The sequence below is a fragment of the Halichoerus grypus genome, chromosome 11 (genome assembly GCF_964656455.1).
Source record: "Halichoerus grypus chromosome 11, mHalGry1.hap1.1, whole genome shotgun sequence".
NCBI lineage: Eukaryota > Metazoa > Chordata > Mammalia > Carnivora > Phocidae > Halichoerus > Halichoerus grypus.
The window spans coordinates 50,289,846-50,361,934 of record NC_135722.1 but is presented as its reverse complement, the minus strand read 5'-3'; the positions used below and the strand labels follow the sequence as shown (position 1 = coordinate 50,361,934).

The 72,089-nt window shown below is 37.3% G+C and overlaps 4 protein-coding genes and 1 pseudogene across 5 annotated transcripts; 1 reads left to right on the top strand and 4 right to left on the bottom strand.

The window, feature by feature from the left end:
- Positions 1-4,525: 4,525 nt before the first annotated feature.
- LOC118542647 (olfactory receptor OR51C1-like) lies at positions 4,526-5,478 on the bottom strand (annotated as a pseudogene).
- A 7,449-nt stretch (positions 5,479-12,927) lies between these two features.
- On the bottom strand, positions 12,928-13,871 carry LOC118542645 (olfactory receptor OR51C1-like). Its single transcript, XM_036103043.2, is given in 2 exon segments — positions 12,928-13,073; positions 13,076-13,871. Coding segments are annotated over 2 exon segments (942 nt in total).
- Positions 13,872-33,118: 19,247 nt separating this feature from the next.
- On the bottom strand, positions 33,119-34,036 carry OR51F1 (olfactory receptor family 51 subfamily F member 1). Its single transcript, XM_036114409.1, is given in 1 exon segment — positions 33,119-34,036. A coding segment is annotated over 1 exon segment (918 nt).
- An 18,225-nt stretch (positions 34,037-52,261) lies between these two features.
- On the bottom strand, positions 52,262-60,005 carry OR52R1 (olfactory receptor family 52 subfamily R member 1). 2 transcript variants are annotated; one of them, XM_078059177.1, is made up of 2 exons: positions 59,969-60,005; positions 52,262-53,208 (listed from the first exon to the last, which is right to left on the bottom strand). In XM_078059177.1, coding segments are annotated over exons 1-2 (948 nt in total). In that variant the 5' UTR covers positions 59,970-60,005. The 2 variants fall into 2 exon arrangements, with proteins under 2 accessions (XP_077915303.1, XP_035970314.1); XM_036114421.2 differs by lacking the exon at positions 59,969-60,005 and having other exon boundaries at positions 52,262-53,215.
- A 9,290-nt stretch (positions 60,006-69,295) lies between these two features.
- Positions 69,296-70,270, top strand: LOC118549822 (olfactory receptor 51F2). Its single transcript, XM_036114424.2, is given in 3 exon segments — positions 69,296-70,139; positions 70,142-70,230; positions 70,232-70,270. Coding segments are annotated over 3 exon segments (972 nt in total).
- Positions 70,271-72,089: the final 1,819 nt, after the last annotated feature.

Below are 72,089 nucleotides of genomic sequence, written 5' to 3'. Positions count from 1 at the left end.
CTAGTACTATGTTGAATAGCAGTGGTGAGAGTGGACATCCCTGCCCTATTCCTGACCTTCGGAGAAAAACTCTTAGTTTTTCCCTGTTGAAGATGATGTTTGCTGTGGATCTTCTGTATATGGCTTTTATGATGTTGAGGTATGCTCCCTCTATCCCTCAATGGTGGAGGGTTTTTATCCAGAAAGGATACTATATTTTGTCAGATGCTTTTCCTACATCTATTGAGAGGATCATACAGTTCTTGTGCTTTGTTTTATTAATGTGGTATATCACATTGTTTGATTTTGTGTATTTTGAATCACTCTTGTATCCCAGGAATAAATCCCACTTGGTCATGGTGAATAATCCTTTTAATGTAGTACTGTTGGATCCTATTAGCTAGTATCTTGGTGAGAATTTTTGCGTCAATATTCATCAGGCATTTTGGTCTTAATTCTCTTTTTTGGTGGGGTCTTTGTCTGGTTTGGGGATCAAGGTAATGCTGGCCTCACAGAACAGGGAGAGTTTGGAAGTTTTCTTTCCATTTCTATTTTTGAAACAGCTTCAGAATAGGTATTAACTCTTTTTAAATGTTTGGTAGATTTCCCCTGGGAAACTATCTGGCCCTGGTCTCTTGTTTTTTGGGAGATTTTTGATTACTGCTTCAATTTCCTTGCTGGTTATGTGTCTGTTCAGGTGTTCTATTTCTTCCTGGTTCAGTTTTGGTAGTTTATACATCTCTAGGAATGCATTCATTTCTTCCAGATTATCTAATTTGCTGCCATATAGTTGCTCATAATATCCCTTTAAAACTACTTTAATCTCAGTGTTTCCCATTGTACTAAAGCCCTTCCATTCATCTAGTTGGAAGGCTGGAAGTCTCCTACCTGAAACTCATCATATTCTCAAGACCCTGCATTCAATGAATCCATCAACAAATTCTACTTGCTGCATCTTCAAAGCATATCCCAAGTGTAATCACATTTCATTGACTCTCTTCTCCTGCTGGATTTAAGCTTTATTTGCTGTTCTTTTCCCAGCTTCTTTATGTGTAAGGTTAGGTTATGTATTTGAGGCTTTCCTTCTTTCTTGAGAAAGGCCTGTATTGCTATATACTTACCTCTTAGGACTGCCTTTGCTGCATCCCAAAGGTTCTGAACTGTTGTGTTTTCATATTCATTTGCTTCCATGTATTTTTTTTAACTCTTTAATTTCCTGGTTGACCCATTCATTATTTCATAGGATATTCTTTAATCTTCATGTATTCATGGTCTTTCCAAATTTTTTCTTTTTTTTTTAAAGATTTTATTTATTTATTTGAGACAGAGAGAATGAGAGAGAGAGAGCACATGAGAGGGGAGAGGGTCAGAGGGAGAAGCAGGCTCCTTGCTGAGCAGGGAGCCCGATGTGGGACTCGATCCAGGGACTCCAGGATCATGACCTGAGCCGAAGGCAGTCGCTTAACCAACTGAGCCACCCAGGCGCCCCTTTCCAAATTTTTTCTTGTGGTTGACTTCAAGTTTCATAGCATTGTGGTCTGAAAATATCCATGGTATGATCTCAATATTTTTGTTCCAGTTGAGACCTGATTTTTCACCCAGTATGTGATCTATTCTGTAGAATGTTCCATGTGCACTCAAGTAGAATGTGTATTCTATTGTTTTAGGATGAGATGCTTTGAATATATCTGTGAAGTCCATCTGGTCCAGTGTGTCATTCAAAGCCCTTGTTACCTTGTTGATCTTCTGCTTAGATGATCTGTCTATTGCTCTGAGTGGGGTGTTAAATTCCCCTACTATTATTTTATTATTATCAATTAGTTTCTTTAATTTTGTTATTAATTGGTTTATATATTTGGCTGCTCCCAAGTTAAGGCTATAAATATTTACAATTGCTAGATCTTATTGGATAGACTCCCTTTTTTATGATATAGTGTCCTTCTTCATCTCTTATTACAGTCTTTGGTTTAAAATCTAGTTGTCTTATGTAAGGATGGCTACTCCAGCTTTCTTTTGATGTCCGTAAGCATGATAAATAGTTCTCCACCCCCTCACTTTCAATCTGGATTCGTCTTTGGGTCTAAAATAAGCCTCTTGTAGACAGCATATCTATGGGTCTTTTTTTTTTTTTTTTTAATCCATTCTGATACCCTATGTCTTTTGATTGGAGCATTGAGTTCATTTACATTCAGAGTAATTATTGAAAGATGAATTTTGTGCCATTGTATTACCTGTAAAGTCACTGTTCCTTTCTGGTGTTTGTTACTTTTGGGCTCTCTCTCCACTCAAAGGATCCCCTTTAATATTTCTTGTAGGGCTGGTTTAGTGTTCATGAATTTCTTTCATTTTTGTTTGTCCTGGAAACTCTTTATTTCTTCTTCTATTCTAGTCTGAATGACAGCCTTGCTGGATAAAGTATTCTTGGCTGCATATTTTTCCCATTTAGCACATTAAATGTATCATGCCCTTCCTTTCTTGCCTGCCACATCTCTGTGGGCAGGTCTGCTGCCAGCCTTATGTGTCTACCTGTGTAGGTTAAGGACCTCTTGTCCTGAGCTGCTTTCAGAATTTTCTCTTTATCTTTGTAATTTTCAAGCTTCTCTATAGTATGTTGAGATGTTGACCTATTTTTGTTGATTTTGAAGTGGGTTCTCTCTGCCTCCTGGACTTTTTTTTAATGTATATTGTTTTTTAATACTCTAATTAATTTCCAGTAGTCTAATTATTATTATTTCTTCTTTTGTTGTTGATTTAAGACCAGTTTGCTCTTTTTTCCCCCAGTATTTTAAAGTGGATGTTTAGGTAATTGATTTGAGATATTTTCTTTTTCAATAGAGGCATTATGGCTATAAATTTTCCTCTAAGCACTCTTTAGCTTCACCTCACAGTTTTGGTATGTTGTGTCTTTATTTTCATTCATCTCAATGTATTTTCCAATTCCTTTTGTGATTTCTTTTTTGGCCCATGTATTAGGAGTGTACTGTTTAATTTTCTAATATTTGTGAATTTCCAAATTTTTGTTATTGATTTATAATTTAATTCCCTTGCAACCCACTTCTCTTGGAGTTAATCCCCTGATTTACATGCATAGAATGGCAGGATAGCATATGGCCTTTTCCGCTTGCCTCTCTTATCTTGAATCCTGTTCCTTATGATAGAGCTAAGGAAAGGCTGATTGAAGCCCCAGTATTCTCTGATTCCCATGGCTGGGATAGAGCTTCTGCCATATGAGTAGGGCTGGGTGCATGAAAACAGCCACTGACCTCTTGATTGTACTCACCTAGAATTTAGCTTCCACAACTGGAGCTGAGGTGGGAAGAATGAAGAATATGGTGGTCTGTCCTTTCTGGGAGATATCATAGCCTTAGGCTGAGAGCTGGTGGGGATGAGGGTGGGGAGGGGGCTAGGGAACAAAGCCCTATGTTCTTGACTACACCTATCTGGAATGGAGTTATCTATATACTGCACTGTGGGGAAAGGAAGGAGTGAATGCTGGCTCTGATTCAAGTGCCACAGACTCCCACTGTTCTTTTTTTAAAAATTAATTTATTTTTTAAAAAGTAGGCTCCACACCCAGCGTGAGTTCAGACCTGAGCTGAGATCAAGAGTTGGACACTTAACTGAGCCAGCCAGGTGCCCCCAGACTCCTACTGTTCTTACAGTAATTTAATAGATTTTCTTGAATAGTGGTTTTTCTTTTGCTCTATGCACTTAGGGTAATTTTCAGAGAATTTAAATGTTTATACCCATGTCTATATAAATATTTACTGTTTATGGTTGTTTCCCTAAGGGAAAGTGTCCACAGATATCCTCATGCTACCATTCTGAAAGTTGACCTCTCCAGTTTTTAACTTTACAGTTTAAACAACACATTGTGATGGTTTCCTGATCTTCCCAGGTTGGACTGAATGTTGTTCTTATAAATTCTATTAATCCTTTTGCTCATATCTATATGTTGTAACATATCACATAGTATATCAGATTTTGATTGGTTGCTTTCTTATCTACATATTTTACTAATTATGACAATATCTTCTTGTTTGTCTCTGCCACCCTATCATATTGTACAGTGTCTAGCAATAGTAGACAGCAAATGAAAGAATGAATCAATGGTGATTAAATTGTATGTAAGAATAATAGAGAGCTGCGTCTAATTGAAAATTAAACAAAATTTAATAACTATTATATATACTTTAAGAAAACAAAATGAGACAGAAAGATATGAGTTACTGTTTTAAGCATAATTTTGGAGGCTTTGTCTAATGGGCAAGGTGTTCATTTTAGCCATTGTCATTCATGCTTTCAAAACTTTATATTAAGATATATAATACTCATTATATTAGTATATTTTATTGCTTATTTCTAAAGAGTAGATTAGTAATAGTTCTATTGAAAAAAAATTTCTGTCAAACTGCATCTCCTACCCATCCTACCCAGATATCTAGGTTTTTGGTGTCAGGCCACTGATAGAAGAAAGCATATTGATTAAATGCTAGGTCTTGAAAGTGATTACTAAGGAGTAGATTTTACTATAGAGGTATTAGAGTCAGACCTCAGATCCTTTGGCAAAGAGGACTTTTTTAATGGCCCTAATGGATCTGCTTGGTCTTCACACTATAAATAATGGGATTCATCACTGGTGGAATAAGCAAATACACATTGGCCATAAGAGTATGTACGTAAGGAGGTGCCTTTTTCCCAAACCTATGAACAAAGCACAAGCTAATGAGAGGAATGTAGAAGATGGCAACAGCACTTATGTGGGAGATAACAAGTGCTGAAGGCTTTATGCCACTCCTCTGGGGAAGCAATGCTTAGGGTGGTCTTAATAATCAGAATATAGGAGAGAAGAATAAAGATCACGTCCACTCCTGCAGTAACTGCAAGGGCAATAAGTCCTAAAACACTGTTGATCTTATTGTCAGAACATGACAGCTGGATTATATCAGGATGGAAACAGTAACAATGATGAAGCACATAGTTTTGGCAGAAAGATAAATGTTTAAGAAGCAGGACCAGATGCATTAGGATCACTGTCCCCCTGACAAAGATGGCAAACCACACTTTGACAATTCTGGAATCAGTCAAGATGGCAGCATATCTCAATGGGTTACAAATGGCAATGAAGTGGTCAAAGGCCATTGCTAGGAGCACTGAAGACTCCATGACAGTAAAGAGTTGAATGAAGAATGTCTGGCCAACACAGGCATGGAAACTGATCTGTCTTGCACTGAACCAGAATATGCCCAGTGTAGTGACCAGCGTTGAAATACACAAGCCCAAGTCAGTGGTAGAGAGCATAAAGATGAAATAGTACACAGGTTCATGGAGACTTGACTCAGTGAGGATGACAAACAGGATTATACCATTCCCAGAGAAGGCAGTCACATACAGACAGCAGAAAGGGATGGAGATCCAGGTGTGGGCAGCTTCGAGTCCTGGAACTCCCATCAGGAAAAAGGTCAGAGAAGTGGAAGGGATGTTAGGAAAAGATGACATGATTCCTTTGGAGAAATAATTCTTTTTAAATAAAATATCCTAGAAGGAAAAATGAAAACACCATTCAGCAATTTCATTGGGATTTCTATTAACTGTAATTAGATCAATCAAATTAGAGATTATTCTTAGGACTTTATCCTTTCCTTTTTGCTTCTCAATTATGATTTTTCTTTTTTCTTTTTTTTGCTGTATTGAACTTTCCCTCTATGATTTGTATTTCCTAATTCACAAAAGAGAATAGGGATTTTTTTTTTTTTTCATCTCAGTAGTACTTTTTGTCATCTTCCACTTTAACCTAAAGTATTTTCTTTCCTCCCTCCTTGAACTTCCTACTTAGAGAATTGTAGCAAGATAATCTGAAAATGTCAAGAATTTAATGGATATCTCAAAGTAATATTAATTTTTAAAAGTAAGATTTATTATTTAATAAAGAATGTATGTGTGTTTGAGTGTGTTGATACTAGTGCATTATCATGAAACTTTATCATACATTTTAAAGACATATAATCTTTTCAGGAAATAATTTAAGGAAATAATTTGATACATCAGTTCAAAATAGCCTATTCATTATTTCTTGGTCAGTGGATCTTATCCTTGTCTTGCTAAGGTTGTTTCTAGTCTGGGGTTACATTTCTGATATTGATTTTTTATTTTCTTATCTGTTATCACTGTAGTGTTGATACATAATTGTTACAGAAGACTTTTCCTTAGCATTGTCTTCGGCAGTTAGTCCCTTTCAGAGACAACTATATTAAACTTCAAGGCTAAGAGTGAACTGTGTGTACAGAGGCCAGATATTAGATACTTCCCTCTGCAGTCTGGTGTTGTTGCAATCATTGCCACCTATTACTTATGTGTAGCCTCAGAAGAGTACACTTACAGAGGGTATCTTCATCAAAGTAAATACACATTTGAGCTTTCAGCTCCACCATTAGGTAGCATCTGAAATGAGACTTATTATTATGTAGATGAGGTCCTGGGTACGTTTTCTTCTCCTTCCTTTCTTCTTTCTCTGTACTGACTTAACTCTTTTATGATCTAGTCCCCTTAATGTACTGGAAAGTCTTGCTGAGATGTTCATTAAGCCAAATGGTAGTGCTCTGAATACCCTAAACTGTCTTCTCTTTGGCTTCTCAGACTGGTTACTTTTCTCATAGTCCTAGTCATTGGCTGGAATCCCATTGGTCCTTCATGGACATTTGAGCCACTGTGTCTCCAACGACTCGATTTGGAGAATGTATTCCTGCAGCTGTGTTATACCTACACAATTTTACCTCCTTAGTTATTGAAACATTCCAGCTCCAAGTTTGTGATACCTCTTGTGACTACCTGTTATATTGTTGACTACTTATTTTTAAATCTCTAGCTACTATTGCTGTCTAGTCTCAGCTTTATTCCTGCTCTCACAGGCTGCTGAGATTCCAACGTATCTTACATCTGAGGCTGCTCAGTTTGGCACATGTCCTTGGTCTTGTCATTTAATGTTGATATTAAGGATGACTGAATTAGATAATCTCCATTATTTTTTTTTCTTATTCTATGCAGCAGTTTAAAAAAAAATCACAGAAACAAGCTTGTGGGCATTACTTAATATCCTTAAATATTTGAGAGATTACGGAAAGGGCCCCATGCAGAAATTTCAATTGTGTACTATAGTCATTATGGAATAGTTACTATGGTGATTATGAGATGATTGATTCATGCTCCATAATTATTTGACTGAAAAGTGTATTAGGTGGAATGAAATCAATTTCTCAGTCTTATGGCATCATTCAAAAATCAATATGCAAAAATAAAAATAAAAATCCCTGTGTATCAGATAATTTTCAAAGAGCATTTTAAAGGCTATATGTATATATATAGAAGGTTAGGGAAATTATTAGAAAAATAATGCCCTATGGCTGGAATCATCAATACAAATTTAAGTAGATTTAATATAAATAAAGTAAATACTCAAGAAAATTAATATTTAAAACCAGTGTCCATTGGCAGGACAGTAGCAGCAGTAGGGTTCAAGAAAACATACTATTTTGGTTTTTGAAGTTCTTCTAAGGCAGCATAGGACATTGGCTTTAATTTATAACCCTTTTAGAGTAATGTAGAATTCTAGAATTTTTATTTATTTATTTATTTATTTATTTATTTATTTATTTATTTAAAAGATTTTATTTATTTATTTGACAGAGACACAGTGAGAGAAGGAACACAAGCAGGGGGAGTGGGAGAAGGAGAGGCTCGATCCAAGGACCCCAGAATCATGACTTGAGCCGAAGGCAGACGCTTAATGACTGAGCCACCCAGGTGCCCCAAATCCTAGAGCTTTTAAATTAGAATGTACCTGAGAGATATTTTAATTTCTTCCATAGAATGACATTAATTTTATCACATGGTCTTCTTGTGATAAAAGCAACTGCTTAATTTTATTAGTCTTATTCCTATCAAGTTTAATTGAAGGGATGGGTGTGTAAAGAAAAAAAGAATGGTTGGAAATGATAAAGTTTAGAATCAGCCAGTAGAAGAGAAAACTAAGAGCAAACACATGGTAGTGTTCAAATGGCTGAAATGTTATTATATTTGAGAAGAATTACATTTGATCTTGTGCCATACAGAAGGCAAACCTAGAGCCAGCAGGAGGGAACTTAAAAAGCACTAAGGATGGAATGATCCAGAAACAGTGGAGGACTGAGCTTCCAGTACTACATGTCAAAACAGTCACTTTAAGCACAAATATTGAAAATTCATTCAGTCATTCAGAAAATAGGTACTGCACATCTACTATGGATCAGAAACAGGAAATTAAATGTTAAGCACAATGATGTCTCCGACCCTGAAAATTCTTAGTTGACTAGGAGACACAGACAAGTAACATGGAATTACATCGTGTAAAGAATAAATCTAGAATGCTATGAGAGCACATAAGGAAGACAACAAGCTCACTGTGAGGGATAAGGAATGGTTTCCAGTAAATAATGGTGTCTAGATTGAGACCTGAATTCTAAGCAGAGTTGGCAAAAAATGGATTTAGGTATGTGTATGTGTGACAGTTAGTTTTATATGTCAACTTGACTGAGCCACAGAATGTCCATATATCTGATTAAATGTTATTTCTGGGTGTGTCTGTGAGGGGTTTAGCATTTGAGTCAGTAGATTGAGTGAAGCAGATTACCCTCCCCACTGTGGATGGGTCTCATTCAGTTAGTTGAGGGCCTGAATAGAACCAAAAAGCAGAGGAATGAAGAGTTCTCTCTCTTTCTGCCTGACTGCTGAGCTGGGATATGAGTCTTCTGCCCTTGGGCTGGGAGTTACACCATCAGTGCTCCTGGTTTTCAGGCCTTCATATTTGGACTGGTACCATAGCACTGGCTTTCCTGGATCTCCAGCTTATAGATGGCAGACTGTTGGACTTCTCAGCCTTCATGATTCTGTGAACCAATTCCTCATAATAAATCTCTATATCTATCTATCTATCATCTATCTATCTATCTATCTATCTATCTATCATCTATATCTATCTATCTATCTATCCATCATCTATCATCTATCTATCTATCATCTATCTTTCTCATTGGTAAATTGGAGATAATAATATAGTTGCTTGGAAAGGTAGCTATCATTTATGAAATCCCCCACAATCTGTCAAGCTTTACGTGAATTTTGTGCTTTATGTGGATTATCTTAATTAATTTGAAAACCATATTGTATATAAGCTTCCAATTTTTCATCCCAGGAAGGTAAAAATTAGATAAACAAATGCAATGTTTCATACAGTGGGAAAGCTAGGATTTGAATTCCATATATGTAATTTAAAATTGGTTAAAATTCCACTATGCTGCATATCAATACTTCTTGATGTGGTGAAATTTGTAGAATAAAATTAAAAAAATAAACTTTTGGGCGCCTGGGTGGCTCAGTCGGTTAACCATCTGTCTTTGGCTCAGGTCATGATCCCAGAGTCCTGGGATCAAGTCCTGTATTGGTCTCCCTGCTCAGTGGGGAGTCTGCTTCTCCCTCTCCTTCTGCCCCTCCCCTCTGCTCATGCTCTCTCTCTCTCTCTCAAATAAATAAATAAAATCTTTTAAAAAATAAACTTTTATGTTGCATATGCATGTGAATTACTAAAATGTCAAGTATTCATGTGATATTTTCCCCCCTTCAATAGTCTTGCACTACCATTGTTCCTTGGCTCTAAATACTCATATAAATGCATATGTATTATGGTTTCAAACACTTGATATTTGATAGATTTGTTTTTCACTTCCTGATTTTTGTTGCGTTATTTAAAACTTATTTCCTTATCAATTGAGGAGAGATGGAAAGCTATTATTTCCTTACATGCTAAATTATTAAGACCATTGGTAAAATTAATCATGTATGTTAGATAATGATGTCTCCTGGAGTCATGGATTTGAGCTATAGATACGTCCATTAGTGCTGCTCATTTTTATAGCCACTGCTGACATATTTAACCTAAGTTAATTGACTTCAAATGCATCTCCTCATTATCAGTCTGGCTTGAATGTCTTGGTCTCTTTAAGAATATTATAGTAACACTACATCAAAAACTTATGATGTACTATATGCTGGCTAACTGAACATAATAATAATAATAAAATAATATTATAGTTTGTAATTCTGAAAGGACCAGCATCATCCCCACTATAAGAAAAAGAACTAAAATCTCATGCCTTACTAATAATAAATCTCTATTATTTTTGGATGAATTATTTATCTCTTTGGAAATTCAACATTGGGATTTGGGCATATGACCCTAGATATCCCATATTTTATGTTTTTGCTTAAAGAAATTATATTGTTCTTACTTTTTATGACAGAATTCTACATTGATGACTCAAATTCAATTTTGGGGTTATTCAGACTCCCCATGTCTAGTACCATGGACAATACAGTTTGGATATTTTATCTTATCTAGGGAATCCTAGCCAGATTTTAAACTGACCACATGTTCTGGATTTTTTTATTTTCAGAATTTTACTGTTTATGAGTTTTTTTTCAGAATTGAGATTCAGTACATTGGAAAGAATCTCTATTTTTTATTTCTAAGCTTTGTTGACAACTCTACAATACTAGGACATTTCCAGAGTAAATGCTTAAATCAAAGGCAGTTCCACAGAATCTTATGTTTGCATCTTAGAAATACTTCCTCTAATAAAGCCAGATTTCTTGTTGCAAGATGAGCCCACATAAACCTAACATTAATGTATATCCACTGTCTTTCTGACTCCCCTATACTTACATCAAGTGAAGATGATGAGGAAGAGACAAGGATCTGAGGTATCATTCACATCTGAGGGGAGGGTATCTATGAGAAACCCATTCTCAGGAGAATCATTTGCCTCTTAGAAAAATCTATTCCTAAAGGATCTCTTTCTGGTCAGCTGTATTTTCTTGTTTTGCCTTTGTGCTTCAAAAATATTCTGCATTGCCTAAATCTGCTTGCTGTCCCATGTGGTTTAACATACTGCAATTGCTAAGGTGGTTTTCTTTTTAACTTGCTATGAATAATATTGAAATATATGCCAGGGAAATATAAATATTGAAGAAACATGGAAAGTGTATGAATATAGTTTTCACACCTACTTTGGGAAGGAGACCACTGAAATCACTTGATATACTCTGGTATTTTAGATCCAGTTTTTCCACAGAGAGAAAGATTTAAAGATTATTCTCTCCCCCCACAATTCCCTACAGAGATCAAAACAAATAAATATTATATTGAAGATAATAAACAAACAACAGAGAGATATACAGTTATGCCTTGTTATAGTTCAGTGGCTTCCCAAACCGGCTGAGTATTAGACATACCTGGCGATTTTGTTATAAATACAGATTCATAGGCCTCATCCTTGAACTAGTAAAATAAAATATTTTAGGAGTGGGGCTCAGGAATCTGCACTTTCATAGATTTGGGGTTTTTAAAAGCAGTTTTAGGTTCACAGCAACACAATTCAGTGGAAATTACAGAGTTCCTATATACCCCTCACCCCATTTTATGCATAGCCTTCTCTATCATCAACATCTCTGATCAAAGTGGTGCATTTGTCACAATCAGTGAACTTGTCTTTGGCACCTGGAAATTTTTTTTTAAATTATGTATAGTAGTTGGTTCTGTGAAACCATTCATGAAAAAAAAAATGGCTTAAATTACTCTTAGTCAAATTGGGCCATATCCAAACTGGGATAAATTCCAGAGACTGTGATCTCAAGTTCTAAAATAGCCCTTTGCCTATGTGGTTTGGAAAGTCAGAACTATGATCAGTTGCTGGATAATATAGGTAGAAAAATTGGGATCACTTGTAAGAAAATGTCTTACACATGCAAAATGAATTAAATGACACAAATTGTTCAGATGGACTATTCGATAGTCTGTTATGTTCAGTTCAATTCAACAACTATCATTGAGTATCTGCTATGTGAAAGGTATTCTGCTAAGAATTGTAGAAGCTTTAAGGCTTTTTTTTATTTAGGGAATTTATAAACTTGTGACAGCCTTCATATTCATATTCATATTCATATCCATATAGTCTAAAGTCCATAAATGCAAAAAGATATTGGAAAAGTGCTATAAAAGGCAAAATATGGGGCACCTGCGTGTCTCAGATGGTTAAATATCTGCCTTCAGCTCAGGTCGTGATCCTTGGGTCCTGGGATGGAGTCCCTCATCGGGCTCCCTGCTCAGTGGGGAGTCTGCTTCTCCCTCTGCCTCTGCTTCTCCACCCTGCTTGTTATCTCTCTCTCTCTCTCAAATGAATGGAGTCTTTTTTTTTTTAAAAAAAAGGCAAAATATGGGAAGGAGAGATCAAGTGTCATTGGGGAAATCATAAAAAATTTAATGAAGAAGATATTTAAAGATGAGCCTTGACATATAAATAGACTTTCAAGGTGGAAGATGGGTGTCAAGGTTGAAGTAGAGTTAACAGTGAAGCTCACCATTAAGAAAGTTGCATGTATATGAAGGAACAGTTAGCAGACTGGTATTCTATGACTGCGGAGTATGTGAAAAGAGAAAGAGGTAAATTTTAAAGGAAATTTGAATCCAAATTGTGGAGGACTTTGTTAGAGATAGGAATGGTGTATGAGAAATAAACATGGAAGAGATGCTTATTGGTTTCTTATTAAATTTTATTTGTGCTGGATATTTGAAAAATTAATTCAAAGTGAATGTTGTGTAGTTTTGATAGAAATAGCAGAGAGATAGGAAGTCAGTTAGTAATCTATAGGAATAGGGTAACTGAGAGGTACTGAGAATCTGACTTAGTATTTTGGTGGTAGGAAAGGTTAAATTGCCTTAGGTAGGACTAACAGCATTGTGGAGATGTTTGAATTAGATGACACCTAGTTCCACCCAACTCTAAAATTGCATGGGTTATAACTCCAATTTATGATCAAATTTCACTGACTTTGAAATAGGTCTTTATGGGCCAGTAATTGTTAAATATGAGTTCCCTTAGAACACACAAGTTTGAGCACAGCTTTTTGAATCTGTTTTGTTTTCACACTGTAGATGATGGGATTCATCACAGGGGGAACGAGCAAATAAATATTAGCAATCAGTGTGGGCACGTATGGTGGAGAATGTTTCCAAATCTGTGAACAAAAGACAGGCTGATTAAAGGGATGTAGAATATGGCCACAGCTGTGATATGAGAAATGCAGGTGCTGAAAGCCTTTTTCCTCTCCTCTGGGGATGCAATGTTGAGAACTGAGCGAATGATCAGGACATAGGAAAGCAGGATAAAGATAGAGTCCACTCCAGCGGTAGAGATGATTGCAGTTAGTCCAAATGCACTGTTGATCTTTGTGTCTGAACATGAGAGTTTCATTACATCAGGGTGGAAGCAGTAAGAATGATGGAGCATGTGACTTCGGCAGAACGATAGATGCTTGAGAAGCAAGACTAGTGGTGTCAGAATGACAGTCCCCCTCGTAATAACTGCCAAACCAATCTGTGTAATCCTTGCATGAGTTAGAATGGTAGCATATCTCAATGGGTTGGAAATGGCCACAAAATGATCAAAAGCCATAGCCAGGAGCACTGAAGATTCCATGAAAGTGAAGAGGTGAATGAAGAACATTTGTGATAAGCAAGCATTAAAGCTGATCTCTAGGTCACTGAGCCAGAATATACCTAGTACTGTCACCAGTGTAGAGATGCATAAGCCAATGTCAGTGGTGGACAACATGGAGAGGAAATAGTACATGGGCTCATGGAGGCTTGGCTCAGTGAGAACTATGAACAGGATCAGGGTATTCCCAGAAAGAGCAGTTAAATAGAGGCAACAGAAGGGGATCGAGATCCAGGCATGGGCCCATTCAAGTCCAGGGACCCCAGTCAAGAGGAAAGTAGGGAAAGTAGAATTATGGGAAATTTGCATTATGATCTGCAGGAGCTGAATTCTCTTGTTAAGATCTTGATTTTCTAAATTTAGAATTTAAAAATTACTTTTCAATTTTAATACACATTTAGTCAAGTGCTCAAAATTTTAGAGTACAGCTTAATGCACCTGTATGCACTCATATAACTACTTTCAAGATAACCGATAGAACATTACCAGCAACCCAGAAGGCTTCCTAATGCCTCATCCTCATCAATATCCTCTCCTATTGTAACCATTATTCTGACTTCTGTTACCATAATGACTTTTTCCTGTTCTTGATGTTGATATAAATAGAGTCATGCAGTATATACTACTTGCATCTGGCTCCTTTCACTTAGTATTATGTCTGTGGGATTCATCACTGAAATAAGATATTTAATTAAGTTCAATTTAATTTCATACTCAGCTAAATTTGTTGTTTCTCACTTACTAATTTGGACTCATCAATATTTTTTGTTAAATTTTTTATCCTTCAACTAGATTATAAGTTTATACTTATTAGTATGGTCTCATGAGAATAAGAGTTTATTTTTACTAAACTTTGCTTAGTATAATTCTTTGCTCATAGAAGATATTCAATATGTTTTTGCTAATTTCTATTTTATTTGCCCTTCCTGAAATACTCTAATGATGAGTAGGTCTAAGCCTAAGAAAATAATTGATTAATTTTGCCTTGCAATTTTAGAATTATTAAACCCATATTCTAAGTGAAAATTTATTTTAACTTAGCGGGGAAACATTTCTTTTCAGGGATAATCTAAGAATCCACCATAGATAATGCCAGTTCATCCTGTCTCATGACATAAGTTTACTAAAGGGAACTGAGGGAAGATGCTTCAGTTCCATGGATCTGAAGCTTGATACTCTTCTTAATTTATAAACTAAAATACCGCCTTGTTTACCATTATGGAACCTGCCCCTGTCATGGTAAAAATCAATGAGGAAAATGATAATCTTCTTTTGTAGCATGTATACCCTGGTCTTTAATCTGACTTTTGATTTCTTATAGGATTATTTGGATATATATTATATGAATGATAAGAAGATGTTCCATACAATGATCTAAGTATTTTACATAGATTACTTCATTTGAGCCTTGGACAAACCTAAGGAAGAAGTATTTTTATTTGTTACAGATGCATAAGGTGAAGTTTAGAAGTTTGGATAAATAGCTGAAGGTCATAAAATCTGAAAGAATTGATGCTGGGAATCAGAGAAAGTAAGACTTTAGAACCTGTGCTATTAACAACTACACTGCACTTTTGGGGGTGGGAGGATGGGTTAGCCTGGTGATGGGTATTAAGAAGGGCACATATTGCATGGAGCACTGGGTGTTATGACAATGAATCATGGAACACTACATCAAAAACTAATGATGTAATGTGTGGTGACTAACATAACATAATAAAATAAAATTTAAAAAACAAAAGAAAACAAAAAGCAAACAAACAAAAAACAACTACACTACACCTTTCAATGATAATAATAATGATATAATTCTACTTCAATAATAATATAATACCATATCAATAAATAAGACCAATGTGTTAGAGATATCTAGGTTTGCAAATCTCCTAATTATTTAATGTTTCTATGGTTCAGAGTCAAAACAATTTTATGTCAGGATTGCGTATGTATTGTATACTATGTAAATAAACTAATGAGGCTTAATTTTATTTTATTTATTAATTTTTTTAAAGATTTTATTTATTTGGCAGAGAGAGAGACAGCGAGAGCAGGAACACAAGCAGGGGGAGTGGGAGAGGGAGAAGCAGGCTTCCCGGTGAGCAGGGAGCCCGATGGAGGGCAGGCAGTTGCTGCACCCTATGAACATGCTGACCTGGGAGGCACCACCATTTCCATGTCTGGGGCCTGGGCTGAAATATGCACTGGGTGAAAGTTCAGAAGACCAGTGAGAGGGTAGCCCTCTAAGTATTCTTAGTGAGAAAAAAAATTAATATTGAGCCAGGTTCTTTGCCACATATCTGTACCTGTTGTTGCTTTAATTGAATAGAACCATTAATAGGCTGTGACTAACATTCTCAGCTTTTTGGTGAGAAGACTGGTTTCAGAGTAAAGGTTCCCCTAGACAGACATAATAGGCCAGTGTGTGAATCCAGGTCTGTCTGACTCTAGGTATGCTCATTTCCCTGTACCATACTGCTTCTGCTCTTCAGACAAAATTAAAAAGAAACAAATCAGATTGCTGCAGTCTTAAGAAACTGAATGGAATAAAAGTGCTACAGTAAGTGTAAACAAATTAGAAACATAAGTAAAACAATAGAGAGGATGTACCAGTGATTTTGGGCTTTGGTTATTACACGTGTCAAGAAATATATTCATAGAAGAAGCACAGTTTTGCTATGATGAGCTAAATAGATGAGAACAAAATGTCTTTATGGAATTTGGAATTTCTGAATATGTATCAGGTTCCTGGAAATGAACCAAACAGTAGAGAGTAAGTATAGTCAGTGGTTCCGAGGGTTTGGAGACCAGAGACCGGAGGTAGGTAGGGAGAGTCTTACCTTTCAAGATGTGGAGAATTAGAGAGGATACAAATAAGATGTTGAAGGAGCAATGCCAGAGACTAAGTGAGTTATTGTCTTTCACTTCACTTCCAAGAAACCCTTCCTTGTGTTTATCTAAGCTAAATTACTCATGATGGAGCTTAAAGTCATCAGACACATTTTATTATAGACACAACCAAGTACTGGTTCTGATCTGAGTAACTGCTTGACTTGTCCTTTAGACCGGGAGGAGAGCTTCTCTTACCCTTATTTAGAGTGGGGTATATGAAGGTCACCTATTTACCTCTACGTATGGAAAATTTTTATGAAGAACCTTGATGGTGTCACAGTCATTTACCCATCTGGGATAAATACACCCTTGGGGGATTTCAGTGCCATTCTATTATGCTTCACTTCTCTGGCACCAGGAAATGTGGAGGTGGAGAACCAAAGAAAAATGAACATATTGACAAGGTAACTCAGTGTTTATGTGTTTTAATTTAAAATGAAATTGAATCCTTACTTTGAACATGGATACACCATTTAAGATGAGGATCCAGTATTTCTTCTTGATTTTTATTCTATGTGTTTCTTGTAAATAATCTATTATACAGATTTATGTGTACAACTAAGTGAAATAACGAATACTTTGAAAGAATCTCCAGGTAATAGCATAGTGCCAAGTATTTAGTACATTTTTTTAAATGAAATATTTGTTAAAATTAGCAAATAGATTCCTATAATTCAGAAGCAAACAGTAAAATAGAATTACGAAGTCAAGGGGTTCCATGAAGGTTACCCTTTCAATAGAAGGAAGATTTGTCAGCATAGCCCCTCAAATGGAAGCAACTCCATTTGAGGAAAAAAAGTAGATGGGCTCTTCTTCAGGGATTCTGTTAATTAATGTCTGTATAGTGATTAATTTTTCCAAGTAATTTCAGGTACACTATCTTATTTAGTCTTAAATAAGACTAAAGGTTAAAACAAACATTTTTAATTTACCTGACATATACTGATAAACAAAGTACTTGACACAAAATCATTGGTCAATAGTGTTTGTCAAATTAATTTATCCCTCACTCTTGCCAATCTATTTCACAGTCTAGAAAAAAGAATCATAAATAAGCAAAATAGAAGCCATTTTATTCAACTCTATTTTGGTTGGTGATTAAGCTAATTAGCTAATAAAGTTGGTTAAATATAGGAGTCATAAAAGTAATTTTAAACATTGAACATTTTCTTTTAACCTGAGAATTGTATTTATAATTTATTCATCATTGTTTTATATATAGATAGGACCTTTCAATGTAGTTATATAAATTGCAGTTTTATATTAGCTTCCTTTGTAAACCATATCTTTAATACACTGTATACAATTTCCATTATAATAACTGTGATGGTGAAGGAAAAACAAGTAGCCCACAGTGCACTTGTTGGGGGGAAATGAAGACTTGCTAATTGGAGAAAGAGCTATGAGTGTTCAACTGGCTGCTAGCATCGGTCAGTATATTTTACAGAGGGAATATATATTGCTGTGTAATTTAGCAAGCTTATTCAGTAGAACTTTTGTGGAAATATTTCTTTTGAACCATTTTATTGAGGTTTGATATATAAAAATCTGTATATATTTAATGTTTGTAATTTGATGGATTTGGGAGTAAGTATACAACCATGAAACCATCATTATCATAAAGGCCATATACATATATATCACCTCCAAAGTCTTCTCCTACCCCCTTTAGTATTATTTTGTGTGTGTATGTGGTAAAACACTTATCATAATACCTCCCCTCTTAGCAAATTTTAAGTATACAGTACAGTATTATTATATATAGGTCAACAGGTATGTGAAAAGATGCTCAACATTAATAATCATCAAGGAAATGAAAATCAAAATCGCAATGAGATATCACTTCACACTTATTAGGATGCCTACTTTGGGAAAAAAACAGCAGCAAAAAAAACAAAAAATAACAAATGTTGGTGAATATGTGGAGAAAAGGGAACACTGATACACCATTGGTGGGAATTTAAATTGGTACAGCCATTGTAGAAAACAGTATGGAGGTTTCTCAAAAAATTTTAAAAAAGAGTTAGCATATGATCCAGCAATTCCATTTCTGGGTATTTATCCAAAGGAATTGAAATCAGGATCTCGAAGTGATATTTGCTCTTAGAACTCTACTACCTGCTTCTCTCAAAAATGGAGATGCTTCAGCCTTTTACCTGCCATCTTTGATGTGTTTCTTTTTTCCTTGTTTTTCCACTTTTCTAAAAATGTACAAAAATTGTAAGTATAAAGATTTCTGTGAATAATTATGAGAGAGCAAATCTCACTTTGAGATCTACTACCCTGATATCCAGGATTAGAACATAATATTTTCTTGGCTGGCGGAATTTGTGTACAACTTGGACAACAAGAGAAGCTATTGAAGATTATTTTAAGCAATGTTGTGATTCTATTATAAGATTAATCTGATATTTGCATAGAAGGTAAATTAGAGTGAAGAAAGATTGGAGGTAGGGACACCTGGCACAGTGTGCATGTAGTACAGGCAGATTCTGAAGGTACAGAATAGTGGAGTTGGAAATGAGAAGAGTATATTAAGTACAGCATCAAAGAAGTTGCATTATGTTATGTTACCAGTTTCAGTGTGGAAAGACATGTTGCCAGGGGTTGGAGGAGGCTGGTTGAGTTTTTTCAAAGTAAAACTTTTAATCACTTTACATCCTTCACTATCAAGGATAATTTCACTCAACCACAGAAGAATCAGATTGTAAAAGAAACAAAATAAATTTGGTTTTGGACTTGCTAAATTTGAGGTAGTGGTGGGACTTATGAATTATTTTAGTAGGAAGACATAGTTAGAAATGTTTCATGAGAGTATACGCTGTTTTATTTATTTTTACACATAGTAGGTCTTGATAAATATTCACTGAATGAATAACGAACAAATTATAATTTTGTGGATATTAGTTTTGCATAATGGACTTCTTTTCTGTCTGTTTAACATAGGGCAGTAAGTACAGAAACATAGAGTTAAATTGCTATGGACATTTTGTAGTTGTTTTTCCATATTTTCTTCAATTCTCATAAATTGTCCCAGACTAAGAATTATGTTTTCTTAAGGTTTAATGGTGTATAGCATTATTTGTTATTAGTAGCAAAGCATCTAGCATTATATTGAATTCATAAAATAGTAATTGTCAGAATAAGTAATTCTTTAATATAGTAAACATGAAAATTTCATGAAGAATCTAAATGTAGACATGAGAAACATTTTATTGTTCCTGTGTCTAACAAAGTAGATTTTTAATCTTGATTATTTTTTAATCATTGCTTCAAAATATCTGAATCTGTCTCTGCTAGCCTGCAGAAAATACATGACATGTTAATATATGTGTTTGCATCTTATAAATTTACATAACTGTCTTGTTATTCATCTAGTCAGTGATTTTGTAATCCTTGGTACTTTTGCCTTGAGAAGTTTGCTAAAGGGAAATTTTCAAATTGAAAATATTCTTCTGTATAGTCAATCATTTAATTCTTAGGATACTGGCCACTGTCTTAAAGACATTTGCCATTAATCAGATGTTCTTTTTTTCTTATTATGTTATGTTAATCACCATACATTACATCATTAGTTTTTGATGTAGTGTTCCATGATTCATTGTTTGCGCATAACACCCAGTGCTCCATTCAGTACGTGCCCTCTTTAATACCCATCACCAGGCTAAAGCATCCCCACACCCCGTCCCCTGTAGAACCCTCAGTTTGTTTCTCAGAGTCCATAGTCTCTCATGGTTCGTCTCCCCCTCCGATTTCCCCCATTTCATTCTTCCCTTCCTGCTATCTTCTTTTTTTTTTTTTTAAACATATAATGTATTATTTGTTTCAGAGGTACAGGTCTGTGATTCAACAGTCTTACACAATTCACAGCGCTCACCATAGCACATACCCTCCCCAGTGTCTATCACCCAGTCACCCCATCCCTCCCACCCCACCCCCCACTCCAGCAACCCTCAGTTTGTTTCCTGAGATTAAGAATTCCTCATATCAGTGAGGTCATATGATACATGTCTTTCTCTGATTGACTTATTTCACTCAGCATAATACCCTCCAGTTCCATCCATGTCCTTGCAAATGGCAAGATTTAATTCCTTTTGATGGCTGCATAATATTCCATTGTATATATATATACCACATCTTCTTTATCCATTCGTCTGTCGATGGACATCTTGGCTCCTTCCATAGTTTGGCTATTATAGACAATGCTGCTATAAACATCGGGGTGCACGTACCCCTTCGGATCCCTCCATTTATATCTTTGGGGTAAATACCCAGTAGTGCAATTGCTGGGTCATATGGTAGCTCTATTTTCAACTTTTTGAGGAACCTCCATACTGTTTTCCAGAGTGGCTGCACCAGCCTGCATTCCCACCAACAGTGTAGGAGGGTTCCCCTTTCTCTGCATTCCTGCCAACATCTGTCATTTCCTGACTTGTTAATTTTAGCCATTCTGACTGGTGTGAGGTGATATCTCATTGAGGTTTTGATTTGGATTTCCCTGATGCCGAGCGATGTTGAGCACTTTTTCATGTGTCTGTTGGCCATTTGGATGTCTTCTTTGGAAAGATGTCTGTTCATGTCTTCTACCCTTTTCTTGCTTGGATCATTTGTTCTTTGGGTGTTGAGTTTAAGAAGTTCTTTATAGATTTTGGATACTAGCCCTTTATCTGATATGTCATTTGCAAATATCTTCTTCCATTCTGTCGGTTGTCTTTTGGTTTTGTTGACTGTTTCTTTTGCTGTGCAAAAGCTTTTTATCTTGATGAAGTCCCAAGAGTTCATTTTTGCCCTTGCTTCCCTTGCTTTTGGAGATGTTTCTAGGAAGAAGTTGCTGTGGCTGAGGTCGAAGAGGTTGCTGCCTGTGTTCTCCTTTAGGATTTTGATGGACTCCTGTCTCACATTGAGGTCTTTCAACCATTTGGAGTCTATTTTTGTGTGTGGTGTAAGGAAACGGTCCAGTTTCATTCTTCTGCATGTGGCTGTCCAATTTTCCCAACACCATTTGTTGAAGAGACTGTCTTTTTTCCATTGGACATTCTTTCCTGCTTTGTCAAAGATGAGTTGACCATAGAGTTGAGGGTCCATTTCTGGGCTCTCTATTCTATTACACTGATCTTTGTGTCTGTTTTTGTGCCAGTACCATACTGTCTTGATGATGACAGCTTTGTAATAGAGCTTGAAGTCCGCAATTGTGATGCCACCAGCTTTGCTTTTCTTTTTCAACATTCCTCTGGCTATTTGGGGTCTTTTCTGGTTCCATACAAATTTTAGGATTATTTGTTCCATTTCTTTGAAAAAAGTGGATGGTATTTTGATAGGGATTGCATTGAATGTGTAGATTGCTCTAGGTAGGATTGACATCTTCACAATATTTGTTCTTCCAATCCATGAGCATGGAACGTTTCCCATTTCTTTGTGTCTTCCTCAATTTCTTTCATGAGTATTTTATAGTTTTCTGAGTACAGATTCTTGGCCTCTTTGGTTCGATTTATTCCTAGGTATCTTATGGTTTTGGGTGCAATTGTAAATGGGATCGACTCCTTAATTTCTCTTTCTTCTGTCTTGTTGTGGGTGTATAGGAATGCCACTGATTTCTGTGCATTGATTTTATATCCAGCCACTTTACTGAATTCCTGTATGAGTTCTAGCAGTTTTGGGGTGGAGTCTTTTGGGTTTTCCACATAAATATCATATCATCTGCAAAGAGTGAGAGTTTGACTTCTTCTTTGCTGATTTGGATGCCTTTTATTTCTTTTTGTTGTCTGATTGCTGTGGCTGGAATTTCTAATACAATGTTGAATAGCAGTGGTGATAGTGGACATCCCTGCCGCATTCCTGAACTTAGGGGGAAAGCTCTCAGTTTTTCCCCATTGAGAATATTTGCTGTGGCTTTTTCATAGATGGCTTTTATGATATTGAGTATGAACCATCTATCCCTATACTCTGAAGAATTTTGATCAAGAAAGGATGCTGTACTTTGTCAAATGCTTTTTCTGCATCTATTGAGAGGGTCATATGGTTCTTGTTCTTTCTTTTATTAATGTATTGTATCACATTAATTGATTTGTGGATGTTGAACCAACCTTGCGGCCCAGGGATAAATCCCACTTGGTTATGGTGAAGAATCCTTGTAATGTACTGTTGGATCCTATTGGCTAGTATTTTGGTGAGAATTTTTGCATCCATGTTCATCAAGGATATTGGTCTGTAATTCTGCTTTTTGATGGGGTCTTTGTCTGGTTTGGGGATCAAGGTAATGCTGGCCTCATAAAACGAGTTTGGAAGTTTTCCTTCCATTTCTATTTTTTGGAACAGTTTCAGAAGAATAGGTATTAATTCTTCTTTAAATGTTTGGTAGAATTCCCCCAGGAAGCCATCTGGCCCTGGGCTTTTGTATTTTGGGAGATTTTTGATGACTGCTTCAATTTCCTTAGTGGTTATAGGTCTGTTCAGGTTTTCTATTTCTTCCTGGTTCAGTTTTGGTAGTCGATACATCTCTAGGAATGCATCCATTGCTTCCAGATGATCTAATTTGCTGGCATAGAGTTGCTCATAATATGTTCTTATAATTGTTTGTATTTCTTTGATGTTGGTTGTGATCTCTCCTCTTTCATTCGTGATTTTATTTATTTGGGTCGTTTCTCTTTTCTTTTTGATAAGTCTGGCCAGGGGCTTATCGATCTTGTTAATTCTTTCAAAGAACCAGCTCCTAGTTTCGTTGATCTGTTCTACTGTTCTTTTGGTTTCTAGTTCATTGATTTCTGCTCTGATCTTTATCATTTCTCTTCTCCTGCTGGGTTTAGGCTTTATTTGCTGTTCTCTCTCCAGATCCTTTAGGTGTAGGGTTAGGTTGTGTATTTGAGACCTTTCTTGTTTCTTGAGAAAGGCTTGTATTGCTTTATACTTTCCTCTTAGGACTGTCTTTGCTGCATCCCAAAGATTTTGAACAGTTGTGTTTTCATTTTCCTTTGTTTCCATGAATTTTTAAATTCTTCTTTAATTTCCTGGTTGACCCATTCATTCTTTAGTAGGTTGCTCTTTAGCCTCCACATACTTGAGGCCTTTCCACCTTTCCTCTTGTGATTGAGTTCTAGTTTCACAGCATTGTGGTCTGAAAATATGCAAGGAATGATCCCAACCTTTTGGTACTAGTTGAGACCTGATTTGTGACCTAGGATGTGATCTATTCTGGAGAATGTTCCATGGGCACTAGAGAAGAATGTGTATTCTGTTGCTTTGGGATGAAATGTTCTGAATATATCTGTGAAGTCCCTTTGGTCCAATGTGTCATTTAAAGTCTTTATTTCCTTGTTGATCTTTTGCTTAGATGATCTGTCCATTTCAGTGAGGGGGGTGTTAAAGTCCCCCACTATTATTGTATTGTTGTCAATGTGTTTCTTTGCTTTTGTTATTAATTGGTTTATATAATTGGCTGCTCCCATGTTAGGGGCATAGATATTTACAAAAGCTAGATCTTCTTATTGGATATACCCTTTAAGTATGATATACTGTCCTTCCTCATCTCTTATTATAATCTTTGGTTTTAAAATCTAATTTGTCTGATATAAGGATTGCCACCCCAGCTTTCTTTCGGTGTCCATTAGCATGGTAAATGGTTTTCCAACCCCTCACTTTCACTCTGGGGGTGTCTTTGGGTCTAAAATGCGTCTCTTGCAGACAGCATATCAATGGGTCTTCTTTTTTTATCCAATCTGATACCCTGTGTCTTTTGATTGGGCATTTAGCCCATGTACATTCAGGGTAACTATTGAAAGATATGAATTTAGTGCCATTGTATTGCCTGTAAGGGGACTGTTACTGTATATTGTCTCTGTTCCTTTCTGGTCTATGTTACTTTTAGGCTCTCTCTTTGCTTACAGGACCCCTTTCAAGATTTCTTGTAGGGCTGGTTTTGTGTTTGCAAATTCCTTTAGTTTTTGTTAGTCTTGGAAGCTTTTTATCTCTCCTTCTATTTTCAATGACAGCCTAGCTGGATATAGTATTCTTGGCTGCATATTTTTCTCATCTAGTGCTCTGAAGATATCATGCCAGTCCTTTCTGGCCTGCCAGGTCTCTGTGGACAGGTCTGTTGCCAATCTAATGTTTCTACCATTGTAGGTTACAGATCTCTTGTCCCAAGCTGCTTTCAGAATTTTCTCTTTGTCTCTGAGACTTGTAAGTTTTACTATTAGATGTCAGGGTGTTGACTTATTTTTATTGATTTAAGGAGGGTTCTCTGTGCCTCCTGGATTTGATGCCTGTTTCCTTCCCCAGATTAGGGAAGTTCTCTGCTATAATTTGCTCCAATATACCTTCTGCCCCTCTCTCTCTTTCTTCTTCTTCTGGCATCCCAGTTATTCTAATATTGTTTCATCTTATGGTATCACTTATCTCTCGAATTCTGCCCTTTAATATTGTTCCGTCTTATGGTATCACTTATCTCTCGAATTCTGCCCAGTAGTTGTTTATCTCTCTTTTTCTCAGCTTCCTTATTTTCCATAATTTGGTCTTCTATATCACTAATTCTCTCTTCTGCCTCATTTATCCTAGCAGTTAAAGCCTCCATTTTTGATTGCACCTCATTAATAGCCTTTTTGATTTTGACTTGGTTAGATTTTAGTTCTTATATTTCTCCAGAAAGCGTTTCTCTAATATCTTCCATGCTTTTGTCAAGCCCAGCTAGTATCTTTAAAATCATCATTCTGAGGGCGCCTGGGTGGCTCAGTCGTTACGCGTCTGCCTTCAGCTCAGGTCATGATCCCAGGGTCCTGGGATTGAGCCCTGCATAGGGCTCCCTGCTCAGGGGGAAGGCTGCTTCTCCCTCTCCCACTCCCCCTGCTTTGTTCCCTCTCTCATTGTGTCTCTCTCTGTCAAATAAATAAAATCTTAAAAAAAAATCATCATTCTTGTTTATAGCAGCAATGTCCACAATAGCCAAACTGTGGAAAGAGCCAAGATGTCCATCGACAGATGAATGGATAAAGAAGATGTGGCATATATATACAATGGAATATTTTGCAGCCATCAAAAGGAATGAGATCTTACCATTTGCAATGACGTGGATGGAACTGGAGGGTATTATGCTGAGCAAAATAAGTCAAAAAGAGAAAGACATGTATCATATGACCTCACTGATATGAGGAATTCTTAATCTCAGGAAACAAACTGAGGGTTTCTGGAGTGGTGAGGGGTGGGAGGGATGGGGTGACTGGATGATAGACACGGGGGAGGGTATGCGCTCTGGTAAGTGCTGTGAATTGTGCAAGACTGTTGAATCTCAGATCTGTACCTCTGAAACAAATAATGCAATATATGTTAAGAAAAAAAAAAAGAAGAAGATAGCAGGAGGGGAAGAATGAAGGGGGGGAATCAGAGGGGGAGAAGAACCATGAGAGACGATGGACTCTGAAAAACAAACTGAGGGTTCTAGAGGGGAGGGGGGTGGGAGGATGGGTTAGCCTCATGATGGGTATTAAAGAGGGTACATTCTGCATGGAGCACTGGGTGTTATGCACAAACAATGAATCATGGAACACTACATCTAAAACTAATGATGTAATGTATGGTGATTAACATAACAATAAAAAAATTAAAAAAAAATCATCATTCTTAACTCTAGTTCTGACATCTTACTAATGTCTGTATTGATTAGGTCCCTGGCAGTTGGTACTGCCTCTTGTTCTTTTTTTTGAGGTGATATTTTCCATCTTGTCATTTTGTCCAGAGGAGAATAGATGAATGAGCAAACCAAATGCCAACAGAGTAACAATGTCTCCAGAAAAATATACACTAAACAAATCAGAAGAGACCTGAAACCGGGGGAAAAGAAACGGAAAGAAAGAGAAAAGAAAAAAAAAGAAAAAGAAAAACATAAAAACAAACAAACAGAATATGATCAAATATGATCAGGCTGGTGCATAGATCAGTGCCACACACTAGATTTTTGGCATATTTTGGTCTGTTAGAAGAAAGTGCCTCCCAAAATTTTAAAGAAAGGAAAACTTATATATGTACAAAAATAAGGGTTAATATGATGAAGGGATGGAATATGACTGTAAAGATGAAAATTATAAAAGATTTTATAAGAGGAATTGATAAGATAAGAAATTGGTTGAAAAAAGAAAGAAGAGGATTTTAAAAAAATGGGAAAGAATGTGATCAGGCAGGAGACTAGAACAAAGCCATACACTAGAGATTTAGGGTATATTTTGGTCTGTTAGAAGAAACTATATCCCAAAATTTTAAAGAGAGAACAACTTATATATATATATACCAAATATATATATATATACCAAAAATAAGGTTCACTACTATGGAGGGATAGAATATGACTATAAAAATGAAAAATAAAAAAGATTTTTTAAGAAAGGGATTGATAAGATGTTGGTTGAAAAAGGGAAAAAGAAAAATCCAAAAAAAAAAAAGAAAAAGAAAGGTAAAAAAAAAAATTAACTTTGAAAGGCTAAAGAATCATGAGAAAAAAGCCATGATTCTATGTGCAGTATTCTCTTAGTGCTGTAGTTCTGCCATTCTCATTGATCAGTAACCTCTTGGCCGGCTGTTCTTGCTGATCTTCTGGAGGAGGGGCCTGTTGCCTTGGTCCCCAAATGTCTTTGCCAGAGGCGGAATTGCCCTGCCCTTGCCGGGTCAGGGCTAAGTAATCTGCTCGGGTTTGCTCTCGGGAGCTTTTGTTCCCTGCAAGCTTTCCATACAGCTTTGGAGGACAAGAGTGGCCTTCCAATCTCTGCCCTGGAGGAGCCGAGAACTCGGGGCCCCACTCCTCAGTGTGCCCCCAGAGAAAAGCAGTCAATCACTCCCATCTCCCTGGTCTCTGGCTGCACTCCATGCTCACTCAGTGACTGAGTGTTTCCATCTCTGGCACACAACCCTGCTTGGAGTCTCCAAACCCAGCAGATCCCTGCGGTGTGCTTCTCCTGGGGGAGGAAGGGGAGTCTCCCCAGATCTGCCGCTTGTTGGGTCCCTGCTGGAGGAGCAGTGGCTGGACTGTGCCGCGGATCACGGTTTATGGCAACCCCGAGCTGAGAGCCCACTCCTCGGCTCCGTCTGCAGCTGGCTTGCCCAATCCAATACCTGGGAGCTCTGCCACACTCAGGCACCCCCTGTCTTTCTGTGACCCCGAGGGTCCTGAGACCACACTGTCCCAGCGAGGGTTCCACCCCCTACTTAGCCCCTGGAGCGACGTCCCTCAGCAGAGCAGACTTCTAAAAGTTCCGATTTTGTGCTCCGCTGCTCTATCACTTGCCGGTAGTGGCTGATAGAGGCCCCCTCCACCACCGTCTATTTTCCCGAATATCGCCTCGGATTCACTTCTCCACACATCCTACCTTCCAGAAAGTGGTTGCTTTTCTGTTTGGAGAGTTGCTGCTATTCATTTCTTCGATCTCCTGTTGAGTTTGTAGGTGTTCAGAATGGTTTGATCCCTATCTAGCTGAATTCCTGGGACGAGATGAAATTTAGATCTCCTACTCCTCTGCCATCTTGCTCCTCCCCTAATCAGATGTTCTTAGTACACTGTTTTGGATAAAAAGCAGATATATGAGTGGTGTTGGGTGGTTCTTTGATAAAATATTTCCCCTTTTCTGATAGACCCAAACGTAGAAGTGGGACCAGTATACTGGTCCTGTACACATGAACCTGATTGAGCACTACCCAAGAATGGTCAATCAGATGTTTTCTCATGAGAATTTTTTATTTTTTAGAGAGAGCACGCACAAGTGGGGGTTGGGGAGGGGCAGGGGGAGAGAGAGAATTTTAAGCAGGCTCCATGCCCAGCACAGAGCCTGACATGGGACTCGACCTTGGGACCCTGAGATCATGACCTGAGTTGAAATCAAGAGTGAGATGCTTAATTGATTGAGCCACCCAGGGACCTCTCTCATGAGAATTCTTAACACTGTATTTCAAAATAATTTCTGTTATAGAAAAGCTGCAAAAACAATACTAAAATTGTCATATCCTTCACCTGATATTCCATTTCTTGAGTATTTGAAACTTGGAGGGAAGCCCATGAACCTGAGAACATGGCAGGCTGTTAAGCTTCTCCTGAGCAGCCCAGAGCTGCTCTGGCTTCTCTATCACAAGGTTAGGTTGTTTGGCTCCTCCTTGTATTGCCCTGCATACTTTCCTCTTAATTTGTTAGATGTGCTTATTATTAAATGTGCCCTTCACGTCTCTGATTATCTCAGTGGTCCTAGTTCTGAGCTCTTAATCCATCATCACATTCCACAGAGGTCACATTTCCATGAGCTGTTTTCAGCTAGTGACTGAATGTGACAGGGAAACTAAGGCAGGCCCATTCCTAGAAGACAAAGAATTCCTCTGACAGATGACTTTGACTTGGGGATACCCAATGGCCTTGACTAATTCTGTTTAGAACTGCCTGACAGTCTCAGATGATTCTTTCTACCAAAACTTCTTTCCTTATTTTTCTCCTTAACTCAAAGTGAATCTTATATCAAAGTATGACAGTTCTTCCAGTCTCCTTTTTGTCCATTCTTGTCTCCTTTTTGTGATGTTACCTAGCCCCTTGTTGGCTGTTTGTCTATTTTGCCCCAAGGATGTCATGCTCTATTAAACATCCCCACAACTGCTTGCCCTTTAAGCTCTCTTGCCTGCTCTTTGGACCTTGGCAGTTCTTTTTTTTTTTTTAAGATTTATTTTTTATTTGACGGAGAGAGAGACACAGAGAGAGGGAACACAAGCAGGGGGAGTGGGAGAGGGAGAAGCAGGCTTCCTGCTGAGCAGGGAGCCCCATGAGGGGCTTGATCCCAGGACCCTGGGGTCATGACCTGAGCCGAAGGCAGATGCTTAATGACTGAGCCACCCAGACGCCCCATGGACCTCGTCGGTTCTTATAATAACTGCAGCCCTCTGGTTTTTGGTGATTACCTGGCCTCTGTTTTGTCCAGACCTTATCATATACATGGTTATTACTGAGCCTGACTCCCCTCTGGTTTTTGGTGATTACCTGGCCTCTGTTTTGTCCAGACCTCATCATATACGTGGTTATTAATGAGCCTGGCTCAGTGACTGCATCTCATGTTGTCCCTGGTAGGCAGAGAAGAGCCACTCCTCAGTGATGCTGGTATCATTTTCACAGCTCATTTCTAATGAGCTTAGTGGATGCTGTGTCCTCTAGGCTTCTCAATCTAGGGTAGGTGTTCTAACCTTATATAATCTATTCATCCCAGTGTGCTTACTTTCCTCAGCCACTTTATTTTATTGGTTAAAGAATTGTTCATAAAAGAAGTAGAATCATGAATACAATGTGTATTAAAAGAAAAAGTGAAAGGAATGTGGTATTTTAGGATGGGAAGAAGCATGATTCAATTTGAAGTCAACCTGTTGCATTCGATGAATGGTAAGAATACAAGTCTAATTGGAACACATGGCTAATGAAGTAGATAAGCAAGCATGTTTTACTTCAAGGCTGACAGACTTGAACCATCCTTCTTAAGGAAACATTTTGATTCAATTTTTTCCATAATTGATCAGATGACAGCTTACTGGATGGATCAATTGAAGAGAGAAAAAAAGGCAAGGAACACAACAGATGTACATGAATGAAAGATTCAGGACATATACAGTGTATGGAAAAACATAATGACAATACGCAAATGCCTTCACATGCATAGAACTGTATTTTTTCCTTTCTTGACAGTCTCTTTTATTTCTACATGTAACCTATAGGATGAACTATTCAGATCCTCAAGACTCTCCTATGAGTATCTTTTTAAAAAGATTTATTTATTTATTTGAAGAGGGGAGGGGAGAAGCAGAGAGAGAGAGAAAAACCCAAGCAGACTAGGTGCTGAACCTGAGGTGGGGCTCGATCTCATGACCCTGAGATCATGACCTGCTGAAACCAAAAGTTGGATGCTCAACCAACTGTGCCACCCAGGCACGCAATCCTATTAGAATCTTTTTAATGGTTCCCCCTTGAGCTACTGAACTTTATTAGAATGTTAATTTAATAAATTTACCTCAAGCCCACTCTATACACTAAGCCAAGCACTAGTTTATTCCCTTTAATGAATTATACTAAGTAACATGTATATGTAGTATCCCAGACATTTTGTAGATCAACAGTACAACTCAAACTAAATAAGGTTATCCAAGTTTTTGCTTGCAATTTATAAAGTCCCCAAAATACATTAAAAAAAAGTCCCTTTTGCCATTACCTTGTTCTCTTGTTCAATTTCAGCTAAGTCTCCAGAGATATCTAGAGTCTTTTCTTGAGTAGGCTGTTAGGAGTAAGCTTTGTAATATTGTAGCCCTTTGAGCATCTCAATGTATAAGTCCCTCAACTTTAGTATTCTCATGAAGCTCTAGGCAGCTAACAGGAATATCGAATTACCATAACAAAAGTCCCCCATACATTCTGGAAGCACACCCAAATTTCTAAACCAATCTACAAATCAATTCCTTTATAGAATAGTATTGTTCAAGTAAAAGATGTTCTTTAAGCAACTAATACAAACCCTACCATCTAAATTCACTTAAAAGAATCTGATGGATAGAGAAAAGAGAAGAAAAAAGGAAGTAAAGTTTTATGTTTTTATATTCTTCAACACTATATCCAGATCAGACCTATGAATTTAAAACTCAGGGTGTATTCTCCCACGAAGGGTAAAATGGTGACATGGTACTTCTCACATTCTTCCACAGAATTGCTTCCAAAATACACTTCTCTATTTACCTTTGGAAACATTTTCAACTTAGATGGCAACACAAACAAGGGGTATAATTTTGCATTATCAACCATCACAACATAAGTACATTACTTTATAATTTTTTGTCTATGTCACAGCTTCACACACTAGACTTTAAGCCTCTCGAGTGCAGGGAATATGTTTTTTTCCAGCTTTTAATTTCTATTGCTTCTTACAAAGCCAAACATAAAGTTGGCTCACAGTCACTGGTATGCTGGAAAACTGAATCTCTGAAAAATAAAAAGTCCTCATTTGTAGTATTTGTCAGTTCCTAGGTATAAATGGTGATCTCAAACTGCCAATATGACATCATTGAACACAAGAGTTGAGATGAGTTGCACAGTATGGCCGCTTGCAAGCTGATGTGTTCTGGCTCCAGCACATTGCTCCCTCCAGTGTTTGTGGGATACATGACATATCCCTCTTATTTGTTACTTTTCCAACTGCAATAAAATTGATATGATTCCCATCAGGTTTCCACCTCCACTTTCCTCTGCATTTTTCTGCCATTTTATACAACTGAGTTTTAAGCTTCTGCCTGCCTCTTAAATTGCTATGGTTACCAAAAAATTCTTTTTTTTAGGAACCATATTTTAGGTATGGCTATGTATAACCATTTATAGGCTGAGCATCATGAATTATTTACCTTGGTTCTTTGGTTGGTTAAGATAGCTATAGTAGGTCCTTTGTGTCATTTGTGAAACCTCTGAAATTTTATGGAAAATATGAATGTGTTTATATGTGATTTTTCTGTGGAGGAGGGTTCATAGATTTCATTAGATTCCAAAGGGATCATTATGTTTAAAAAAGGTTAAGAAATGCTGCCTCAAACTTTTCCCAGTTCTCCAAAGTTCCCATTTCTTTTTTTTTCTCTTATTCCACCTTTTTAAAAAATTTTATTTTATTATGTTAGTCACCATACAATACATCATTAGTTTTTGATCTAGTGGTCCCCCCTTCATCGTTTTCTTGTAATGAATTAACAAATGCCGCTAATTCTTGAAGCTGTGCTATTGACCGTCCAATACTAGATACTGATCTATGGCTTACATGGCATGACATATCTATTCCTACCTTTTGAACTATTAACTATGAATGAAGAAAACAAGCTAAAGTATACTCTAGGAAGGACAACACAAATTTTTTATTTTTTTAAAGATTTTATTTATTTATTTGATAGAGAGAGACACAGCAAGAGAGAGAACACAAGCAGGTCGTGTGGGAGGGAGAGAAGCAGGCCTCCCATGTAGCAGGGAGCCTGATGCAGGGCTCGATCCCAGGACCTTGGGATCATGACCTGAGCCGAAGGCAGATGCTTAACGACTGAGCCACCCAAGTGCCCCACAACACAACTTTTTTAAATGCATGATGCATGAACAAGAAGACTCAGTGCTTACTTTTTATCTTGTAATATTTTTCTAGATGCTTTTGGCAGAGTATTAGGACACTAGTGAAGAGTGTGGCATCTAACATGCAGAGAGCCTGGATTCAAATCTCATCCCTGAGCCAAGTTAGATGTCTGGTTGATGGTCTACATGTCTTTAGGCCTCAGTTTCTTCATCTCTAAAATGTAATTAATATTATTATATATTTCATTGAGCTGTTTGAAGATTAAATGGAATATGTCTTAAAAGCTATTAGTAGAACACATAGTATAAAGTAGTCTCTAAATGTTAATTACTTTGAGTACTTTTATTACTTTATTACTAATGTTTTCATGTCTCCCTTATTGGACTATAAAATTCTTGGGGTGTAACATATTTTATGACTGAAGACACAAAAATGCCCCCTAAATATTTGTTGAATAAAGGAATAAAATAACAAAAACATATCTGATAGACAGTAACATACCAGAGTTGCTTTTCTACAGTGAAAGTCACTTTTCAGGTTTTTCTCAAGCAGTTATCTCTGTTTATTTTGTAAGGAGAAGACTGATTATATAGCCTTGCGAATCTGTTTTGTTTTTACACTATAGATTATGGGGTTGAGCATGGGAGGCAAAAGCAGATATATATTGGCCATCACCGAATGGACAACTTTGGGGGCTGATGGACCATAGTGATGTACAAAGGACAGGCTCATCATGGGGATGTAGAAAACAGCCACTGCTCCAATATGGGAGACACAGGTGTTAAAGACCTTATGTCGCTCTTCAGGGGAGGCAATACTGAAGACAGAACGAATGATCAAGATATAAGACAGGACAATTCATGGTGTATCTACTCCTGTGGTCAGGATGAGATCAATTAATCCACAGATGCTGTTGGCCTGAGTATCTGAACATGCTAATTTAATCACATCTGGGTGGTAGCAGTAGGAGTGGGAAAGGACATTTGCCCTACAGAAATAGAGGGGCTTAAAGAGCAAAAGTAGTGGTACTATTAATACTACAGTGCGTATAATCATTAACAGGCCCATCCGAATGATTCTAGAATTAGTGAGAATGGTAGCGTACCTCAGAGGATCACAGATGGCCACATAGTGGTCAAAGGCCATAGCCACCAGCACCCTAGATTCTATGAAGGTAAATCCATGAAGAAAAAACATCTGGATAATGCAGGTATTTAGATTGATTTCAACTGCATCAAACCAGAGGATATCTAATGTTGTTGACATTGTAGAAACAGTCAAGCCCAAGTCAGCAGCTGAAAGCATGGAGAGGAAATAGTACATGGGCTCATGGAGACTCTGCTGGGTAAGGATGACAAATAGGATCATGCTGTTCTCAGAGAGGGCAATGGCATAGAGACAACAGAAGGGGATAGAGATCCACACATGGACAGACTCTAGGCCAGGAATGCCAGTCAACAAGAAGGTTGGAAATTTAGATGTCAAGTTGCTTAAGATCTCCATGTTTTTCTGGATTTGTAGCATTTGTCCTCACAATTATCACATCCTATAGAAATAATAAATTACATTGTCACACACAAATACCTAGATAAATTTTCTTTTGATTAGGAAAGCTATCTAGGTCATGGATAAGTACTCTATCATTGAGAAAACTCTAAATCAAACTCTAATTATATATATAATTATATATATATATATATATATATATAAACACTTTTACTCTCAAATTCAAGGAAAATGTCTAAATAATCTTATACATTTTGATGATAATTACATTGACAGATTTATTTTTTTAATTAATTAATTAATTAATTTTTAAAATTTTATTATGTTATGTTAGTCACCATACATTACATCATTAGTTTTTGATGTAGTGTTCCATGATTCATTGTTTGCGTATAACACCCAGTGCTCCATTCAATACATGCCCTCCTTAATACCCATCACCAGGCTAACCCATCCCCCCACCCACCTCCCCTCTAAAACCCTCAGTTGTTTCTCAGAGTCCATAGTCTCTCATGAAATTGGAAGGAGAGATGAACTATATTGACAGAATTTTAAACATCATTAGATCGTAAGATTCTATGAATAGATAATTAATATATAATAAATAATAAAAATCAATGCATTCAATTTTGAATATGTTGTTTGTGAAATGATTGTGGGAAACCCACCTAAAGATTTCCATGGATCTTCAGTGCCCACGTGGGTGTGAATTTCCAGGCAAAAGTCTCCAGAACGTTTCAGAGTTATCACTGTATACGTGCCATTTTAATTCAACAGTGTGGGTGAATCACTTCAGAGAGTACATTTACAAGAGAAAACCAATGAAGACAAACTCCATAGAAGTTATTGGAAAGGACTATATACACTAAAACAAGATGAGGCTAGACAGCTTTACAGGAATCATTAACACCAAGAGAGATGGTGTTATGACTGGGTGTTACATGAACAACAATGTCAAATTGCTTAAGTGGTCAGGTCCTCTAAGGATTAAAAATTTCAAATGTTTATACTCTATGTGGAAAACCTAAAGACTCCACCCCAAAATTGCTAGAACTCATGCAGGAATTCAGTAAAGTGGCAGGATATAAAATCAATGCACAGAAATCAGCTGCATTTCTATACACCAATGAGACAGAAGAAAGAGAAATTAAGGAGTCGATCCCATTTACAGTTGTACCCCAAACCATGATACCCAGGAATAAATCTAACCAAAGAGGGTAAGGATCTGTACTCAGAAAACTATAGAATACTCATGAAAGAAATTGAGGAAGACACAAAGAAATGGAAGAATGTTCCATGCTCATGGATTGGAAGAACAAATATTGTTAAAATGTCTTTGCTACCTAGAGCAATCTACACATTCAGTGCAATCCCTATCAAAATACCATCAACTTTTTTCATAGGACTGGAATGTTGAAAAAGAAAAGCAAAGCTGGTGGCATCACAATTCCAGACTTCAAGCTCTGTTACAAAGCTGTCATCATCAAGACAGTATGGTACTGGCACAAAAACAGACACAAAGATCAATGGAACAGAATAGAGAACCCAGAAATGGACCCTCAACTCTATGGTCAACTAATCTTCGACAAAGCAAGAAAGAATATCCAATGGAAAAAAGACATTCTCTTCAACAAATGGTGTTGGGAAAATTGGACAGCCACAGGCAGAAGAATGAAACTGGACCATTTCCTTACACCACACACCAAAATAGACTCAAAATGGATGAAAGACCTCAGTGTGAGATAGGAATCCATCAAAATCCTTGAGGAGAACATAGGCGTCAACCTCTTCGACCTTGGCTGCAACAACTTCTTGTTAGAAATGTCTCCAAAGGCAAGGGAAAGAAAGGCAAAAATGAACTATTGGACTTCATCAAGATAAAAAACTTTTGCACAGGAACGGAAACAGTCAACAAAACCAAAAGACAACCTACAGAATGGGAGAAGATATTTGCAAATGACATATGAGTTAAAGGGCTAGTATCCAGAATCTATAAAGAACTTCTCAAACTCAACACCCAAAGAACAAATAATCCAATCAAGAAATGGGCAGAAGACATGAACAGACATTTCTGCAAAGAAGACATCCAAATGGCCAACAGACACATGAAAAAGTGCTCAATATCACTCAGCATCAGGGAAATCCAAATCAAAACCTCAATGAGATACCACCTCACACCAGTCAGAATGGCTAAAATTAACAAGTCAGGAAATGATAGATGTTGGCGAGGATGTGGAGAAAGGGAACCCTCCTACACTGTTGGTGGGAATGCAGGCTGGTGCAGCCACTCTGGAACATAGTATGGAAGTTCCTCAAAAAGTTGAAAGTAGAGCTACCCTATGACCCAGCAATTTCACTACTGGGTATTTACCCTAAAGATACAAATGTAGTGATCTGAAGGGGTACGTGCACCCCGATGTTTATAGCAGCAATGTCCACAATAGCCAAACTATGGAAAGAGCCAAGATGTCCATTGACAGATGAATGGACAAAGAAGCTGTGGTATATATATATAATGGAATATTACGCAGCCATCAAAAAATGAAATCTTGCCATTTACAACGACGTGGATAGAACTGGAGAGTATTATGCTAAGCAAAATAAGTCAAGCAGAGAAAGACAATTATCATATGATCTCACTGATATGTGGAATTTAAGGAACAAGGCAGAGGACCATAGGGGAAGAGAGGAAAAAATGAAACAAGACAAAACCAGAGAGGGAGACAAACCATAAGAAACTCTTAATCTTAGGAAAGAAACTGAGGGTTGCTGGAAGGGAGGGAGGTGGGAGGATGCGGTAACTGGGTGATAGATATTGGGGAAGGTATGTGTTGTAATGAGCAGTGGGTATTATATAAGATTGATGAATCACAGACCAGTACCCCTGCAACAAATAGTACTTTATATGTTAATTAATTGAATTTAAATTAAAAAGGAGTTCTAGAGAATGTAAAATAATCTAAAGTTACAGAAAGAAGATCCTGGGCTACCAATGGGAGAGTTTGGAGGGAGCTACAGAGAGGGAGGGTTTATAAAAGGGCACAAGGAAAATGTTGGTAATGATCTTTATTTTCATTATCATGACTATGGCGGTAGTTTCACAGGTATGTGCTTATGTCAAAAATTGTCAAGTTATACACTTTAAACACGTGTAATTTATTGTTTGTCAATTACACCTAAATAAAGCTATTTCAAAATAAAAAAAAAAGTAGAGTAGAGTTTGCCAGGGCCTAGGGGTAGAGGGGAATGGGGAGTGATTGCTAAATGAACATGAGTTTCTTATTTGGGATGATAGAAACATTTTGTAATTAGATAGTGGTGATGCACAACTTTGTGAATATACTAAAAACTATAAAAAGTGAATTGCATACTTTTAAGGGTTAATTTTATGGTGTATATATTATGTCTCAATAAAAAATATTGTCAGTTAAAAAAATTTCAAATGCAGCTGAGAGCATAGTGGCCCTAGAAACACAGTGAAGTCCAGTGATGAAAGCTGAGACCCTACAACATTGGCTTGAGGATGAAGGGACAAATAAGTGGTAGAGGCACAATGTGTATTATTTCTGGAAACTCATCAGTGAAGGCAAGGAGAGAAATGGGCCATCACTAAGAAGACCATAGGTAAATGGAGGATTTGTACAAGATTGGACAGACTTAGAGAAATGTAAAGTTATAGAAGATAGTGAGAGATTGAAAATATAGAACACTAGGGATTAATTGGTATAGAAATCTCATTAAGAAAGTAATAGGTGATTGAATATAGAGTGTGATAGTAATTAGCCCTCAAAAAGATGAGGATGATCATTTCCATTGACCTTCGAGGATAAGTGGCAAATGGGTAGATTGGTGGAGGCTTATGTGAGGGAATTATAATGCAGTGCCTACTTGGTGTTCTTTTTTTTTCTTTTTTAAAAATTGTGGTCAAACACACCTAATATAAAGTTTACCATCTTAAGTGTTTTTAAGTGTATAGTTCAGTAGTATTAAATACATTCATAATATTGTGCAACCATCACTACCATCCATATCCACAACTCTTTTCCTCTTGTAAAACTGAAACTGTACACCATTAAACATTCACTCCTCATTCCCCAGTTATCTCTTTATAGAGTTTTGACTACTCCTAATATCTCACATAAGTGGAATCACACAGCATTTGTCCTTTTGTGATTGGCATATTTCACTTAGTGTAATATCCCCTAAAGTCATCCATGTCATATCCTATGTCAGAATTTCCTTCCTTTCTTTCTTCCTCCCTCCCTCCCTTCCTGCCTTCCTTTCCTTTCTGTCTTTATCTTCCTCTCTTCCTCTCTTCCTCCCTTCCTCCCTTTCTCTCTTTCTTTCTTTTTTTCTTTCTCTTCCTTATAAATTAAGAGTGGGAAATTTACTGCTGTTCAAGGAGTATGAAGTGATAGATGCTGGTTTGAGAATATGATAGAGGTTTTCAATAGACATTACAGGGAATAAAGGAGGCAGCTAAATACATACAGAAATGTTATAAATGTTACAAAGCCTTGTTCAATTAAAATGTTAAAGATAATTTTGAAAGCAATACATTTAAATTGTTAAAATCAATTCTAGGGAGACTTAAATAATAGCAATATTAGTTATTATAATATTAATATTTTTCAATCAAGCTTTTAAAAATATTAGGTAAAGTTTATTACCTTAGAGTAAATACCCTGTAATTAACATATATGTCATCATTCCTTTTAGACTAGTTTTCTGTAGTTCCTTTTTAAATTCCAGTTCTCAGGTTTTCATTCAATCTGAGAAAAACTATTACAATATTTATCTATAAACTAGTCTGGGTCAGATATCTGTGTGTTACGTGGATCCCTGAAGACAAGGTGAATCCTAATATTACCTGATTCTCAGGAAGTTCATATGAATATTTGTGAATAGGTAACAATCAAAGCATAAAGTCAACACAATGAACACCTTTCTCTACCTTCTACCAGCTTTATGTGGAAAGGGGAGCCTTCCTTGTCTTTACCACCAGAGAGAGAATAAGTTACAGTTCTGGAGACATGGACTTGATAGCAAAGTGGAATTGAGCTGTGGGGCCATTGTTAAAATGTGCATCTCCCTGGGGCCATATTCAGAGAAAAACTGAAATCCCTCTTTCTCCATCTGTAAATACAGGACAATGCTATATAATCTCAGAAGGATTTTAGCTACTAACTCAAGTGACTAGTGATCCACAGGCATTAAATGCAAAGCAAAAAACCTAAATTATCCATATAAATGGAAAGTTTAGACATGTTCTGGGCATTGTAGAACAGAGATGCATGTTATGGGCTATGGATTATCAGTACACTGGGAAGATAGTAACTGATGTTCACTGGAATAATTATGGTGACAATGAAGGGAGAAATTATGCACCCCAGCTTCCAGGCCCCTGGTCCTACATTATCACATTGACACATGGGGAGGATGATACATCCACTCCTCAATCCATCTCTGTCCAGCCACTCACTAGCTTTTCCCCAAGAAATGGGTCAGCTCCTTATATATTAATTGGGCCCCATCTAGCTAGTGGCCAGGTCACTGTGGGTGAATGATGAGTTCTTGTGTGCATGTGTTCTTGCTCTCATAATTGCTATTTTCCTGTGATAATAAGTTCAAGGACCTAAGATTCCTGGGGAAGTTTGGCCATTGTTGTCAATGTGGACAGTTGTATAATGGGGGCAGGTTGCTTTTCAGACCTAGCAATTCTAGATTCATAGGAAAAAAGAAGACCCAGATTTCAACGTTATGTTTCTCCATTATAGAGAAGTCTCACATTGGCAAAGAGAGTCTTGTGTTTACCTAGATATCAATAAAACCAGTAATCTGTTGCCCATTTAGCTATTTTTCAATTTCTATTTTTCTATTATTTCTGTGGTTCCTAGTTTAGACTCTTTTTGTTTATTTAAGATTTTATTTATTTATGTGACACACAGAGAGAGAGAGCATGAGTGGGGGGAGCGGCAGGCAGAGGGAGAGGGGTAAGCAGACTCCCCGCCGAGCAAGGAGCCCGATGCAGGGCTCAATCCCAGGACCCTGGGATCATGACCTGAGCTGAAGGCAGATGCTTAACGATGGAGCCACCCAGGTGCACCACCCCACCCCCCACCCCGGTTGAGACTCTTAATGCCAGAAAATGTAAGAGGTTCAATTCAAGTATTATAACTCTACCTGGAACCCCTATCAAGTGTCTGGCTGATACTTCAACAACAAAAAATGAGCTATGAGCAAATCATTGCACCAAATTTTATGAGTCAGTGTAAAAAAATTTGAAGTTTTACCACTGTTGCCTTCAAAAAGCTTACAGTCTAACTAGGGTTTCCATCCAAATCTTTCTGTGATGGACAGATTATAAAATAATAAATAGTCCCTGATTATCTCTGCCTCCTTGAACCCTTGTGTAATCCTTTGCTCTTGAATATGGGTAGGGCCTGTGATGTGCTTCTAACCAATGGTATAATGGCAGAGGTGATAGGATATTACTTTCATGCCTGTGTTACCTAAGATTGGCTCTGATGAAATGTCAGCATGTTGCTTTGCCATATGGCAAAGAACTGAGGGCCATCTGTAGCCAACAACCAGCTAGGAACTAAATGTGGCCTCCTCCAGCCAACAGCCAGCAGGAAACTGAGTCCCTCAATCTAACAGGCCACAAGGAACTAGCTGAATCTTGCTAACAACCTGGTGATCTTGAATGCATATTCTTCCCCAGTTGAGCCTCATGTGAGACCCTGGCCCTGACCATACCTTGATTATAGTCTTGCAGACTCAGCTAAGCTGTACCCAGACCCCTGCCTTACTGAAACTGTGAGATAAACATTTGAGTTCTTTGAAGACAGGACATATGTGGTAATTTGTTATGCAGCAATAGATAATTTCTGTATAACGTCTAAAGAAATCTGTTTCAATTGCTTTTCACTGCTCTATTATCTTGTGGTTCCTCATGAGCACTCAAGCACTAAAATACAGAGTGACATTTACTTAGGCCTTGAGTGGTATGTCATGACTCTTCATGGAGGTTTTGAGGTTACTGAGGAAAAAGATTGTGCTTTTTACAGCTTATGCATTATATAAAGCACCCAGAACACATCTGGATACATCACAGGAAGCAAATAATGGCTTGTTGAATTGGAAATAAAAGTCTAACATAAAGATAACATACGTCCAGCAGACTATGCATGTGAATGTACTGCTCAATGATTTATCACATAGAATTGCAGCCCAGGTAATAACGTGGAATAGAGGCCAGCATGTGGTATATATATACAATGGAATATTATGCAGCCATCAAAAGGAATGAGATCTTACCATTTGCAATGACGTGGATGAAACTGGAGGGTGTTATGCTGAGTGAAATAAGTCAATCAGGGAAAGACATGTATCATATAACCTCACTGATATGAGGAATTCTTAATCTCAGGAAACAAACTGAGGGCTGCTAGAGTGGGGGGTGGGGTAGGAGGGATGGGGTGGCTGGGTGATAGACACTGGGGAGGGTATGTGCTATGGTGAGCACTGTGAATTGTGTTTTTTTCTTTTCTATAAGGAATAGATTGTAAATATTTTAGTTTTTTTCAGGCCATATAGTTCTCTGTCTTAACTATGCACTTTTGATATTGTAGCATGGAAATAGCTATGGACAATTTGAATTGATATGGTTGGGTTCAAATTAAACTTCATTTATAAAAATAGGTGGCAGGCCAGATTTGGCTTGCTGGCTACTGTTTGTTAATTCTGATCCTTACTACATATTCTTTTTTATCCCATCCCAGTAACTGTCCCCTCCTTCTACACCGAAAGTTACCACCATCCTGACTTCCAACATCCTAGATTGGTTTTGCCTATAACTTGCATTTATAATATAATAAAATATAATATATAAATTGAAGAATCCAGTATTAATACTTATGTTTCTGGCTCATTTCACATTACCTTTGTGAGATTTTTCCATGTTGTGTATGGCAGGTGTTTCATTCTTTTTTTTTTTTTAAGATTTTATTTATTTATTTGAGACAGAGAGAGCGTGAGCAGAGTGGGGAGCAGAGAGGGAGGAGCAGAGGGAGCTACTCTCCAGCAGACTCCTCGCTGAGCGCAGAACCTGATGCAGGTTCCCGGAACATGGAGATCATGATCATGATCTGAGCTTAAACCAAGAGTCAGATGCTTAACCGACTGATTCACCCAGGTGCTCCTGTTCATTCATTTTAATTCTTGTAATTGTATGAACACACCAAAAGTTATCAATTTTTCTTTTCCTAGACACTTTCATTGTGTTCTAGTTTGGTTATAATTATATTGCTATAAACATTATTAGGTCTTTTAGAGCACACATATATACATTTCTGTTGGTGAATATTTCAGGAGCTAAACTGCTGGGTCAAGTTTGAGATACTACCCAACAGGGTTTAAAAGAATTTATACCAGTTTACATTCACACCAGCAGCATGTGAGAGTTTCTGTTGATTCATATCTTTACCAATATTTGATATTATCAGTATTTTTAAAGCTAACCATTCCTGTGGGTTTGTTTTCTGATTTTGGTATTAGTTAGCATTTTCCTAACTAATGATATCATATACCTGTTCATATGTTTAATGGCACTTTGAATATAGTTTCTTATAAGCCTGTTCCAGGTTTTTCCCCATTTTTTCATTGGCTTGTTTGCTTTTTCTTTTGATTTTTATAGAGTTCCTTATATATACAGGATACAAATCCTCTTTTTAATATTCACTTTCTTGAAAAGTGTCTTTTGATGAATAGATTTCCTGTTTTAATTTAGAGCAAGCTGTTTTCCCATTATATTTAGTGACTTCTATGCTCTAGTTAAAAAATTGTTTACTCCAGCAATGTAAATATATTGTCCAATGGACAATAAATAGGAACCTGTTGTCCAAATGGGAACCTAATTTTTTTATTTTCCACATTTAAATCTATATATCATTTGGAATACATTTTTGTTTGTGGTATGAAGTGGAGGTCAAGTTTATTTTTGTATGAATATAAAATTAACTCAGCAACTTTCATTGAAGAGACCAAGTTTTCTACGTTGTTCTTTGGTTACACATTTATTATAGAGTGTCCATATATTTCTTGTGTCTGCACTGGACTCTCTCCTCTGCTTCCTTATTCCATTTGTCTTATTCTTGGCAAAAACCAAATTGTCTTAATTATTGTAGCTTTGTAATGGTTCTCTATTGAATTCAGGAAGTCTTCAAACAATCTAAAAAATTTCATTATGGATTTTAGAATCAGCTTGTTGGGGCGCCTGGGTGGCTCAGTCAGTTCAGCGTCTGCCTTTGGCTCAGGTCATGATCCCAGGGTCCTGGGATCGAGCTCCGTATCAGGCTCCCTGCTCATCGCAGAGCCTGCTTCTCCCTCTGCCTTTGCCTGCTGCTTCCCCTGCTTGTGCTTGCTCTGTGTGTGTGTGTCAAATAAATAAATAAATAACGTATTAGAATCAGCTTGTTAACTCACCATACACACACACACACACACACACACACACACACACGCACACATGCACATACACACAAATCCATACAGAAACTCTTGAGATTTTGGTGGGATTGCATTGAACCTATAAACTATCTTGAGGAGAATATTTCCCAATACTTTAACATACTGAATTATCCAGTCCTTGAATATGGTTTGTCTTTCCCTTTATTTAGGATTTCCTTAATTTCATTGCTGTTTTGTAGTTTTCAGAGTAGCTACTTTTGTAAAATTTATTTTTAGGTGTTTGATTTTTATGTATTTTAAATGGTAACCCTTTAAATACACTCTTCTAAGTGTTTGTTAGTGGAAAATATGAAAAACACTTTTGTATGGTGACATTGTGTCATAAATCTTGCTACATCCACTTAATTTAAAAATTTGTCCATTCTTTTTTTAAAATTTTATTTATTTATTTATTTATTTATTTATTTATTTATTTATTTGAGAGAGAGAAAGAGAGAGAGAGAAAGAGCGCACAAGAAGGGGGGGAGGTGCAGAGGGTGAAGCAGACTCCCTGCTGAGCAGGGAGCTAGATGAGGGGCTTGATCCCGGGACTCCAGGATCATGACCTAAACCTAAGTCAGATGCTTAACCAACTGAGCCACTCAGGTGCCCCAAAAGTTTGTCCATTCTTTTTATATTCTGCATAACCTATCAGGCTTCTATAAATAAAACTATATTTTTTCCTTTCTATTTAGTCTTTAAATGTGTGTGTTTATGTGTGTGTGTGTTTATTTTTTTACCATAGGTACTTGATTTTAATGCAATGAATTATAAGAAACACATTGATTTATTAATGTGTTTGGGAAATGAAAAATCATATAATGGTTATACATGTTGATTATGAAATACATTCTTAATTCATATACTTTAAATGTAAAAACAAATTAAAGTTAGCATATTAGAAATAAGGATACTCTTCTTTGATTGCAAATGAAGAAATGGTCATTTATCTAAATTCCATAATAACTGCATTGACATTGGCAAAATAGAACATGTTTATTAGAATGCAGTCATCTTCAGTCCTCACTGTACATTAACATCAACTGGGAAGGTGTGATTTTTGGACTTGAGTTCTATTTGATTTTGATGTAGAGGAAGGATAGACAATTACTCTTGAAGGTAACAGTCCTAGGATGGAATTCTAGGGATATCCCATCCTGATTTTTCCAATACTTATTTGGAATTCCTGGAACACTTAATAAACCTCTCTGGATCTCCCCTTCTTAAAGTGAAGGTAGGGCATAGTAATTGCATTTACTGAGCACCGAAGTGTTTAATTATCTCACTGATTCCCATAGCTGCCTGCAAGTAAACAGCAATATATTCACTTCATATGTTGAGAAATGAAGAATCAAAAAGTTAAGGATCCTGTCAAATTTTATATAGATAGTATCAGAGGTAAAATTTGAACACAGTTATGTGTAAAGATTCTAAAATTTTTGCCCAGGTTGAAAGTTTAATGGCAAGGTTTTAAGTAAACCTTTTATTGAAGTATAACACATTACAGAGCACCCCTTATAATTGTACAGCTTAGATTTTCACATTTGAACATACTGGTATAACCACAACCCAGTTAAAGAAACAGAAAATTACTAGCACCCCAGAAGCCACCTTTCCAGATCTTTCAATCTTTCTTCCTCTCTCCTCAAAGGCAACCACTCTTCTGACTTCTATCAAAATAGATTAATTTTGTCTGTTTCTGAACTGTAAGGGAATGGATTAGTGCTCTGTTTAAATGTAAGCTTTTATATCTGGCTTTTTAATATTTTACTGTTATTTTTTGCTTTACATTATGTTTGTGGCATTCATCCACAAAGTTATGTCTAATTATAGTTCTTTCATTTTCATTGCTGTATGATGTTCTACCCCGTGGCTATATGTCACCTCAATTAATTTATCCATTTGGTTGTTAATGGGTATTTGGTGGTTTTCTATTGCCAATAATTCTGCTGTGAGCATCATTTTCCTTGGCATTCAGGAAACATATGCATGCACTGCCATGGTGCAAGCCTGAGAGGGAAATTGTTGGGTTAAGTGCTAGTAGACATGACCGAGAAGTTTTCCAATTATAGCCATTTGCGCCTGCACTAGCACAGCAAGGAAGTTGAGTTAATTCACATTTTTCTCTATAGGTGGGATTGCTATGTTTTTGTGTTTGTTTTAGTCTTTCTGGTGGATGTTTATTGGTACCTTGCTAATGTTTTAATTTGCATCTTCTTTGTGACTAATCAGGTAGAAGCTCTGATATATTTCATCTTGTTTGGATACCTCCTTTTAGGAAATGCCTGTCCCAACTTTGTTTCTGTAATGACAAGTTTAATTTTCTGTAAGAAATACTTGCAAACAATACAAATGACACAATTAGGATGGTGAGCAAAGCAAAGAGATAGGTGCTACTTGTAACTTATTCCCACAACAGAAAGTTCCTTGTTTCTGTGGTTGTTGACCAAAGTCTGACCTTCCCAAGTCTTTTGCTTATTTTCTACCCAGTGATGTTCTTTTACCTCCTCATTACTCATTCATGCCTTTCATTTCCATGTGGTTATTCATAGATCAGGCAGCACTTACTGAAGTAAGCATTCTTTCGTCATCACCATGGAATCCCTTTTAGTACTTGTCAAATGGCTATGGTTGCTTTGAGGTTTTCTGTTGTGTCTATGCCTGGTAGGATTAGCCCTTCAGTTTTCTTCTTCTGTAATAATGCCTTAGAATTCTACATCCTTCACCTTTCCATGTAAAATTTAGCCTAAGTTCCCCAGGAAAACCTCCTAGAAGTTGATTGGGATTGAATAAGATCTTTTGACCATTTTTGGAAGAATCTGTCTGTTTAAAACATAGAACCTTATAATTCATGAATGTGATAAAACCCTATATTTGTATATCTTCTTTAATTTCTCCAACTGATGTTTAATCATTTTCCTATTGATGCCTTTCAGAAAGTTTTTTGATGTATTCCAAGTTGTATGATTTCTGATGCTATTTTATCATAAGATATCATGTGAGAACTTTATTTTCTAATTATTTGTTAATATATAGAAATACAATTGATGGGGCACCTGGGTGGCTCATTCGATTAAGTATCTGTCTTTGGCTCAGGTCATGATCCCAGGGTCCTGGGATCCAGCCCGCATGGGGCTCCCTGCTCAGCAGGGAGTCTGCTTCTCCTTCAGCCCCTCCCTCCATGCTCACGCCCCCGTGCTCTGTCTCTCAAATAAATAAAAATAAAATCTTTTAGAAAAAGAAATACAATTGATATTTTAAAATTGTTCTTGTATCCAGTTATCTTGCTTAATAATACTAATCACTAATAATCACTTACTCATGTCAATTATTTTATCTAATGCTATGCCTGTTTGTTCTTTCTGATTGTGTAAATGCACAATCATGTCATCTGTAAATAATTTGTTTTGTTTTGATTCCTTCACAATGCTACAGTCCTCTACTTTTCTTGCCTTCTTGTACTTCTTAAGGACTGTGATACTAAGTTAAGTAAAATAGTGATGGTAGGTATCATCATCCTGTGCCCAAACTCAGAGAGAATATTTTCAGCATTTTAACATTAATCATGGTTTTTGATGAGGAAGTTTCTGTCCAGTTTACTAAGTTAACATGAATATCTATTGGAATTCATCATTTTTTTTTTTCAAATTTACTACAGAATCACATAATTTTTTCTTTCTATTCTGTTAATGGGTTAAATACATTCAATGATTGTTCTGTATTCTTGCTGGATTATTTTTAATAATATTTTATTTGGTAGTTTGGCCTCTATGTTAATGAGAGATTTGATTTCATTTTTTCTTGTTTTGCAATACCCTTTCAAGATTTTGGGTCTCTCAGAATAGCTAGGAAATGTTCTTTTTTCTCTCCCTCTAGAGCCATCACTTCAATCTCTGCCTTTGTGTTCACGTGTTCTCTCTGTGTGCGTATCTCTGTGTTCAAATTTCTTTTTTTTTTATATATAAGTTTACTAGTCATATTGAGTTGGGGCTCACCAAAATGACCTCATTTGTACTGGACTACCTCAGTAAATACCCTATCTGCAAATGAAATCACATTCTGAGGTACTCCAACATATCTTTTTCTGGGGCATGGGGTTCACAATTCAACTGATACCACGGAATGGTTTTGAAATGGAAGGCACCAGTAGGATCACTGAGCAGTGAGATTGGAGCCATTCTGGGTATATGGTGGTGAAATCAATGGAAGGAGGAGGAGAGTGCTGAGATATCCAGGGACAGAATGACACAAATGTGAGAGGCATGTGTGCCAACCATCGTGGGCAGGGCTTCTCCACAGGGCAGCTACAGCATGGCCTGCAGTATCATAACATAAGGTGTTGTAATGACAAATCTATTAAATCCAACCACAAAGGCCACAAGAGACCATAGGTATGGTCTGGTGTCAGCATTTGCTAGTGTTAGCATAGCCACATGCTCACAGTAGGTCTTAGGGGATGATGTAGTTGAGGCAGAGGGGCAACCAGGAGATCATGAAGAAATGGGGGCTCACGCACAGCACACTTTGTGGTTTCACAGTTTTTCCCAGCTTGGCTGCCAGTTATTGGAACAAAATGAACATGGTGGGGTGGAAAGCAGATTGGCACATCTAGTACCCAAATGCACGTGGCCACCCCTGACTGACAGAGCAGAAAGTATGGATGACGCAGACCAGCATAGTAGAGGCAGTTATAGTAGTTCATTTTATGGGCTTGCAACCAATAAAATGGACAACCTCTTAGGTGAGGTGGAAGTAAGAGGACCTCTACCATGAAAGCTAGCAGGGCCAGGAAGAAATACATGATGAGGCCACATCAAAGCAGGGAGCTGTTTTTCACAACAGCCACAGCATAGCTGATAGAGAACAGGAAACAGATCCAGAATTGAGAATCCTCCTGCTTGGAAAGACACAGGAAGTGTGTGGGAGCCAGTCCCTAGTGGTGACATCTGAAGATGACTGCTGTGGGGAAGGGTCCTACCCTCTGAAGGGACTAACCAAGTCATAATCACACGCTGTTTTTGAGAGGTCTGGAAACTGAGAGCTGAGTGATAAGAAACTTGTCTTAATAAGAACCCACTTATCATATGTGATAAATATACATATTTCTCTGAAACTAAGTTTAAAAAAATTGGGTTATATCCAGTTTCTCCTGATGGCAGTGTTTATAAATCACAGGCCCAGATTTATAGACTGAAGAATAAACATTGCATACATTAAGGTTCCAAATGGAAATGAGTCACAATAAATACTGTGTTGATCCTCGTCCTTTTCTACTCATAAAGAAATAAATTACTTTTTCATAATGCCTATGGGCATATCTGAACACTCTGATCTTTTATACAGATTTAATTAAGATAAATTTGAAAAATGAAGAGAATGGGTAGAAGGAAGGAGAGTGTGAGGTTGTGATTTATACTCAGAAATATGTATTTGGTCTTGGTCCCCTTTTTTGGCACAGAGCTCCTAAAACTCTTGGAATTTCCTAAGTGATAAGAGCCATTAGGTGTTTTTTGTTATGTTAACAGCAACCTTTGGACCCCACCCAAGGATGGGGGCTCGTTGCCAGAGGAACCAGTCATCCCTGTGATGACTCTGCCCATCTCACAAATGGGAAATCCAATCCCTCACTCAAAGCATACCCTTGATAGTTTTTGGAAATGAGTACACGCATGCTGGGGTTAGTTACAGATTTGATGTCCTGGACCCACGGCCCACTGGTTCTTCAGGTTGTAATGAAGGCAATCATCTGTTTTCACTGATTCGGAATACTTAAGGATACTTCTAATCGTGACACAGCAGCACGGCTTAAGGAATTAGTTTTCCTATTGGAGCTGGGATTGTAGGTATCCAGTGTGCTTCTTTTGCTCATTTCTTACTATGTTCTCTGATTGCCAGTCTCTCTTGTTCTCTATGCTATTCCCATCCTCTTAGAGAATGTTTGGAGCAACATAATTGCTCAATAGATATTTCTTGAATAGAAATTTAAAATGTTCCAAATATTTTACATTTGTTAATAAAAAGAAGCGAATGAGGGACAAATTGTTAATTATATATCAAATTTATCTTCTTTGACAAACAACATCCTTCAGAGTTTCCATGGGGAAACTGAAATGAGGCCTTAGTACTGAAAGTCTGGTATCCCACTGGGGAGGAATGAGGCCAAAATGGACCTGCACATGCCATCTTGTGGTCAGCATTGGAATTGTGACGATGGTACCAGGCACATGTAGACATTTAATCATTCATTCCTGTAAGTAGTTTTTTGTAGTGAGCATGGTCTGGGGATAGAATAGTGAACACCTGTGCTATACTTTCATGGGAGTTATATTCCAGTCATAGGAACAGATGGTGAATAAGTAATTTAAATAATTACACGTTGTGTTAAGAGAGGGAGGAAATAAAATATTTGTGTTGAAAGAAAATTACAGGGGACAAGAACTAGTTGAGATACATAGGTTAAGAAACCACTCACTGATAAGGAGGGTATTAGTTGAGACCTAAAGGATGTCGAGAGGAGGATAGAATGTTCTAGAAAATAACAACTGGGGGAAATGGGAAGACTTAGAGCAAAGCTCTAGGCAGATAAGAAGTGGGTATGTTTGGAAGAAGGCTAGAAGGGCTGAAACAAAGGAAAAAGGTAACAATTAGTATGGTAACAATACCTCAATGGGTATGTTGAAAAAATAGAATATACTACTCAGCAGTAACAGGAAATGACCTACTTATCTTACATGCAACAGTATGGCTCAATCTGAAAAACTTTATACTGAGTGAAAGACACCAGACTCAAATGAATGTATTATTTATTCCTTCGTTTATAAAAGTGCTAGTGAGAGAAAAATTAATCTATAGTGAAAGACATCAGATCAGGGTTTGCCTGGTTGGGGTGGAGAGGGGGTGGTTGACTCCAGAGAGGCAAGAGAACCTTTTATGAAGTGAGGGCAGTGTTCTCTGTCTTAATCAGGCTGGTAGCTACAGAGGCAGGTATATGTGTCAGAACTCTTCAAAGTGTATGTGAAAATATTTACATTTTATTGTCACAAGTTATACAGCAACAAAGCTGATTTTAAAATGTAAAAGAGGGACTTACAATCATTAACTGATTTGCTGATAATAGGAACATGGGTCGGTCCCTTTACATGGCTAGTATTTGGGAATCATGAAAATGCTCCTTCAGAATACCCATTCATTTCTGGGGACACTTTTAGGCTCCTCTAGCTATTTCTCCTGGGAGAAGCAAACATGTTCCCGATTCCTCTTCAAGCACCTTCATCTGATGTTGGTTTTAATAACATAAAAGCCTGTGTTCTAGAACCTTCTTCACTATTAGCTTTGACAGGAGAGTGGTGAAGGAGGATAAATACACAAATGCAGTAATTGTGATGGATGATTTTTACCTTATTTGTGGTGATGCTATCATGTGTGTATGCATATGTCCAAACTCATTAAAATGAATACATTAAATATATGCACCTTTTTGTGTAAGTACACCATAATAAAGTTGAAAAAATATGGTTTTCTAAAACAGGTTAACATTTTAATTGAAAAGGAAATTAAATATTAACAAATACTCAAACTTCTATTGACTTTCTCACTACCTTTAACCATACAATATAGCTATCTTCAGAAGAGAATGTCCTTTTTTTCCCCAAAACTTCTTCACTGTGCAATCCATTGTCATCAGGGAATAGGCAATTTCTGGAAGGAGGGACCAACACCCAGCATACAAAATGCTCACTGTTACCAGTCTCAAAAAGTTGTGATTCTGGCAGCAATTTTCATGGAGATTTTCAAGCTTTTCTGGGACTTGCTGTATTCTGGAGTCCTTCATCTTCTCAGATTGCCCACTCCATTTCCCTAGGCTTTGGCACTGAATTAACCTGTTCCGTACATTTTGTTATTGTTTGAATTACTTTTTCTCATACTAAAATTACATCCTCAATCAAGGATAATTTTTAAAAATACATGAAAGTGCAAAAAGAAAATTAAAATATCACAAATCTCACTACTCTGAGTTGCTATTATTAGCAGTTAGATGTATTCCCAGAATCTTTTTTTATGTATATGTATTTCTTTTTAGAATTGGTTTCAGCCTTATGAGCAAGTGTTTTCTTTTTTCTTTAATATTATATCTTGATCATTTTTCACGTCTTTACATGCTCTTTGCAAATACATTACTTAAATGCTACATGATATTCAATTGCTCATTCTTCATATAGATCAGTATATGTATTTTCCTGTTTTTGGTTTTATAAATAATGAATCTATACATATCTTTGTACTTTTCTTTCCCTCAAATTCTATTTTTATAAAGAGATTCCAAGAAGGGAAAAATACATGTACTTTTTAACTGTTTTGGTGGAAAGTTCTTATCTCCTTTTTAACAAGGTAGCAGCTTAGACTTCTGGCAGGGTAAAAATCATTCTCACCTTAGTGGTCTGTTGGAAGATGGCATTCTGTTCAAATCTTCACTAATTTGATAGATGGACATATTTTTTACTGTTCTCTTGTGATGATGAAGATTGGTCAACTCGGTATTTATGATCAATCACATCGTTCAGAGAGTTCTTGTTCTGGGCATTTTCAAAATTGTTCTTTTGTTCTGGAGGGTTGCTAACCTCTGGGCCTTTTGTTCACAGATAACTTTGTTCTGATATGTGCATTCCGGATCAGTGGGGTGATGGGGTTGGTTGTGATGCCGTGACCCTTGGCTCAGGGATCTTTTCCACAACATCCTTGAATAACCCTGTCCCTGATCTGCTTGGTCCTAACTCCATAGATGATGGGATTGAGCATGGGAGGTACCAGTAGATAGAGATTAGCGAACATGATATGTACCACTCGGGGCACATGATGTCCAAAGCGGTGGGTGAGGAAAGTAAAGAGGGCTGGGATATAAAAAGCCAAGATGACACAGATATGGGAAGCACATGTGCCAAAAGCCTTGAGCTGGGCTTCATCAGAGGGCAACCCCAGAACAGTTCTCAAAATCATCGCATAGGATATACTGATGACAATCATATCAAAGCCAACCACAGAGAAGGCCGCAAAGAGCCCATATGCACGATTGACTCTAGTGTCTGCACACACCAGCTTTAGCACAGCCATGTGCTCACAGTAGGACTGTGGAATGACGTGGTTGGGGCAGAAGGGCATCCTGGAGACCCTGAAGCAGAAGGGACTCACCCACAGCAATCCTCTCATCATCACGGCTGCCCCCAGTTTACCCACCACAGCTGGGGTCAGGATAGTAGAGTGGTGGAGTGGGAAGCAGATAGCCACATAACGGTCCAAGGCCATAGCCATGAGCAACCCAGACTCCACAGAAGAAAAGGCATGGATGAAGAACACCTGGATGAGGCAGGCATGGTATTCAATCTCATGAGCATGGAACCAGAGTATAGCCAGCATTTTAGGTTGCGTGGAAGAGGAGAGGGCCAGGTCAGTGATAGCTAGCATGGCTAGAAAGAGGTACATGGGCTCATGTAGTGTGTGGTCAGTTCGGACTATATGAAGGACAATGATATTGCCAACTATAGCCACAAGATACATGGCACAGAGAGGAAGGGCAATCCAAAATTGGTAATTCTCAAGTCCTGGGATCCCAAGTAGGATGAAGAACGCAGGATGCAAAGAGCTGTTCCCTGAGGCCAGCATCACTGGATGGTTAATTTGTTCTCCATCGTGAAGGTAGTTTACTCTCTGTAGGTGATAATAATCAAATAAGTAATTATTATTATTTTTAGTATTTTGATAGGTTCAACTGAATAATAGAGTAATTGGGTTTAATGGTAAACTGGAAGAATTTCAAATGTTTTAATGAAAAATTTTTGCAGCATAAAATGATGCTACTCTTCATTCCTCATTCATATTTCTGTCATTCAAAATGGGATCAAAACATACTAGCTGCAAGTGTGATTTTTGCCGAAGAATCAATATTTTCCTTGCAGGTAGAATCTGCTAAGGGAAAACTATCCTGTCAAATAATGTCAGTAATAGTCATTCTTCAGAACTAACTGACTCGTTTAACCTTTCCCATCGGTTCTTTTTTTTTAATTTTTTTTTATTTTAAGATTTTATTTATTTATTTGAGACAGAATGAGAGAGAGAGAGTCCCATCGGTTCTTTTCAAGCTTCTGTTTAAGCCACTTAGGCAACTTTTCAGGGTAGAACCCAGGTTGGAAAACACTTTGGCTTAAAGGCTCATAGCAAGTATGTAGTGATGTTGAGTTAGCTTTTACTCTAGGAGTTACCAGGGGAATTTTGGCTAGAGGATAACTGACTGACGATTGTACACCTGTAATTAAACCTATTATCTTTAGTGTGTGTCCTCCTAGATTAGAGGCCAGCAAACATTTTCTTAAAAGGTCAGATCACACATATTTTAGGCTTTGTGTGCTATACAGTCTCTGTTGTGACTAGTCAGTTTAGCCGCTGTAGCATGAGGGCAGCCAGTCAGTACAGAAGTGTGTGAGTGTGGCTACATTCCAATACAATTTTATTTATAAAAACAGCCTGCAAGCTAGATTTGGCCTGCAAGTTATAGTTTTCTAATTCCTGTCCTGATGATAAATTTTCATGAGGTGAGCACTGCACGGTGCACCATCCTAGCACTGTTCATGCTTGGCACAGAATAGGGGTTTAGTAAACAATTGCTGGAGCAAATAACAAAGAAATGTCATTGTTCAGTGGCAATGGACTTTTTAACTGATTAGCCATATCTTAAAATCCTTGGAGAAACCTTTTAAACACTACTTTTGCACCATGGCTACAAGAAAGTTGTGCATAATTCTCATACTAGAGTCTGCTCTGCTGGCCAGTGAAAGACATGAATGCCCTCCTCTGCCTATACTTGCTTTACGTGGTCGAACTTGTCTGATCCCTCTGGTGCCTAACACCTCCCTAGGAGTCCATGACACAAAAGCTTACCTGGTTCTTACTTTTCAGTCTTTCATCTCAGTTGACCTGAGCTTTTGAATCTCCTCCATAACAGAAACACACAGACAAGAAGAGTATCTTTTCAAATCTCCCATAAATCACCTGTTGGAACTAACAAATGTTTCATTCAGACAGACCTAATGGTTCCTAAAAAGGCTTTCTTCAAGATCCCAAATAGACCTAACCTCTTTCTGGTTTTCCCTAGCTTTATAACATTATGAGAGTAATGGGGCTCAGACTTTATAAATCTTGCTCTACATTGCAAACTTTACTATCCTACCTTGATAATAGCTATAGGTTTGCTCAAAACAAATACTCCTATCCAAGGTATGGTGAAAATTCAGACACACACATTATCTGGGGTCGAGGACTCTAGTTTTATCCTCTGTTGCCTGGCTTGTTCTTCCAGTTATATGTGCTGTTTGAACCAGAGTCTTCCTCTCTCCCTCCCTTCTGCCTCCTGTATGTCACCCTCCATTTGTCAGGACTTGGTCACTGAGGCTCATGGGCACCTGGAAAGCGTACTTAGACCATCTTCATTCTTGTACTGGGCACTGGTGAAGATGCCTGCTAAACCTACAATTTCTCAAAGTGCATAATAATCTCTTTAATTAATTGTGGACGACATTGCCATTTTTGTAAATATAGCACCATAAACGTTTACATTTTATTGTTTTTAACTCTCACAAAGTTTCTGCCCATGAGCCTTCATGGGGAACTCACCTGTTCTCCATACTCCTTTTGGAGTGGTGACTCTTCTCAGGTGGTGACCTGGACCTAAGTCTGAAATAGGAGATTGGGTCTCTGACAAGTGCCTTTCTTTCTTCTCTATACCTACAACCCCATGGAATCTGGTGTCCTCCTTCTCGGCAATTCCCTTGCCTCTTCTTCCCTTACTTATGTACTCAGCCTGTGTAGAGTGAAGGCTCCAAGTCATGTGGAGTGGACAGGGAGTTAACCAATCTTAGATCATTTTTGTGAAGTGTGTGAGATTTGAAATCCTATTTCTGAGGGAGGCACAGGTTATCAACTTACTGCTGGGTGGAGAGATGGATATGTGCATTCCCTCAAGAGTAGGAAAAGAAGAGCAATATAATTTCCCTTCTTGCCCAACATTCCTTCTCCCTTTTCCTGCTTTTACATATTTCCCTGTCCCTGCACCCCCATGGGCTAGACCTCTTGTGAGCCTTATGCATACTGAAAGAAGAAATTAAGTCATCTTTTTCAATGTTATAGCTAGGGTGATCACACACTGAACTTCAGAGTCAATTTTTCTGTTCTCCAAAGTTCAATCTAACTTGTGAGAACTTGGCATAGCTTTTGGTTCAGGAAATACTGTTACAAGAATGACGTTCTCAGGATTTCTGGGTGGCTCAGTCGTTAAGCGTCTGCCTTCTGCTCAGGTCATGATCCCAGAGTCCTGGGATCAGGTCCAGCACTAGGCTCCCTGCTCAGCGGGAAGCCTGCTTCTCCCTCTGCCAGATGCTCCTTCTGCTTGTGCTCTGGCTCTCTTTCTCTCTCCCTCTCTCTGACAAATGAATAAATAAAATCTTAAAAAAAAAAAAAGAATGATGTTCTCACATTAATGGAGCTCAGCTTTCATCTATGAGTGTGGGTTTGAATTCCGTGCTGGTACCGTCTGTTAGCCTTCAATTACTGCACTCATTATGTGGAGTTATTTATGTCCATCAATTTAACCATATTGCTCAGGCCTGAAGGGGTAAAGGATAAAATGGGCTGTGATCTTGCTAAGGAATAGTTTCAAGGACATTTAGATCACTTTCTCACTTTGGGGTATTTAAAACCAAGGCATAGAACAATAATGCTAGAACAGGGTAGGGTTCAAATCCAGCATCCTTCATGGAGGGATTGTGTGTGGAGGCAGCCTTCCTACTTTTCTAGAATTCCCTGGAGGACATGATGTGAGCAGCGAATCTCTTCCCCATCTCAGAAGGAAATCCATCGGTCAGGGATCTCTGGACCTGGAGGGCCAGTGGGTCAGGCCATTGTGCAGTCTATTGCCTCGTCTTCCAGCTTCTTGGAGCCTCTGTGAGTCCTACCGTTCTCTGGGAAGGGCAGAGATGACTGTGGCACAGGGAAACCACTCACCTTGAGCTCTGCTTCATCTCTGACCATGAGCAGCTCTAACTGGCTCCTGTGATTCAGCTTTTAGCAGAGACTAGATTAGGACCTATTTAAAGACCTGTTCAAGTCTGGCCTTTCCCTTCCCCAAACATTAATTCTCCCCCTCCTGATAGGCCCCCCTGTCTCCATCTCTGGTTTCCTCTGAGACTAGAGACTAAAGCTTGAAGCATTAACCCCTAAGTTGCCTCTCTGCTCTGCATACACAAATGCAAAGGCTGGGGGATTGAGTGCATGGGCAAGAATGAGTGTTGTTGAGAATACACAATTGTGAGCTTATCTGTATGCATGTATTTTTTGTTAGTCCAGAGTATGTATATTTACAATTGAAAAGAAATTTTATACAATGTGAAGGTGTGTTGATATGTTTGTTGATGTGTGTATTTGAGAGATGTGTTAATAGACATGTGTGTAAGGATTGGATTTGAATGTGAATGGTATGTTTGTATAACGTGTGTTTGTGCAGGTGTAAATAACAATTTCATTAAGTATACGTATTTATTGGGATAACTTGGCTCTCTGAGTACAACGGCACTGCATACCCGTATATTGTGAAAGCACATGCTGAGCTCCAAAGCTGATAGTGTGAAATTATACATCAAAATGTGTGGGTTTGAAGAGGTGTTGACAATCTCTTGGTGCTTTTGTATGTACCTAGGTAGCTCTGGTTCTGAAGCCCTCCCACTTCTTATCAGGAGAGGCAGGAGGACTTCCAGATGGAGGTCTTGCCATAGTTCTTTTTGAAATTTGGTGAAGCTGGAAGTCCCTCCTCACTCAGCCTGAACAGTTAAGCTTATGCAGAGCTTCCTCTCACTCCCCATGTAGGGCCTTGCTGGTTTTCTCTTCCTTCTTTTTTCTCAGCATTCCCTGATGTATGATATGTCAAATGAAGATTTGAGAAAAAAAAGTATTTAAAAACAGAAAGTAAGGATTTATTTGTAGAGTTCAGACTTCAGAAGCTATGCCTCACAAAATCCACAACCCAACAAATAGGGAAACAAATCACACAAAAGGTTTACAGTAATCTGTTTATGGTGAATTGCCATTATCATGTTCACAAAGGCCAGGATTTATTTTAAGATATAACCATAACAAAAATCTGGGATAAAACTGTTTTTGTTAGGGAGTCCAGGTTTACAGGAAAGATTCAAGGTTTTATTATTTTGGGGATCGGGCTGATATTGTAATTTTGGATTTATCTCTGGTTGCAATTTCTTTTTCTTTATCTGCTTCTTTTAGCTCTGGTAAGTGAAATATTTGGTATTAGGAAAGTAGAAAAAAGTGCCAGGCTTTCCTCTTCTCCGTCTTCTTCCTCTTTCTCCTCCTTCTCCCCCTTCCCCTCTTGCCCCCATCTTCCCCTTCTTTCCTACTTCCCCCTCGCCTTCCTCTTCTTTCTTGTCCTCCCCCTTCACCACCTCCTCTTCCTCCTAGTTATCATCATAGTTGTCTTCTTCTTCTTCTTTTCTCCTTCTCCTTCTCCTCCTCCTCCTCCTCCTCCTTCTCCTCCTCCTCCTTCTCCCTCTCCCTCTCCTCCTTTTTCTCCTTCTTCTTTACTGGAGGAACTTTTTTCCCCAAATGAAATCTGACATCTAGGGATAGGACCTGAGTTTTCTCATCTCTTGCATCTTCCACAGTCCCAAATGCCATGGTGGCTCCAAGCAGACATGGCATCCAAGGTCTTGTGGAAGTTACTTGTTAGGCCAACCACACTGTTTTTCAAGTTTAGGTGGGCATGGCTTGCTGAAATGAGTGTGCACTAGGCAGATCAGTCCTTTCCTGATTTACCCTCCTAAAGTTCTCCTCATTGTTTGTGTCTTTCAAAAGCGGGTATATCTGCAGGATGCATTGAGGACTTGGGCACTTGGCTCACAGCCCTGCTCTAAACCTCAGTCTCTAGTAGAACATTCAAAGATTTGTGAGCTGTACTGAGGAGCTAGTTAAGGTTGGTTACCATAGACTTCTAGCCACACCAGTGTTCTGTATAGATAAATGTTTTTATGATATATCCCACATTACTGACCACGTGTACCTGCATGTACATAGGGAGGCTAAAGAATATTGTTTGTGAGACTTGTGCTGTGTAAATAACCTTAGGAAGAAGGTTGTTTAAAATCTATTATTGGGCCTCTAGATCAGCACTGGCCCTTCTGTTCTGGATGCCAAGAACTTCAAATCTTGTCTCAAGCCCCCAACTGCTCCAGGCTGTGTTGGGTACCCGGAATGGAATCCAGGAGGGGAGGCAAACACATGGAGCCCAGGCTCCTTGAAATATAGAAATATGATAACATGGAAATGCAGCTCGCTCCAAACTGCATGTAGGCGAACAGATGTTTAATTTCAAACACTCTTATTTGTTCTACAAATATGGCCCTTATGGGGATAGTCATTTGGAAATGTCACCTGAGGGGAGGACCCTCCACCCAGTCCTCTTAATCAGGACTGCAGCCTGGCTGTTTCCATGGGGCTTCCCCAGCTGATGAGGTTGGGTGTTTTAAGTACCCAATTTGATGTAACTTTGCCTTATTCTCATTTATTGCCTACATTCATTACTTTCATCTATGTGTAGCTTCCTTTCCTCTTCTGTTTCTATTAGGTTTCTACAATAATAATAAAATTTTCTTTCCTTTTTGAAACTGAAATATGGCTGTTGTGAATCTCTTGTGCAGAACAACCATCTGTAAGTTACATTTTATAGGACTGTGAGGGGAGAGACAGAGAAAATGTTTGGAAAGGAAGTTTTGATGAAAGAAGACATTGTTGAGGATATTGACATGAGAATCCTGGGACACTTCAGTGTAACTATGTTGAAAGCTCATTCACATTCATAGCTTCATAGCTCCTATATCCTCTATTTTGTTGACCTTTATCTCCATTGTAGATACTCAGTCAATCATGACAGGAACTTGTCACAACTCAGAGCTACTCAATCTCTGAATTCCTGAGCATCTCACTCTAACTATACCATCTTATCTTTCTAGTTTTTTTTTTTAACTCATTCCATGTTTTATACATCATCAATTCCTTCAAACCCTATATATATATTTTTTTTTTCCAATCCTTTCAGCCCTCTTTTCTTTTACAGTTCTTGTCTATGAAACCTAGTCCTCATAGTTCATCATTTCAACCATACTCATATGAATAACCTTAACAACTATGTATCCATCTCAGCTACTACTCCCAGTGTCATTGTCTCTTGCTACCCCTGTACCACTGAGCAACCTCTAGAAGCAGTAACATAAATGATCAGATTGGAGCCATTGCAAGTTCATGGTGACTGACTTTACCTGAGCTTTCAAAACAGCCCGAACTATTTTCACATTTCTCTCCCTTTCATTGTGCTGAGACACGGTGTTAGGAAACTATAGTAACTGACCTCCCTAAGTACGTTGTTCAGACTCTGTCCCCTAATTATAGTGAAAATCTTTTTTTTACTTTCTGCATCTCTTCAGGAAGCAGAACTTCCCACCATGATGTTGAAGAGGAAAGCTCCTTCTGTTTGACTTTAGAAGGTGTAACACCAGATGGCTTTTTCCTGCCTCATTTCTTACTCACCTGAACAGGGTACTCTCACTGCCAGTCACGCCACCATACAGGGTTCATTATCACATTCAAATAAGGAAATCAAATCTGGGTAAAGGGGAAATAATTAGGTCTATGCTGTGCTTTTTCAAACTTCAGGGAGAACCTTGCTGATGTCAACATTGTAGTGAAGGTCCTACACAGAACAAAAAGACAAGACAATGCATGTGTGCTGATTGGATTATTGTTCGGAGTTGAATTTTGTTCCCCCCCAAATTCATATGTTGAAGTTCTAACCCCCAGTACCTCAGAATATGACCTTATTTGGAAATAGGGTCATTAAAGATGTAGTTAGTTAAGATGTAGTCATAGTGGAGTAGGGTGGGCCCTACTCCAGTATGACTGGTGTCCATATAAAAAGGGCAAATTTGGACACAGGGACATATAAACAGAGATTGAATGCCACAAGGACATGAAGGCAGAGATCTAGATAATGTGTCTACAAGCCAAAGTTCCAGCAAACCACCAGAAGGCAGGAGAGTGGCCTTGAACAGATTCACCTTCATAGTCAACATAAGAAACCAACCTGGCTGATACTTTAATCCTGGCCTTCTAAGCTCCAGAACTATGACACGATACATTTCTGTTGTTTAAGCTATTTGGTTTGTGGTACTTTGTTATGGCAGCCTTAGTAACCTAATACAACAATAAATATCTTTTCATCCATTATCTTAATTATTCATCTATAAATAAGTGTATTCCACATGAGCCAGTGGATTATTAAATGTAATTTTAATTAAATTGTTTATGTAATTGTTAAATATAGTTTAATTCATCTATTTGTTTACGTAATTAAATTGTTATCTATCTAGGCGGGGATCCTATAGTGTCTTGCATATCTTAGGGGTGGTCTTGTATTTACGCAAGGATAGATCAATACATTATTGAAGAAATGATAAAGAAAGCAGAAATGGCTCCAAACACAGTTAATTTTCAACGGAGATCAATGCAATTCAGGGACAGAAAAATGTCATGGTGCTTAACTAATTGTCTGTATAAAAACAGAATGAGCCTCAACGTGAAAAATCTTTATTGAAGTTGTAATATTAGCCTAAATTTGAAAGCTAAAAGTATAAAGATTCTAAAGGAAAAAAATAGAATAATATTTCATGAACTTGAGGAAAGCAAAGATTTCTTAGTCTACAAAAAGCGTAGCTATAAAAGAAGAAAATCAAAGATTGAACTTCATTGAAGTAAAAAACATCAATTTCAAAATATAGCATTATAAATTTGAGAAGGCAAGTCAGAGATGGAGAAAACATTCACAATGCATATAACTGAAAAATAAAGTCCCACAGTCAATTAATGGAAAGACAAGTAACTCATTAAAATTTTAAGCAAATGATTTAAATAGGCACTTCACAAAAAGCAGTAGATGAATGGCTAATACACATATGGAAAGGTGCTCAACATTATTATTCATAAGGAAATAAAAAATCAAATCAGAATGAGATACCAATGCAAACTTATTAACATAACTAAAATCAAATACTTTGGTAACAGTAAGTATTGGCAAAATTGTGGGTCAGTTGGAGCACTCAGACACTGAGTACAGCCACATCAGGAACCTTTGGCAATTTCTAATAAAGGTGAGGATTGTTTTGGCCAAGCAACTCCATTTCTAGTTCATACCACAAGTTATTTTTTTTATTTATGCACCAATAATGTCAAAGAATGTTCATAGTAGCTGTCTACATAATAGCTAAGATGTGAAAACAAATCTGTCAATTGGAGGTTAAACAAATTTGCTACATCTATCCAATTGAATACTACTGAGCAAAGAAGGAAAAAGAATGAAAAATGAAAAAAAAAAGGTATATACAGAAACAATATTGTGGAATTTCAAGGTACCAAAAATAAAAAAAAGTAGAGCCTAATGCATTAGAGTAGGGAAAAGATGACCTATAAAAAAAGGCAAGAAAGTTCAGTTTTGGTTTACAGAGGCCTAGTTGTGAATGGGTGAGATTTGTTTGTTTCTACATGCAAAGTTGTATTCTAATGGTTTAAAAGCTACTGAATTACTGATTGTATAGAACAACCCAATGAAATAGGTATCAACATTTTACAGGTAGAGAAACCAAGGCACTGCGGAGTTAAGTTTTTACAGTGTGGGCATATAGAACCAAAATTTTAACTCAGTTTTGTTCAGTATATTAAATTACCTTAAAAATGTTCAGAGAAAATTATAACAGCCTAACAATTCTATATATAGCCAATCCATCAATAAAATGTAAAAGCAAAAAATAATTTTTTTAGACAGGCAGGAACAAAGAAAATTTATCATTTTCTGCATCCTTTTTTTTCTTGTTTAAAGATTTTATTTATTTGAGAGAGTGAGAGAGAGATAGAGAGAGAGCAGCAGAGAGAGAGGGAGAAGCAGACTCCCCATCGAGCAGGGAGCCTAATTCAGAACTCGATCCCAGGACCCTGGGATCGTGACCTGAGCAAAAAGGCAGAGGCTTAACCGACTGAGCCACCCAGGCGCCCCTGCATCCTTTTTCTTTTTCTTTTTTCCTTCTTTTTTCTGAGTAAAACCAGAGTATGTACTTCAGCAAAATAAAATAAATATCCATTGCCAACCAGGTACAAGTGGAAATTATTCAGGGGTGCCATGTAAAGTAATCCCAGGAAAGCAGCACTCTAATATGCTTTAAAAAAGTGCAAAATGGGAGGGGGAGACAAACCATGAGAGACTATGGACTCTGAGAAACAAACTGAGGGTTCTAGAGGGGAGGAGGGTGGGAGGATGGGTTAGCCTGGTGATGGGTATTAAAGAGGGCACGTACTGAATGGAGCACTGGGTGTTATATGCAAAAAATGAATCATGGAACACTACATCAAAAACTAATGATGTAATGTATGGTGATTAACATAATGTAATAAAAAAATGCAGAATGTATTAAAGCCTTGCAAAATGGAAGATGATTTGAATTTCAGAGAAACAGAAAGTTGTCGTAGAAAACCATGGTCCAGTGTGAATTAAATGGAAATTTGACATAATTATGGGCAATTGAATCAGTGGAAAAGGAAAGAATTAATTTTATGTTGATGAATATGTGTTATTGATATAAGATGCTATGCCATTCTTTTTTAGTCACACCATATATTTTAGATTCTGTGTTGAATAATGTGTATTTCATATTTCAATCAAAATTTGTTTTGAGGTTCAAACAACTGAAATGTGAATAGGTAATATTTAATCATAGCTCTAAGACTGTATGTAAATTTATATATCTTATCCAGGCAAATATTATGCTGTAGGTGACTGAATTTGGTAATGGAGAAGGGAGAGAAGGAGGAGGTATGAGAGTATTTCTTGCCTGCAGCCTACATGGCAATAAATAGGATCTAAAGGTAATGATTATGCTAAGTGAAATAAGTCAAGCAGAGAACGACAATTATCATATGGTTTCACTCATATGTGGAACATAAGGAATAGCTCAGAAGACCATAGGGGAAGGGAGGGAAAACTGAATGGGAAGAAATCAGAGAGGGAGACAAACCATGAGAGACTCTGGACTCCGGGAAACAAACTTAAGGTAACAGAATGGAGGGGGGTAGGGGTAACTGGGTGATGGGCATTAAGGAGGGCACATGCTGTGATGAACACTGGGTGTTATACGCAGCTAATGAATTGTTGAACTCTAATCAAAAACTAATGATGTACTGTACTATATGTTGGCTAATTGAACATAATAATAAAAAATAAAATAAAGGTAATGGGGAAAAACAATGTTTATGTTTATTGAAAAATATTATAAATTTTTAAATAATTAAAATTTAAGTAATTAAATATTAAAAATAATTTTAAAAATAATTAAAAGAGAGATGGTAAACATATTATTTAGACCTGCTTCAGTCTAGTGTGATGAGCCTCCAAGGAAAGCCTAGTCCTCACACCTAGAATTATGCTGCTCATCTGATTATATTATCTCTAAACCCCAAGGGTCTCTTGGCAGCAGGGCTGGGTTACATGCTGAGCTCCTTATAGAAGCCCAGGTCCAAGAGCTATCCACATGCATACATGGCTGGGCAGTGAGTGGGAAGGGCAACTCTCCCTCTGCTGGGAGCGAGGTAAGATGCCAGGAGCAGAAAGAGCAGACCAGGGAGAGGGACTATTGAGAGCTAATCTGGAGGGCCAGGAAAGGATGGAGCAGTGGGAGGCATGGAGTAGGGCAGGTACTGAGAAGCCCAGGACTGCAAATCAGAGGTAGAAGGGTACAGATAATGGGAAGAGGGGTGCAGAGTGGCAGGCGCAAGCTAAATGTTGTGGAAATGAAGTGAGATATCAACAACAAGTTTGCAAACAAATATTTATTCCCAGGAGAAAAACACTCAGTTATGTCAAGGAAATGGAGTGAATAGTTGTGATTCTGTGTGGCCCAAATTTGACATTTATTGTAAATTTTATTGTTTCAATCAGCTTTTAAATTTGACTGATTTCCATATCTCCATTTTCTAGAAAATAAGCTTTTTGAGTTATTTTACTTAGCATCAGCTCCACCTTTTTACAGGATACTGGTAATCTGAGCTTTCTAATAGCTGTCTTCACAGAAGCCATTTATATTTAGAAAGAAGTACTTCAAATACATCTTGGTATTTGACCAATCATTACAGACAAACTGGAAAGAGGCAGATCAGGGATATTTTTAAGGTTCAAGGTTTACAGATGAGGCATCTTAAATGGGAATGGGTTACCAGGGTTTTACCTCCCATCAATGCAGGAGGAAGGACACCTAACTTCATCTTTATTATGCTATTGGACCAGAAATAATACATCCCAATGTCCACCATGTCCTTCATGACCAAAACCTCTGGACACAGAAATCTACTTAGTGTTATGTTTCCTATTCCCAACTCCCTCACCATTGATCAAACCACAGACTGTCATCAAACAAACAACAGACACACGATCTAGTTTGAAGTGCATGCAGCAGCATTCTTTGGTCTTGTCCTTCTAATGCATGTATGATATGATGTACTTTTTATTTTGTTCACAGGCATCTTTTGCAATCAATAGCATTTAAATTTGATGCAGTGTTTTGTATCAATATTTTACTTAATAGCTTTAATTTCATCTTAAATATAAGGCCTTCACTAAAAAAGTCCTAAATGCATTTTCTCTTATTTATTCTAATATTATTGTAAGGGCTTTGTTTTACCTTGAAATTCTTAATCCAAATGCAGAAATCTGTATAAAATAGGGATATTTTAATATTTTTATAAATTGTTAGCCAATTGACCAAACATCATTTATCACATATCAGTTCTTTTTTCTAGTGTTATAAGATGCCATTGTCATCATATTCTTTATCCTCATTCACACATTTTTTTGAAATGCAATTTTTTTCTGGGGATATATATTTTTAAACTTTTGACAACATTATATTTTGTTATTATGATAACTTTATATTACATTTTGATATATCAAAGAACAAGTCCCTCCCTTCATCATTTTCAAATTATACTGAATATATTTGCACATTTATTGTACCTAATACATTTTAGGATCCATCTGTCACTACCCATTAAGAACTCTTTTGTGTTATTGATTGATAATGCTTTAATTTATGAGAATATTCATGGGAGAATTCATATCTTTTCACTATGGAATATTTTTATATTTAAGAAAGAAATAAAAGACTTTTTTTATGTTCTTCAATAAATTTTTAGAGACCTATTCTCTCCCTGCCAAACACAGACATTGTGTTATACCAATACAGTTTATAGTTTTATGGCTATTATAAATAAATACTTATTTTTTAAAAATTTCTTCAATGATTAATTCTTATGAACAGGAAAAGGTATTAATTTGTGATATTGATCTCTGTGGTCAATTTCGTTAACTCTATTTTAAGAGTTTGCAGTCTGTTCTTTTAGATTTCTAAGGTAAAGAATCAATTAAAACCTAAATAAAGACTTTGAAAAATTTTCTTTTCAAAAGTAACACTTTCCTTTCATTTACTTGTTTTTTCTTATTTACTAAGACTTTTTCATAGAATGTTGAATAGTAGTTGTGATGGTATCTTTATCTTTTACTGACTTCAATAGAAATGTTTTTAATAGGTCGCCAGTAAATATGTTTGCTCCAAATTCTAGAAGATGTCTTTCATTCAGGAACTCATTTCCTTCCTAAATATTAAGAATTTTATCTTGAATTGCCATTGAATTTTCTGATTTTTTTCTCATCCCTTGATCAGGTTTTTTCTCCATTAATCTTTTTGTATAGCCATACCATTAATAGATTTCTTAAGGTGAATAATTCTTTCATTCATAAGACAAAGTCCACTGTTTCAAAGTGCATATTCTTTAAAAGCACAGTTACATCTGACTTACTAAAAAGTTATTTATAATATTTGCATGTGTCATTCTAAGTAATTAGATAACTAGCTTTCCATCTGTTTATATGCTCGAGAATAGGGCTTTTCAACCTCAGCCCTGTTCACATCCTGGGCTGGATAGTTCTTTGTTGTCTTGTGTATTTTAGGATGTAAGCATCCCTGGCATCAATCCACTAGATGCCAGTGGCACTCCCTCCCCAGTTGTGACAACCAAAACTGTCTCCAGGCATTGTCTCCTTGCTGGGGAAGCAAAATTCCCTCTTTTCCACTCTACTAGAATTTGTGAAAGATAGAAATACTTTTTTTTTCCTTCAAATTTGGTTGTGGGAGTTTTCCCCGTCATTGACATTTCCTCTGCTGGTTTTGATTTCTTGAACTAGTTTGGTGATTGATGTTTTTCTATAAAGTTGTCCATTTTGTATCTGTTGCCAAATATATGGTTATACTTATGCATACTATACCATTATATTTAAAGTTTTGTTTCTCAATACTTTTGTTTTCTTTTTCATTTCTCATGCAGTTAATCACACTTTTTCTAAAATTTTCTTGACCACTCTTGAAAAAAGTTCACATATTTTCTCTTTAAGTAATCAACTTTGGTTTTATTGTTAACTCATTCATTTGTGCTCTTAACCTTTGTTAATTGCTTCTTCTCACATTTATTTAAATATTTTCCTAGCATCTTATATTGAGAAAAAATAATTTATATCCTTGTTTTCCTAATAAATGTATATTCTTCAGACTACACATGTACTCCAGTGTCTTGCTGTATAGATTTTCATATGTGGTTTTCCCATTTTTATTCAGTTTAAAGAATTTTCTCATTTTTATTTTTCTGGCATAGAGAAGATGCTTAATAAATGGATGTTGTTATTGCTTTGGAGCCCTTGTCATCTTATATTTATAATACATTATTATTTGTAGGTTAATTAATAGACTAGGTTTGAAGATCTGAAAGAGATTATTTTGTGCTTAAATAAAGAAGAGGTGGAAGAAGAAAGTCATTAAAGTTTAAGTAGGAGGGACTTGGTGATTGATTGGGAAAGATATGTGTACAGGACAATTCCCAGAGTTCTGACTTAGAGAATTGGTTAATTTTTATGAAAATTATAAGCTTTATTCAGAATATATAGGAGTAAGAACAATTATAGGGCAAAATGATCAATTTGGTTTTGAAATATTGAATTTGATTTACTCATGAGAAATATGTGTGGCAACGTTCAGAAGGAAGTTCTAATCTTAAAGAACCTGGAAACCACAGCTGCCTTCAGATATCTGTTTGAAATTTTTCATTAAATAGGTGCAAGATGAAACTGTGAAAATGGACCAGATAATTATTTAAATGAATTGAGAATGGGCAAAGGGCAGGTGCCTGAAGGATTCCAAAGTTAAGGTTCTTTGGGTGCAGGGTGGGAAGTCAGAGAGAGAAATTGCTGAGTGGTGGGAGACAAGTAAAAGAGACTAGTGCCAATACATGAGGAGAGAGAATTTCCAGAAAGAAAGTATCCTTAGCATAATACGTAAGTGTTGGATAAATGAGAGGATCACAAAAATGAGTCAACCGAATCTGGCAATTATAATGGCAATGTTTGCATTTCTAGCTCTCTTTCTTTCTTCCTTCCTTCCTTTCCTCCCTTCCTCCCTCCCTCTCCTCACTCTCTCTCAATTTCTCCCTCCCTCCCTCCATCCCTTCCTTCCTTCCTTTCTTTCTTTCTTTCTTTCTTTTCCTTCCTTCCTTCCTTCCTTCCTTCCTTCCTTCCTTCCTTCCTTCCTTCCTTCCTTCCTTCCTTCCTTCCTTCCTTCTTTCTTTCTTTCTTTCTTTCTTTCTTTCTTTCTTTCTTTCTTTCTTTCTTTCTTTCTTTCTTCTTTCTCTCTCTTTCTTTCTTCCTTCCTTCCTCCCTCCCTCCCTCCCTATCTCTCTTTCTTTCTTTCTTTCTTCCTCCACCTTTGTGTTATATATGGTTTCTCTCAACAATTACGTAGTGCTATATAAAGATAACCTTGGGCGATTAATTTTTGAGTCTTAGTTTCCTCATATGCAAAATATACTGCTATCTACCTCCTAGAGTTGGTGTATGGATAAAATTATATAATGCATATAAAATGTCAATAACACAGAGAACTTTCAACAAATGGGAGTTACAATTATTTTTGTTAGGGTAGTTCTTTGGACCACCTTGAATTCACATATATAAACATATGTGTCTTGGGGATGTCTTTGGCATTCTTCTGAATATTTCCCTGGAAAAACTAATAATATCCACATTTCAAATGTGACTTGATTTTTTCAGTGCTTTATTTCAGGATTAGTAATTTATTTTCAAAAAATACTGAAAATCATTATATTATTATGTTGTACACCTGAAACTAATATAACACTGTATGTTAAATTATACTTCAGTAAAAAAATACTCGAGACCAATTTTCTCAAATTGTTTAAATATTCTACTGGGAACTTTTACAGGAAGGGATGACTTAATTGTGATGTTTGTTGTCACCAAAGATAATACAGACTTAGGAAAATTTGATGTGGCATAATTCAGAGAATCCTCTCTTTTCAATAAATGAGGAGAAGCATGGAGAGAAGCATCCAGTACTAGAAAGCTCAGAAAAAACTAAAATTCTTAGAGAATCAGCAGTAGTAATTCAGTGAATGTGAGAGTGCCAGAAAGATGTTCTAAGTGATAGCTACATATTTATTATGTGTTTACTTATTCAAATATCCCTGTCTTCTCAGTCCCTCATTATGTTGGCCCTCCATAATACCAATGCTCAACCTCTGACCTTCATCCTGACAGGTATCCCGGGCCTGAGAGCAGCCCAGGTTTGGATCTCCATCCCTTTTTGTCTCCTGTATGTCATTGCCCTCTCTGGGAACAGCATGATTCTATTTGTGGTCCTCCGTGAGCAGAACCTACATGAACCCATGTATTATTTCCTCTCTATGCTTTCAGCCACAGACCTGAGCTTATCCCTGTGCACACTTTTCACTACCCTTGGTGTCTTCTGGTTTGAAGCCCGAGAAATCACCTTAAATGCCTGCATTGACCAGATGTTCTTTCTCCATGGATTTACTTTCATGGAGTCTGGGGTTCTGCTGGCCATGGGCTTTGATCGTTTTGTAGCCATCTGTGATCCACTGAGATACACCACCATTCTCACCAATGCCAGGATTGCCCAGATTGGGATGAGCATCTTGATAAGAAATGTTGCTGTCATGTTACCAGTGGTGCTCTTTGTTAAGAGGCTGTCCTTCTGCAGTGCTGTGGTCCTTTCACATTCTTATTGCTACCATGTTGATCTCATTCAACTCTCATGCACAGACAACAGAATCAACAACATCCTCGGTCTGTTTGCAATTTTCTCCACAACTGGGTTTGATTGCCCTTGCATCTTGCTCTCCTATGTACTGATCATCCTATCTGTTCTCAGCATTACCTCCTCAGAGGGGCGGCAAAAAGCCTTCAACACCTGCATATCCCACATTAGTGCTGTTGCCGTCTTCTACATCCCCCTCAGCAGCTTGTCTTTTGTCCATCGCTATGGCCATTCAGCACCTCCATTTGTCCACACCATCATGGCCAATGTCTTCTCATTCCTCCTGTGCTCAACCCTATCATCTACAGTGTGAAGATTAAGCAGATTCGGAAGGCTATTATCAAGGTCTTAATTCAGAAGCAGCAACAAATCTAATCACTATTTACTAGTTATCTCAGAGTAGATAGAAAGCCATTTATGAATGAGTGCTTTGGTAGAATGGGGTAATTGCCCCAAAGGGCCTAGATATTCTTCCAACAATCTTAAACTAAGTAACTTACAGGTTGTGTGATATTTGCTTAGTTTCCTTGTCAGTGAGTTCATATTAATATCACCTAAATTATGTTTTGTTTTCAAGGTAAAGTGAGATAATGTATGTAAACAACTATTCGTATTTTCAAGTAGTATGAGACCTGAATAAAGTATTCATTCAGACTGCATACAATTCAAAAAGTCCAGATTTAATGTAGGAAACTTTGTTAATAGACCTGTTGTTCTTTTCTGAATGATGTCCAAAAGGCACTTTAATTTTTCTCTTCTTAAAATTCTTGATTAACTCTAAAAATAGTCATTCTATAGAGTGCATCTTATAAGCATATCAATGTAATTCAACATTGGATCATATATAGGTAGTTATTTTGCCCTTTCTTATATCTGATATACATACAAAATGCCATATCAAATGCTCAGGATCAGTTCTTGCTGCTGTTAGCTGAACATTAAAAGTTGGTAATAGCATTACTAACAACCCAGGAATGAAGATTACACAATTTCTCCAAAATTAATCTTTTTTTTTTTTTTTTTTTTTTAAAGATTTTATTTATTTATTTGAGAGAGAGAGAATGAGAGAGAGAGCACATGAGAGGGGGGAGGGTCAGAGGGAGGAGCAGACTCCCTGCAGAGCAGGGAGCCCGATGCGGGACTCGATCCCGGGACTCCAGGATCATGACCTGAGCCGAAGGCAGTCGCTTAACCAACTGAGCCACCCAGGCGCCCTCTCCAAAATTAATCTTAATAAAAGGGAATTCATACTTTTGGCTCATGTTTTATCTCTATCTCTGCCATTATTACTCCATCTGTGGGCCCACTGGATCAGCAGTAGTGTAGCCAAAGCTTGCTGATGAAACATGTAGTTTCTTTCTATCTGATTATTGAGTTTCTCCTCTGAGGTGGGTACTGTTTGATGGATATTAGCATGAGATACAAAGATTTTCACCCTCTGTATCCACTTCAGTATGTATTTCACATACATCTTCTACAGACTTCCTTATCTCTCTTCTTTCAAGTTTGCTAGTTCCATTCACTGACCAACTATCCAAGCCTTTCAGCAAAGTACAGAAGTCCATGTATATCCACATACCTTAGACAACCTCTCTTTCTAAGTTAACAACCAAGGGCATTTTCCATTATGGGAGTTTTCCTTCAGCACTCTTTTTCTTTAATGGCCACCCATGTGTGAGGCTGTTGTGCCACTGTGTTCTACTTCTGGTTAGTGCCAACTTGCCCACCAATCCATCCATAAACCAAGCATGAATGTTTTCCTTCTCTTCCAGTAACTTATCAGAACCTTCAGTGAGGCCATGAATGTGAATTAATGGAGAGGCATCTATAATACAGTGATAAGTGGCATGGAATTCTGGGACAACTATTCACAAAATTTATTTGTGCTTACTTTGACTTTGTACTTTGTCTTTCCTTCTGTAATGGTTGCAACTTCACAGACGTGGTAACATGAAAGTTTTCCCAGCTCATAAGTGTAATATAACCAATTATATACTTAGGGCTCTGGGGAATAACCACAGGTATGAAAATCATTGTGTTCACTGTGAGATAAAATTTGTCAATAATTCCATTAATCATCTTGCCCCAATAATCTCATACTTTAATCAAAAAAGAGCATGATGACATGTTTTATTGCCTATTATCAGTGAGAAATGATATCCCATGTCTAATAATCCTCGAGGAATTTGGGTATTTTCCTTTCCTCAATGAACAAGTACATA